This window comes from Haplochromis burtoni, unplaced genomic scaffold (genome assembly GCF_018398535.1).
Source record: "Haplochromis burtoni strain Fernald_Lab_line unplaced genomic scaffold, NCSU_Asbu1 Contig_225, whole genome shotgun sequence".
Classification (NCBI taxonomy): domain Eukaryota; kingdom Metazoa; phylum Chordata; class Actinopteri; order Cichliformes; family Cichlidae; genus Haplochromis; species Haplochromis burtoni.
In genome coordinates, this window is record NW_024582586.1 from 340,388 (window position 1) to 412,476 (window position 72,089).

The 72,089-nt window shown below is 40.8% G+C and overlaps 3 protein-coding genes across 3 annotated transcripts in view; 2 read left to right on the plus strand and 1 right to left on the minus strand.

The window, feature by feature from the left end:
• The window catches only part of nsun2 (NOP2/Sun RNA methyltransferase 2), a 12,984-nt gene extending 7,974 nt beyond the window's left edge, over positions 1-5,010 (plus strand). Inside the window, exons 13-19 of the mRNA XM_005937279.3 lie at positions 1-117; positions 266-358; positions 444-579; positions 2,837-2,917; positions 3,366-3,504; positions 4,156-4,195; positions 4,304-5,010. The exon at positions 1-117 is cut by the window's left edge and continues 101 nt beyond it. Of these exons, the coding sequence (XP_005937341.1) occupies positions 1-117; positions 266-358; positions 444-579; positions 2,837-2,917; positions 3,366-3,504; positions 4,156-4,195; positions 4,304-4,625 (928 nt within the window). The 3' untranslated portion in view covers positions 4,626-5,010. The remainder of the gene's footprint in view (positions 118-265; positions 359-443; positions 580-2,836; positions 2,918-3,365; positions 3,505-4,155; positions 4,196-4,303) is intronic.
• Positions 5,011-33,307: 28,297 nt separating this feature from the next.
• Positions 33,308-49,678, minus strand: ube2ql1 (ubiquitin-conjugating enzyme E2Q family-like 1). The gene is made up of 3 exons (XM_005937278.3): positions 49,435-49,678; positions 47,681-48,653; positions 33,308-36,727 (listed from the first exon to the last, which is right to left on the minus strand). The coding sequence occupies exons 2-3, from the start codon at positions 48,434-48,436 to the stop codon at positions 36,596-36,598; spliced, it is 888 nt and encodes a 295-aa protein (XP_005937340.1). The 5' UTR covers positions 48,437-48,653; positions 49,435-49,678; the 3' UTR covers positions 33,308-36,595.
• A 2,487-nt stretch (positions 49,679-52,165) lies between these two features.
• med10 (mediator complex subunit 10) lies at positions 52,166-55,023 on the plus strand. Its single transcript, XM_005937277.3, has 4 exons — positions 52,166-52,447; positions 52,535-52,618; positions 53,800-53,902; positions 54,311-55,023. Exons 1-4 carry the CDS (start codon positions 52,326-52,328, stop codon positions 54,404-54,406), a joined length of 405 nt encoding a protein of 134 aa, XP_005937339.1. The 5' UTR covers positions 52,166-52,325; the 3' UTR covers positions 54,407-55,023.
• The last annotated feature ends 17,066 nt before the right edge of the window (positions 55,024-72,089 follow it).

Consider the following 72,089-nt stretch of genomic DNA (forward strand, 5'->3'; position numbering starts at 1 on the left):
CACTGGGAAGGTGGAGAGGAACAGCCAAGAGGAAAAAGTGGACAAGGAGGCAGATGAGACGCCCGAAGGAGCTTCTGTGGGTCAGGATGCCGGTGCTAAACCAGAGGGGATGTGTGGGTGAGTCGCACTACGCTCATGAACTAATAAATGGAAACTTATGACTCTTAACTGGTTATAAATACAGATAAAAAAACAAAAGCAGTTTTGGACCCACAAACAAGCTCTTTAAAATGTAAGTAAACATTTTGTATCTGTCCTTTTTCAGGCCTCCACCCTCAAAGAAGATGAGGCTGTTTGGATATAAAGAAGACCCCTTTGTGTTCTTAAGTGATGATGACCCCGTCTTCACCACCATACAGTAAGTGCACCCTTGTCTTCAATGTAAAATAGGTGTTTTCAACATTTTTCTGCAGCATAAATGCGTGTTTCCTGTTTTCCTCTAGGTCTTTCTATGATCTGTCTCCCGACTTCCCCAAACTCAACGTCCTGACTCGGACCCATGAGGGCAAGAAGAGGAACTTGTACATGGTGTCCAAAGAGCTCCGTAATGTCCTGCTCAGTAACAGCGAACGCATGAAGGTAGGCACACGTGTTTGATAATGAAGATGAAACATTTGTGTTTTTGAAAATTGATACAGCCAATCCATAATCAGTTATGTCCTGGAGACATTGTATCGATCCTCTGGAGGAAGAAGCATTATGTTTACCTAAGTGCTGATTTATGGGCTTTACATTGATTCGTTTGTTTGGTTGGTTGTGTTGTTGTTATTTTTCCGTTCTTTTTGTGCGTTTGTCTCTGTGTGAGGGAAGCAGCTTAAACAGATGGGAGCCTCTCCTTTCCCAAATCCCTCTGGTCCTCCACCCTGCAGGACCTGCACAGGTGGCATTGTGGGGACTCGGGCTCTTTGTTCTCCCCGGTGTTTGTTGTTTCTCAATTTTTAGTCACTTTGTCTTAAAGGAACCGGAAACCTCAAGATCTTAATTTTCATGTTTTTCCTCTGGTTTGTTGTCCTGTTTATCCATTTAAATGTGTTACGAGTTGCTCAGTTCTGGAGCGATTGTGTGCAGAAACGTCTACATTAACATAGTGGGAGTAAATGACAGTCCGTGTGTGGTGTGGAGTGCCTTCACCTAACCTGTCATGTAGTGCAGTATATGACCAGTGAAAAATGCGGAGGGTGTCTGTTGATTGCTGTGTCAATGTGTCTCGTGAAGGCCGGGTTAGATGTTTTTGGACAAGATGCTGAAACCGTGATTGCTGTTATTCAGATATCCAGGTGTGTTGGTGTGTATGTGATGGATAAAAATGGATGAATATGGTCCACAGTGTAGTGATGGAAGACTTAAAAAAAGAAAAGAAAAACGCACTGTATAAATACCAGGCCATTTGTGTATGTGTGGTAGGAAAAAACATGCATAATCTGTAGGCCTATTTCATTTTAAAAGCATGTATTAGTGTTTGTATACTTAAGGCTTTGAGTGGTCAGTAAAACTAGAAAAGCATGATTATAAAGTATCTGTTTAAAACCAGGAATTAAATCTGGCAACAAAAGAAAAAGTGTATGTAAAGATTTCAGAGCACCATCATTAAGACACAAAGTATCCGACTAAAATTACAGCTGTGTGTTTCACGGAGTTAATGAGATGCTCAGTGCATTGTAATGGTGTGTAAGACCAGCTGAAAGAAATTCGGCCTCATTCTTTCAGCGGGCGCTAAATGGTCTGAGAAATTAAAAAATAAACATCAGAACATGTTTCTAATTGGTAAGTAGGTCCTGTGTTGGCATTGGGTCTTTAGGCTAAGACTTTTAGGCTCACTGTACACAGAAGTCTGAGGAGTCTTCCAGGAATGAGGGGACTATTTTCTAGTAGAGGACCGATTAGGGAGTAGATGGTTATTTTGTACTTGCAGCCCTCTTATCTGGAACATAAAGTTACGGTCGTGATATATCCTGCTAAGAGGTGAATCACCTTCACAGCCTCGCTTTACTATACAGGCCTCTGGCTCCATTATGTTCAAGAGAAGGCAAACATTTCTACAGCAGGCATCTCCAATAATGTTCAGCTCACACCAAAATAATCCTGACATGTAAACAGCACCACAGGAAAACCTGAGCGCTGATTGCACCTTGGTGAAACAAGCCTAGAGACTGGCAACCACCTGTAACTACGGAAAAGTGCATTCGGTGCACCGGAAACCACACTGTGATTGCTTTGGTCGGTAGGAGGTTGCCAGTAGATTTTTAGAACATTTTCTGTTTCCAGTTTGATTTTGTTCAAGTTTCACGTCAGCTCTGAGAGTAAAACATGAGTGTTTGCATACAAGTTGGCGTCTTCCATGCAAACTACAGGTGACAGCAGCAGTCTGCTAGTGATCAAAGCAATGATGAGGTTTTTGGTGCACCAGCATCTTTGCAATCTCCAGCAACCACTCGTCAATCAGTTGCCAAGGGGTTGCCGACCAGTCTCTAGGCCTGATGATTGAAGCCTTGCGGATCACCTTTACCTTAGTAGTCTCATTAAATTGACTTTAGTTCCCTTATAAAAAGAACAGCATGTGTGTGGTAGAGTTCTTACTATGCAAATCACTGACACAGTTGCTCCCACACCTGCTGGGACCCCAGAGACCGGCTGGGCTGTGTGCCGATGTCTTGTACAGTCGTTGCCTGGAGGAAGAGAGTTCAGTGTAATTACAATTGCATCACCAGGAAAGCTACAAGAAACATAATTAGTCACTGATTGGAATTTAAATAACCTGCCTCTTTTTTTCTGTTTATTTCAGTGTGGTGTTTTTAATATGGACGTGGTTCATTACACTCTGTTTTTTGTCTCTCAGGTCATAAACACGGGGGTGAAGGTGTGGTCTCGCAATAGTGAAGGAGAGGAGTTTGGCTGTGCCTTTAGACTGGCTCAGGAGGTAACACACACACACACACACACACACACACACACACACACACACACACACACACACAGTTTTCAGGCAGTCACAGTTCAGTCCTGTATATAAATCTGTGTTTCCATTTGTTCTTTGGCTATCATCTTGACTAAAAGCTGCATGATTTGGAGACTGTTCAGTCATTCATCAGTGACGTGATGCACAAAAACTTTATAGTTCTATTATTTTATCAACTTAAATATACTTTGAGGTTATAATACATTTAATTTAATGTTCAAATATGCAAGAAATCCTTCCTGCTGTCTTTACTGTGGCCAACGCAGAGCTGTAGCCGAATAACAAGTGAGCCAGACGGCCGATTTCACACTCAAACGAGTTGATAATGAATTCATTTTATATGCTGCGTGTAACTGGAAAGAGTTTCTTTGTGCCGATTGTCAGCCACATGTACTTTCTGTCCTACCAGGGTATTTACACTCTGCAGCCATATATACGCTCCAGGATCATTAGGGTGAGTGTGGAGGACATCAAAGTGCTGCTGACCCAGGAGAACCCCTACCTCAGCAAGCTGGAGGATGAAGCACATGCACAGGCCCAGAAAATTGGTACAGTCAAATATAGATATGCTCTCCAACTGTGTGTGTTCGGGGAAAATATATCCAGGGTGCACACTGGTCTTTAAATTGTCTTAGATATACATTTATGGCGTCAGCGTATTAAATCACAGGACATTCAGTTTGGGTGGGTCGGATCACTCTGAGAACGCAGTTATTTTTGTTCCTCGACACATTTTAAGTCACTCGGCGTGGCTGAAGTTTTAGGGTCGTGCTCGAGAATCCCATCCATGCTCCGATTCAGGAGGCGACACCAGCAGGAAAACAGTGATTCACTGGTTCATTTTGACCCTGTTGAGTTCACAACTGAGTTTTACTGTCGACCTTTAAGTATGATTTAAGTATGATGTAATTTTTTTTTCTTCCCAATGGAAATGATGTAAGTTAGGAAGCAGCAGATAAGTGACAACGAATGAAAGTGAAAATGGAATCTGTAATTCTCATCAAAAAAAATTTTTTACAGATCAACTTTGACCAAATTCCCACTTCCACTCTAATATATCCCACCCACCCACACACAGTGTTACTCATGTCACCTGTCAGTGGTCATATTTTATGTACGTTTTCCTGCCGTATAACCTAACGTTACGGTAGGTTGTATCACTTTCTACTTCCTGTAAAACTTTAGTTTTCTCTCCACAGGAATGGGAAGCATTGTGCTGAAGTACATCCCAAACCCAAAGTAAGCCTGTAACATGTTTTTAGTGTTTCTGATGTTTGCATTTTGAAGTGACAGCCTGTTTTTTGTTTGGTTAAACTGTGCGACCCACCATCGTCCTTTATTTTTCAGTAACCCGGGGGAACCTCAGTGTCCCATCCAGCTGTGTGGCTGGAGGGGAAAGACGTCCATCCGAGCATTTGTCCCCCGCAACGAGAGGTTTCATTACCTCCGAATGTTAGGTGTGGAGGTCTTCAGAGACAAACAGGGCCTCGGGCAGAAACGGAGTGATGGAGAAAAGGACGGAAAGGAGGAAGCAGAGGATGCGGCAGAGAAGGACGAAGAGCAGGAAGAGGAAAGAGCAGCAGACAAAGAGGTGGATTTGGAGAACGGCAATGAAAATGGATCATCAGAATCAAAGACCGACTGTGGTGACAAAGAGACGAGTAGCTGAGAGTGTGAAGGTGATTGTAATGAGAAAGGACTGACTGACGTATCGGCGCTTTAAGAGCTGTTGACCAGGTCCACAACCACACGCCGTGGTGCAGGTTCCTCTGCTCACCACACTGCCAGTGCACAAGGATTCCCTCCCAGAGATGCACTCCCGTGGGATTTTTCATTTATTGGAGCCTCTCTAGGAGTCAGCATTTTAGTTAAATGGCTTATATTATTTTCTAAACTTTTTTTTTTGCATTTTAACAAATATAGTCCACCGATAAGTGGAACAGATCCATTTCATTCAATTGCTCACATTTCAGGAGGTTTCTATTAATTGCCGTTTTATTTTTTACACCTGTAATTAAGCAGAAGTACGAAGCTGATTAAATGCTTAAAAGGTTCACTGTGTCACTAGTCAAGTGATTTCACTTTAAGATTAATGCGGCCCTGCTGATCTGCAAAAGGGCGCTTGAGCAGGGATTGGTTAGAAGTAGAGCAGGGCGATATGGCCAAAAATATTTATCACGATATATATTTGAAAATTTGCGATAACGATATAACTGACGATATAATTGATGCGAGACAAAATACAACTCCACAACATTACTAGCGCAAAAAGACAACCTATCATTTATTTTCACTTAAACAAGAAGCTGGTTTTTATGTACATTAAAGCTTTATAAAAATGTAACAGTGCAAATGCAAATTCCTTGCTGAAAGTTTAACCAAAAGGCATTTCCAGTAGAAATGGGCTGACATATCCTGAGCATAACCATGTATAATATCCACTGAAGTTAAAAAGAGGTGCTTTGCAACATTAAACTGCAGTGTGCAGTACGTATTTTTCGGACCATAAGGTGCACGGGATTATAAGGCACATTAAGCGAAACAAAGCAGTCAGATAAATCAAACTTTATTAAACTCATTCTTCTTGCTTCCTCCACTTCTGTACCATTGATTCATTAATGTTGAATTCTCTGGCAGCTGCTCTATTCCCATGTTGTTGCAGTATATTAATGACTAACCTCGTATTGTGGATGGATTATCTCAGTTGTTCTCCTGACTGAAGTTTGGTCCGTTTACAGCATCCTGCCATGCGATTGCATTTGTCTCTAACCATGAGGAACCTTAACGTTAACTTTTATAAGTGGAAAAGTGTTAGTGTTCTGTCCTCCAGCTTCACTGTTTATGTTATGCTAACATAGCTGTGTCGCTAGCGATCACGTAGCACATAATTATATACCAGCTAGCCCAACTTCAGTAACCCTACAAACGTCACTGCTGTTTAGTTTCCTGTCTTCATTTATGTTGGAAGTGATAGCAGAGCTGTACGTTTGAATTTTTTCAGAAATCTCTCAGTCAGAACATGCTATATCATGCTTAGGTAACTAGCGAAACTAGCGAGCTAACTTCCGCTAGCTTCCTGCTAACTTCTAACTCCGTTAAATGTAATAACATTTTGTTTTCATGGATGCCTGGAAGTTAAACTTCATAGTTACACCTGGTAAAGCAGCAATGCTGATCGTTTTATTAAAGATGAAAGAATTTAGACAGTTTTTAACTCTCAGTGATGCTGCAGTGTTCGTTTGACCTGAAGCATACGGAGTTTAGGACCCAGATTACTCCCAGATTTAAGAGCATCTTAGTCCGACAACGCATAGACGCGCTTGCATGTTCTGCAAAAAAATGTGCTTTGTCGTGTATCTGACGGACAAACACCAAACCAGTTCCACATCACTGAAGTTGCACCATTTTTACAAACCAATTCTGGTTCATCTGTTTCACTCAACAATCGGCCATGTGCGTATGAAAACAAAGGCACTGCGCATGCGCGTTTTACTCATATTCTATCGCGATATTTCATTTTCCTATCGTTGCCTAACATTATACCGGTATTACCGTGAACGGTATAATATGGCCCAGCCCTAGTTAGAAGTAGATGGTGAAGGTTGGATATTAAATAAACTCTTGCAGGTAAGTTACTTTCAGTGACATGCTTGTGGTTTCCAGCTATCAAAGACAATAAAAACGAACAAGTAACAAGTTTCCAGCTGGTTGTAGAACACCGGGTGCAGAGGCTGGGGCATAGACTGTAAATAAAAGATGGCCACATCCACCTTGTCAGTTTTAAGGAGCCACATTTGGATTACAGGCTGATGTGCCAAATTAAATCTGATACTGGCAAGCTTGGTGATAGATACACACATTCATTTATTTTATGGAGTGGAGAAAAGAATCCTTAAGGTTATATAAGATTAAAAGTTAGGCGGGGGTGGGATTTCACTCTGGTCCAAAGTGGTTAAAAAAACAAAGTGTGTATGACATGACCAAAAAGCCTCCTGTAGATGTGTCTCAATATTATTTGAGAAAAGTATTTAAACACTGATGCATCACAATGCTGAGTTTCAACAACAAGTCCACTTCTTAAAGCGAAGGTCAAACACAAAATCAAACCACATTTCAGGCAGCTGTTGCCACGGCGCCTTCACTTCACTGGCTGGCTGGACATTTCCTCCTTATGTTTATTACTCAGTCCAGCTGCCATGACAACAGCTGGCATGACAACCAGCCCCCTTACCTCTGTCTGGTGATAGAACAGAGGGACCACGGAGAGCATCCTGCACTCCTCCGCTCTTCTTGTTTTCTGCTCCAAACTGTCCTTAATCCGTTCTTCCCTTCTTTTTCATCTGTGACCTCTGAAGTGCAGAGCGCTGGGTATTACCTTTCAGGAAAGCAGCTTTCATGTCACTTCCTAAAGCTGTGGGTATGTAATAACAGTGTTTGCAGTGGTAAAAGGGGACAAGTATGGGATAGGAGCTGGTGTTAGATGTTAAGAACTAAACAAAGGCGCACTCACGTTCCTGGGTAGCCGACTGAGATTGGCAGCCAAAGCGAAACAGTCCCCACAGACTCCTGTTTTCAAGTACCGAACGTCAGTTAGCCTTGTACTGGTTATCTGGTGCATTGTGGTCCTAAAGGATTGCACGTGTCAGACCGTGACGTAAACGATGCTTTCATGTTGTTTACGCCAAATTCTTTCAAATGTTGCACCAAAAATTGAGACTCATCAGACCAGGCTTAGTAAATTTGGGTCTGGTGGTATTCGGTATGCTCTTCTGCTGCTGTAGCTCATCTGCTTTAAGGTTCAATATATGCAGTCTCAGATGCCCTTCTTTGTAAGTCTTTTGAAATGTTTGTTATGTGAACTTCTAATATTTATTTAGTTTATTAACTAGAATTTGCGATTGCTGGAGAAATTGCAGTGGGATTGTTGCTACTTGCAGACTGTGATTTTCTTGGATGTGTGTTTCTGTTAATCATAAGGTAATTTCATAATGAGAAACAGAACAGGTGTACCCAATAAATGTAAATGGCTGACAGACATAAATGGCTGACATTGCAAAAGCAGTATGATTTTTTTTTTTATTAAATGCTGAACATTGTGCAATGTCGAGTAAAAGAAAAACAGCTCATGCTATACTTGAATCTACAACCTTCAGTTCAATAAAGGGAAGTAGCAGTTTACCCACCGAGCCACTCATATCAGGACTATGGCCAGTCACAGGCCGACCAATCCACAAATAATACTTATATATGAGAAAAGCGCTTTCCACTCCTATTACAAACAGAATGTGATTCTGGTGGGTTTTAAAAGGTGTGAGCATCCTGACAAGATGCTCTACACATCTGTGGATTTTGGTGTGTCTAGTGCTTCAGTTGAGGTCAGGAGAGCAACTTCAAAATTGAGTTTATTTTCTTTCTCTCCAAAACTGGTTGGAAAAATTAAACAGGGAGTGAATGGGAGCACAGGATGGTATTCCTCTGAAACAAATGGCTCTGTTCAAAAAGTATACATTTCTGAGGAAGTGTTTTTGTGAAAGAAGGCAACTGCAGCTACATTTTGAGGCTAAAATAATGGTTGTAGGGTTGTAGATTTGAGTAAAAATAACAGAAAAAGTAGAAAGTACAGTGAAAAATAAAAAAGATGTGACATTGGTGTCTGTTGGGTAAGCAGTGTGGGAGAACATCGGCCCAATTTCCCCCCACAGCAGAAAATTGAGAGAGGCTGGTCTCTCTATTCAAAGTCAATGTCAACCTACCGACAGAAAAAGTAGAATATTTCAGGAACTGTACAAAATTTCACAAATCTGAAGAAAAGCACGCAGTGCACGAATGGCAACTGGTGTGAAACTAGTTAGCGGAGGAATAATAATAATAATAAACAAAATGGCCACCGACAATAACACATATTGGGATTGTTAGCCAGTAATGCTAGCTAGCTTGGTAGCTGAAAATCGAGCACATCACCACCTTATCTAAATATGGTCACTTCTGCTTCCAAAGAGCCAGAATTGCAGCAACCAAATCGCTAACACTGTCTTCACAATGGAGAGTGTAGAAATCAGCGAGTGTCGCATTAGTTGCACTTCCATCCTTTATATACAGTGTGTTGGACATGAAATGTTTTATGGTAGTTTCACAGACACAGATCTACAGTATTAACAGTGTGTGTGGTTAAAGTGCTGACATTTAATTTAATGCGTTAAATGTTTGTATTCATTAAAATGCTATCAGTCAAGGATGAAAGAAGGGAAGGAAAAATGCTTCATTTTCTTCCGGCCGAGGCAGGATGGCACGTGAAATTGGAAAGAGTTTGGAAATGATAAGAGCCTTGAGAGGATGATGAGAGATGGGAGCATGGATGGAGGTTTAGAGAAAAGGTGGCGACGAATAAATTGAATCGGAGCGATAGCGAAAGGTTTGGAGATGAGGCAAAAGCCGTTACTGAGTCACAGTCCTGTGTGTGCGTTTTGGCAGCTTGAGGGATGCCTTTTAGCTGTGACGTTTACTGCCAGCTTAATAATGCTGGTAATAACATCAGCTGTGCTCAGGGACACACATTAACTTTACATCGTCTTTTCCTTCCTCTCCTACCGTAGCTCCCCACTGTTCCCTGTTTGCCTTTTACTTTGCAGTTAAATTTCCATTTAGTCCTTGTCTCAAACCTTATTCATACCACTAACCATGTCTTTCCATTTTGATTATCTTTCTCCCTCAGAGGAGCTTTGTAAAAACACTCCCGGCCTCCCAAAAGCTCACACTCTAAAATGTTCTCATACTGTCAACTCAGTTTAAGCTGCTGCTCTTGGTTTTCCCTGAGAACGCCAATTTTACTGGAGCGCTGTTGTGCTTTGTTTTTTTTTTTTGTGTGATTCACTGAGATTTTCTAGCGATGACTTTAATGTAACCCAACACTCGAGTTCTGTGGTTGTTTTCTCCCAGTCTCTCCCTTTTGTCTCATGTTTCTGTGTCAGAGAGGTCGATGGTTCCAGGTTTGAAACAACTGTCTGACTGATGTTTCTCGTCCTCCACAGTTTTTGTATTTTCAGGGAGCATTTTAGTTTAGAATAGTTCTGTGAACCCTTCCCATCTGCACTGTGGTGCAGATTAAAAGGTTTAGTAAAATGTCCTCATAGGAGTAAAGAAACCCTTCATCCTTTATTAATGATGTCATTTCTTAACCATACAAAAAGCAGGATAAGTGGTGGAAAAACTGCACCAGCAGTGCATCGGATGTGAAAAGTTGTAGCAGCTACAGAGACATTGTTCTGTTTCAGTTTTTATCAGAGGTAACAAGAAGCTTGAATATTAGGCTTTGGCTTTCTGTGAATGGCCAGCGGAGGTGGGTAGTAACTAATTACATGTAATCAGTTACAATCACCTGACTAACCTTTTAGAAAAAAGTATCGCCACTCTTACTTGAGAAAAAATTCTGGATACTCTACTTAGTGTGAGTAACTTCAGTGAATGAATAAAAAAACGTGTTTTAACCAAAACTGCATGAGACAGACACAAACCTACAGTTTATCTTAAAGTGAGACTTCTTGTTTGTACATGAGGTTTGTTGATTTTATGTTATTCTAGCCACTGAACCTGTTGTGCCATTTGGAGATGTAGAGTAGAACTGGTAGGTAATGTATATGTACTCGAAATATTAGTTTAATAATGATGTGGAAAAGTGTTTCTTCTGCTTAGATTTATTATTTTGTAATCATGGTTTTGTTTTTGTTTTTCAGTCTTTAAAATACCAAAATTGGCGCTAAACTTTGTTTTTGTCTGTCTGATTATCTCATTTTTAAACATTAAATCAGACGTTATGATCAGTTACTCAGTACTCAAGTAGCATTTTTTACTAAATACTTTGCTACTCCAGTAATTTCTTGGCTACTTTTTACTTTTGCTTGAGTAAAACTGAGTTGAGGTAGTGCTATTGTTACTTGAGTCTAATTTTTGGCTACTCTACCAGTAACGCAAGTCCTCAAATTATAATGTGTGTTGCTATGGATCCTGTCTCCAGGACACATGGGCAAACTGGGCCATCTTACTCACCCCTCTCTAATAATCTGATGGTATCTGAATGTGTCAGCTTCAGATGCAAATATCTGAAGGCATGCTACCCCATTAACTGCTCACACAGGATTTCAACTTTGCCACATTCGCTCCTGCATCTCAGTTGCTCAGCAGATCAAAAGATGGCCACTCTGTAAAATGTCCAAATAAGCCGCCCGCACCCCCCCCCCCCCAAGAAAAAGAAAAAAAAAGCCAAAGCCAAACTTTTGAGCTGCACAGATAACTGAAGGAACTTTGTAACACAAGTAACGACATAACTCTAATGTAATTAACACATTACTGTGCAACTGAAAAATGCAATGTGATTACAGTAATGCATTACACCCGACACTGAAAAATGAATCACTTGAAACTAGAGCCCAGCTGATGTTATGAGTCAATAAATGGTATCATTTATAACAGCTGATATATGAAAATGTAAAAAAAAGAAAGAAAATTAGTTATGATTTAATCAAACTACATCTGAGGAATATAATAAAATATTGACTGATCTATGAAAATATCATATTTTTAAATCAACAAATTTTGGTATTGGACAAATAAATCCTATATCTGTTCCACGGGCACGGTCAATGATTGAAGGGTTGTTTTATTTTGAAGGATGCTGTAACAGGTTATTGCATCATTTGGCTGTTACACAATCCTTTGCATGTCACCTTGTACTAATTAAAGAAATGAATGATTTAAAACATGGCGGCTCCTCTGCCAACATGTAGTGAGAGCTTACATCAACATGAAGGGATTTACAGGAGTAAATGTGGGATGGTGTCAGAATCTAATCCAGATAGGAAGTACGCTCACAGTGTCCCTCCTTCACCTCTTTCTTTTCTGTCTTTCCTCCTCCACCTCCTCCTGCATGTCACCCTCACTTCATTTCGATGCTCTTGCATGCTTCGTGCCCTCTAGCGCTCAACCTTGTGGCCATGCATATATGTTTGGGATTATATAATCAAGCTGTTATGCAACACTAAAAGGGACTAAGGGAGGCAAATACACACACACACACACACACACACACACACACACACACACACACACACACACACACACACACACACACACACACTTAGAAGGAGAGAGAATGACAGAGAGGAGGAGAAGGAGGAGGGCTGGTGTGTTGAGGGAATATAGTTTCATGTTTGGCTTAACCAAATCCCACTCAGCTCACAAACTCACACACACATGCACACACAACTGCTCGCCCTTTTAAAATCCGCTGGTAAATCTCTGGTTATGGCTGTTGGCTCTGCCTGATAGTGCTATTGTGCAAAGCCGGAGTGTGTCTGTGTCCATGTGTGCACGTGCACACTCAAAATACAACAATTTCACAGCAGGCTCTCGTCCCACTCCACACATGCACACGAGGCAGAGCCCGTCCCATGCTATTTTCTTTCTATCTCTGATACACACTCTGTTCTTCAGTGCATGATGCTGCAGCTTTCACAGGTTTTAATCCTTTCATTTTTTTTCTTCCCTCATCCTCTGTTTCTGTCCCATACGGGCATGTGGGCATGTCCTTGTATGCACATTTCTGATATGGCACGATTAATGCTGCCATATCAGTTTAAACCCTGCATCGCCTTAAATTCATCTCACCTAAAGCCACATTGCACAGGGTAGCAGGAAAACTTAAGTCCTCCCCACAATTACTGGAACCAGCAGCTAAATAGAGCCCACACGCAATGTTTCTAACACTATACAAGGCTCCTAAAAGTAGCAACAAAAACGTCAAATGTTAGACAATACCATGTTATAATAATCAGAAATATACTGCTCAAAAAAATAAAGGGAACACTTGGAGTTACATTGTGTTGTTTAAGTGTTTTTTAGCAATATATATTGATAATAACATGCACTAATCGATAATTATTATGCATGTTATGTCATTAGTTTGTGGCTTTAAATATTCTTATGAATTATATATTGGTTTATGTAGTTTATAATGTTTCATCGATGAGAGAAAATAAAAATAAAAATCTGTTGACTTTGCATTTAACATTTTCTATATCATGTTTTGTGTTTGTTGATGATTACCAAATGTTATGTAAATCAAATGTCTGTTCCCTAAGTTCCCCAAAACGTGTTGATCAGTATGTATGAAACATATATAAACTAGGGTACCAGGATTATTAACGTCGATTATTTTTTATTTTATAACATTCAAATCCTTAAAACATATAAATGTAATTGCGTTTAGAAGCTGATCTCAAACAGCAAAATCACGTCTACGTCGCTGATGTTACGTGTACGTTACCTTACATATATGTTAGATATATTAAGTAGGTTGTGTTACATGTATGCATTTGACGTTATGCATATGCTACATTATATTATGCATGTTACAATACATGTAAGTTGTTGATATCATACGTATGTTATCTGCACATTGTATTACACTTTTTACATACTTTTACATACGTTTTTATTTATTTATTTATTCGTGTTTTTCCATGGTTGTCAAAGTTTCAGAATGCTTATCCAAATTCAATAAGTGACGCCACGTTGGATACTTTACACAGAGCACAGTCTTCTCCTAAAACTAACCAAGAGTCAATCGAACAGGGGTCGTTTCTTACAAAATCTTTTCCAAGCCTGTCAGGTTGACTGATCTTATACATGGTGCCAAGATTTATCCTTCTCAGCAGTACAGTGAGAAAGATGGGGTAGTACGTCAAGATGACAGTTTGGGGTTAATTTTTACCTGTCGGTACCCCCTGAAGTGAGCCTGCTTCATCTCCAGAGCCCCAGAGCCGTCATCCCGTCTCTGCTGACAAATCACCAAAAGAGAACTGCTCATAATCTCAAGTTAGAACACGGGTAGGCAGTTCATTTTACCAAGGGGACCACATGAGAAACTGGGACTAGTGTGAAGGGCTGCACATCTCTTTATAAGCTTATTGATACGGCCCTCCACAACAGTCCCAGTTTTTCATGTGGTCTCTTGGTAAAATTAACTCCCCACCCCTGAGTTAAAGTGAATTAAAATGCAGGTGAGGGTCAGGGAACCTGTGAACTGCATGCTTTTTAATCCGTGCATGCTCATGGGATCCTCCAGAATTAAATTAGCAGAAATGCCTCCATTCAGATTAATCTTTCCTAACAGGTACAGCTTAACTTTTCTACTCTTAACTTTGCAAAAAGAGGCACATACAGCCTTTTGCCATCACTTAATCCTTTAAGAATGCATGGAATGCTTTATATATAGCTAAAAGAGAGAAAGCTCGAGAGCATTTCTGTTGATGTCAGTGGAGGGAGTGTATTGCAGAGTCTGATGCACTTTGTATGCAAATAATATGCATTCAAGAAAAGAAAAAAGAAAAAGCCTCCACTGTGTTACAAATGATCAACTTGTAGGCTTTAATTCAAAATCAGCCCACCTCAGCACTCTTTTCCTCATAGTTGGCTTCTCTGCGACTGCAGCCACTATCGTTTTTCTTTGGTGCGGGCCATTCAATAAAGCATTTCATGGCTTTTCTTTAAAAGTGCCTTGAAGCACTTCCTGCAGCGTCTCAGAGGCAATCTAAATGTGCGTATGTGAGTCACAGACTGTGGGATTTTCATTAAGTCTTCATGGAGGTTCCATGTCTATTATTATCAGAACTGATTAGAACCAATCGACCTGGCGCCAGTTGCATTTTTCCATGTTCAAACATGACCTACTTATAACCAGGAGGATTTATACAATATCCAGTGAATGCCAAAAAGACCGTTTAAAATGAAGACTCAAAGAAATTAAATATGAATGTTAGATAAAGTGATTGAAAAGTGATGTGAAAAGATTCAATATTTCATAATGTTACAGCACACCTCAGGTTATTAAACTGTGATATTTTGCTAAATGACCCAGTGACAAACCTTTCACAATATATATATATATATATATATATTTTTTTTTTTTATAAAAGATTAACTTAAATTAAGCTGTTTTTTCTTAGCAAATGTAGCCAATATGTTTAATTGGTGCACATGGTGCTACTGCTAGCTACAACATAGCAAGGATTTATCTCACAGGTGTCAGACTCCAGGCATCGAGGGCCGCTGTCCTGCTTGTTTTCCAACTAACCTGCCCTTGTAGCTTCTTATTGGCAAAGCACACCTGATCCAAGTAATCAGTAGCAGGTAGGGCAGGGATATCTCAAAAACAAGCAGGATGCAGGCCCACGAGGACTAGAGTTTGACACCTTTGAAGCCTTAACACTAGTGTTTTGTAGCCAGTGGTGGAGTTGAGGCCTAGCAGGCAACTGCTGCCTGTAGCCTTCTGTGCTAGCACACATGCCAATCAAAGGGGCCACACCCCCTGCTTTAAAACTAAACAAAATCCAACAAGGTGACTATTGACTAAATCATCCATTCGTATATAGTGGTGTGACACTAGCTATAGAGACCAAAATTAATTTTTGCATAAGGCTGTAAACATGTTTATTTTATCAGTGAAATTGGCCATTTTAAGAAGTCACTTTTCAAGCCAGCCTCCAGTGGGCATTGAAGGAACTGCAGGGGTTTTTTTTTTTTTTGCAATTTTTTGTGAGATTGCTCTTGAAAAACAACAATGATCTTGATTGTTTAATTGATCAATTAAATTTTATTTATATAGCAACAGCAGTCGCCTCTAGGCGCTTTGTATTGTAAGGTAGATCCTACAATAATACATACAAGGAAAAACCCAACAATCATATGACCACCTATAAGCAAGCACTCTGGCAACAGTGGGAAGGAAAAACTCCCTTTCAACAGGAAGAAACTTCTGGCAGAACCAGGCTCAGGGAGGGGCGGGGCCATCTGCTGCAACTGGTGAGAGAAGGAAGACAGGACAGGTCCTTAATGATCCTTAATAAGGAAATGCAAACTTTATCTTAGAAGCATTTTTTTACAAGGTGAGTTATTTTGTTCCTCTTGATTAACCACCTGCAGCTGAAGAATAAGTAACTTAATTTCAACACTGAAAGAGGATTTCTTAAAATCTAGCACCAGCACCAGTCATATAATTCCCTTGCAATCTGTGTCCTTAACCTTTTTTTATTTATTCATTTTCTTTGAAACATTGAGTTGTGTTGTTCGTGCTCCATGTCAAAATAAAAAGGACAGAGAGAGAGAGTGAGAGGGTGAAAAAAGCCCAAACTCCAGTACAGTCAGGAGGTGATGTAGGAGGAAGAGGATGACATAAGAAAGAATGGCATGTGCAAGAAGGGCTGAAATATATCGGCGCTGGGATGATGGGATGGAAGTTAGGGGTTCTGGTGAGTTAAGGGATAAATGAGAGAAGGCAAGATGGATGAGGTTGATGAAGAGAGAGACAGAGTGAGAGTTGGAGGCAGGGGGAGTGGGTGGTGGGTGGATGGGGGTGGGGGTGGGGGGTGGGTGAATAGTGGGTACAAGGCTTTATTTAGTGCATGCCTGCAGGTGTTGCCTAGTAACAGAGAGGAAACAGATCGAGGGAAGAGCTGGAGAGCACACCTCCCTTTATCTTCTTCATTCTTTCTGTTTCTGCTCCTGGCCTTAGTCTGTTCCAAAACCCCAACACAGGCACGCACACAAACAAAGACACACAGTCGCTCTCTCTGTGTATGTGTTTTTCTCCCTTAGACACTGTCACAGCAAAAGCCCTATCCCTCATTAGCAGTCAGGATGGCTGCTGTCCTCCTGTCACGAAAGAAGACGAGGAAAGGAGGGCAAGGAGAGGCAGGAGGAGAGAATTAAGGAGAAACAGACAGAGAGGAAAGAAAATGCAGTGTAAAACACACACACAGGCACACACACACACACACACATTCATCAAGGTTGTTGCCATAGCATTTGTTGCTCTGTTCCTCATTTTGCTGTTTGAAAGAGCGTTTCAGATGGGTGTTCTTCAGTTCAAACACTCGTCATATCTATCCAGCACGATGCGTCTTAATGAGTCTGTTTTATATTCTGCATGGTACTGGAGACCTAATAAAACGAGCGAGGAAAGCAGCTCAGTAGACTGATCGATGTGCAGTTGGATCTTCCATCCAATCATGGCTCTTTCAAATTATTTATTAGGGTTTGACCAGTCTAGCTACCTGTAGCCTTGTAATCGAAGCTGATCAGGTATAATGTGTTTAATGTACACACACACACACACACACACACACCAACACACACACACACACAACCAAGACGAAGCACACGCACGCACACACAGACAACACTGTGGCCCCATATTTGAAAGAAGTTTCCTGATTATGTCTAAATTGAAAAATCACGCTCAGAAACACACAAATTGCAGCCGTGATGTGCTTAATGATCTAGGGATAAGTCTAATGTCTGGACTACTAATGAGAATATCCTTTTTTTTCTTTTTAAATATTACTTCAGTCTTTCAGATGTAGCGAAAGGCTACATCCTCTATGACTGTCTGACTGCCGTCTGCTGCTCATGTTCATGCATGCATGTCTTGGTGGCAGGGGAAGAGTGTGCTTTGCATTTTAACATCCCACCGCTCACTGCAGACATGTGCAAAATGCACAGTGTGCTATCATTTCTCTGTCTTTCTGATTGTCCTCTTGAAGACAGAGGCATCATCCTGTGTTAAATCCCTGAAGTGTTGAAACACAGCTCCTTAAAACGCAAACTTTATCTGCTTTAAAGCTCACACAGGCACATCCCGCCCTAAAAGACATAATTGAGAATCAATGTAACCACCGCCAGTGGAAAGCAGTCAGGATTGATTGAATTAATCAAGGCTCGACCTTGATGCAAATACACGTACGCGTGCAGAGTCAAACGAATCCACACCAAAAAGCTGTCTGGCTCCACAGAAAGCTGGCTTCTTGTGAATACGCCGAAAGAGGCTAAAAATACATTTTTCCCACATGCACTGTGCCATATAAAATATTTATAGTGAGTCCTAGTCTGCTAAGTATGGCAGAGATGCTACACAGAAAGAGAGGGAGGAGCTGCCAAAGCTCGCTGTAGCTTCCATCTCGGCGCCAGAGCTTACATAAGAGCTAACTGCAGTTTGAAAGAGAGGAGTAGAGGCTTTACCCTCTCTATCTGTATTTAACACACACACACACACACACACACACACACACACACACACACACACACACACTTGTTTAAACAGAGAGTGACTGAAAAAGACAGACAGGAAGGCAGAGGACTGATTCTACTATCTGTTTCTACAGGAATCTATTCTTGTCAGATCCCTTTTTATACACTACTATGCACGTCCTGATTTTGCCAAGCTTACAGTATGTGGGCGTAATTCGTCACCCAAGGCCAAATATAACAAGGGAAGAGAAACGTGTATGAGAACCATCCAAAATCATAACTTGGACTTTGTCATTACTACATTATTTACATTTTTACATATGGATAACATCAAATCCAGGTCCTAGCTTGTAGCCCTGCACTGCAGAATATGCTGCTCTTACACTGGAATGCAAATGCAGTATTCAGAGTAAAATACTGCAAATAATACATAAAACATACTTTAAAAGGTATTCATTTACTAAGTCTGTATCTGTCAAAATGATGATGCACAAACTATGTTTCAATAACTTGCAGAATCACCTTTAACAGCAAGAACTCAACAATAGAAATGATTTTCTATTTACAGACATTCAATGATGCACAGCTCATCTTAAGTTTTCATTTGTATCAGTCTCTCACATCATTGTGGAGGAATTCTAGCCCACTCTTCTTTACGACATTGCTTCAGTTCGTCGAGGTTTGTGGGCGTTAGTTTGTGCACAGTTCTCTTAAGGTCCTCCAATCTGACGTTGACTGCTATATCGTAGCACCTCGATTCTTTTTTCTTTTTCAGTATTTCTTTTGTAGATTTGCCGCTGTGCTTGAGATTGATGTCCAGTTGTAAGATCCAAACTGGATCCAAGCTACAAAGCAAGCTGAAATCATCACTCCACCACCGCCGCGCTTGACAGCTGATGTGTTTGGTTTTCTCCAAACTTGCCCAAGAACACTTTGGCATGATGTGGATCGAAACACTGACCTTCTGATTAGTACACAACATGCTTTGCCTCTCACAGTGAACCAGCCTCAGCTACTAAATTAGCTATTTGAACATGAAACATTTACACTCTTTAGAATGCTCACCAGGACAAAACTGTATAATTTGTGCTCCTCAGGTTCTATTTCATTCAATAAAATTGTACAAATTGTTACTGTTAATATTTTTGTTCTTCCAGATGCATGTGCAATTATAATATTTAACTGTAATTAAAGGTAGGAAAGGTAGAACACTACAAAATTACCTGACGATTTACACCAATCTACTTAAGTGTGTCTATTGTCTGGACAATAATGGGCTCCCATGCCTCATGAAAGATTACTTGTCAGAAACCTGACATGCTGGAATTCATCTAAAATAACAGACCAGTATGCAGCTAGAAAGCTTTACAGTAGAAAACCCTTTTCTCCATTAAAAAGTATTGAATTATTTCAGAACAAACAAACAAGCACAACATGAAGAAGTCGAGACTTTCTGCCTCAAAGAGCCAAAAATAGCTGAATCAATGACTAAAAGTGTCTTTCAGGTGTCAGTTCAGAACAATCCAATCTCTGCTAATGTCCTTCTCATACTCTGCCATAATTATGTAAAACAATTGACACTGATATCGGCTGTCTCCTGCGCTTGTCAATGTCAGTCTGTGCAGATGGTCTCAGTTTGGACAACATTTATGTCATGACTAAACGTGTGTTCACACCGAACGCGATGGACGCGAATAAAACGCCCCAAACGCCCCTAATTTGACGCGTGCGCATTCGCGTCTCAACGCGTGTCCAAGAAAAATCCATCGCGCGTCAAAATATGATATTTTGACGCGCGTGAACCGGAAATGTGGGAGGAATAAGACAGGAATAAAAAGGACCCAGCTGCTCTCCAGAGCAGGAACAAGGCTGAGGAGGAAATGCTCCATTGGAGACTGGTGTGGCCTCTTCAGGGACTCCAGGATGGCCAGCTCCACCGCCGATGGACCGTCCTGGGACCCGTCCCTCATCTGCCTCGGAGCCGTCCTCCCCTGTGGGCCTGTAAAACAGCACAAAACACAAAGAAATGAGAAGGCTGCTACTAGATTTTAATTTCAACATTGAAAAAAAAAAAAACAAAACAGGATATAATCAGATTGGTTGTAGATATTTAGTAAAGGTGATCACAAGGCAATCCCACCGACTAAAAAGGTATCAGTGCTTGCTGTACATACCTGTGGTGCAGCAGCAGGAGCTCAGGGACTGGGGAGCCAGGAGAAGCAACAGGGGATGCTCTGCTGCAGAATCAGTTGGTTCTATCAATACAGTATTAAATGTTAACAGGTTGAATATAATAATCATAGAGTAGACAGTGGTCCCTCATTTATTGCAGCAGGGGTTCTCAGAATAACTAGCCCCTGGTCACGCACTTTATACACTGTTTTCCCCACACACATGAACATTGGTCACAGTTCTCACAATTGATTCTCAAAGTGCAAACCTTTGTAGATTGCAAAACGTAAAAGTATTATTATGCCGCGTTTGTCTTCATCTGCCCGCCACTTTCGTGCGCCTTTTTCCCTCGCGGTGCAGGTGTCTATTTCCGAATGAGGCTCATAGTTATGGGTGTTTTTGTGCTGTTTTTTCTATTGGACGTGATGGTTATCAAAACCAAACATGATAAATTTGGCAAGCGCAGGAGACACGACACGGAGCAGATTTGTCAATCAGGCTGCAGAATGCAGAATCCTATCCATACATCTGATACACTGACAGGGGAAACGATCTCCAGTGTCTCGGCACTGTAAAGCTTCATGGATGGAGCTGAGCATCACTGAATCTCGCTGTACCTCCTGCTATTTTTCCTCCTGCTGTGGAGGAGACGCCTTCTTCATCTTTTTCCCCCAAGAGATCATTACACCCTGTGGGAAACATGATCAACAGATAATATATAATGTTTGATCTGTAAATCATTGATGCACTTCCAATAGTTCATACTTTTTGAAATCATGGATTGACTCACGTATGTTGAGGCAGAGGTGATCTATAATTCAAAACAGGCTTTTTGATGGCATCTCCCCACAGATTTCTGCTCCTCTTCTTCTCTTTTCATTCTTCTAATTTCAGGCCCTTCCCTGCCTCTTTGGATCCTCTTGACAATAATGCCATCACTACTTCAGCAGCAAGTGTTTTTGTGCACGCTGATAGAGTTTGATGTACTGCCCATGTGCCTAATAGGGTGTATTTGTGTTCTCTCTCACATTCTGGGAAATTTACTCAGTACTGTGCGTCTGAGGATGGAGCAGAGGAAGTGGAAGAGGCACAAATCATATTTCATCTAATGATGCTAATATAATTGAGATAGAGATGAGAAGCCAAACCCCTACACTCCTGGCTGGGTGCCCTTGGATCACTGCTTAGCTAGATCGGATCAGCCTTAGGGACTGCGGCGACTGATTGTAAGAATTAGGGTAGGTTTGGTTGGACAGCATAGCCATCCCATCTTCTCTTATATCTCTTACTTCCTTTCTTGTTTGCAAGCCCCCCCCTTTTTAAATCATGTCATGCCATTATGTCATTTGCCCTGGATAATTCTCTTTTCTGTTACTTTGAATAATCAAAATATACAAAATAAAGTTAGTGTTTTATTTAGTGTAACCCAAAATGAGTGACTGAGTCCATAAACTCATCAGAAAAGTGTTCACAGAGGTCAAGAATGAGGGCCGTCCCCATAGACTTCTAAATAACTGGAAGTCTTTTTGCAACCACAGCTATCGCCCCCCTAGTGGGCATGAAAACAAATGTGTGAGCTTCATTACTCAGACCCAGAAGCCAGGCCTATCTTTTATACCATCTATAGTATGGATCAGTCTAAAATCAGTGTGTCTAGTTAAAGAAAAAATGTTTTCATGTCTGTTTATTTTATTGGACCATGAATTAAAGTTGACCTTTAACCCAGTTCTTAGCTTGACTCCACCACTGAATAATTTGGAAAAATACTATAAAAGTTTGCCCGAGGCAGAGAGTTGGTGCAGGTAGAGGCTGAAGTGTGAGCTTAGTGCCATTATATAAACCCTGTGTGGTACTTTGCAAACTCTGCAGGTCATGCACCTCTTGACTTTTGTAACCCGTCACTTTGTGAGGTTGCTGCCACACTTGGGATAAAGAGACAACCGTGCTATCAGTCGGCTTTTATCCCTGTTTTAATTATAGATCAGAGACATTCACAGATTATACAAAGGGAGATGTTTTAATGGTTTACGTGAAAAGGGAAAGACCATCCCTGAATCGAGGAGGGGGCCTAAGGGTACATCTGTCACCATCGTACAATGCTGTGATTGCAGCCGTTCCCCAACTCTCTGTGAATGGTACTCATGGCCATTGATTAGTGGTCTTTGATCAGTGGTTGTTGATCAATGGTCATTTGCATAATTATGATGAAGGTGACCTCCCAGCCCATTGTTCCTCAGTGGGCTGGTTTCAGTCATTATGCAAATGTCCTGTTTATAGGATTGGAGAAACCTGCAGTCAGCTGAGACTGAAGAAGTCACTTGGATGAGTGACGAAACGTTTCTCCCACTGAGAACGCTACGTCCAGATGAACAGAATCAATCTTTTAGAGTTTTAATGGTTTGTTAACAGGAGTATTTGTCAAAAAAATTGAAAAAATATATTGGCTTCCCTCAAGTCAGAACAACTTGGAAAATCATCAAAAAACAAAACCATAGTACACGAGTCATCAAGTTGTTAAAGTTAGAGGCAAACACACTTTGATCAAAGTAAACTGGTGAGTAAAAAATGTTTAATAGATGATCCAGATACTTCATATGAGTGTAATTTAAATAATTTAATGTGTGGTATCAGGTTAGTTGCAGACCACACAGAGTGAATTAAAACACTCTGCAAAAGTCCTGAGTCTACCCTCATTTTTTTATATTCAACTTCCAAGCAGTCTTTAACAATGGTTTTCCGGGCTTTTTGAAGACTTGAAGGTCTGAAGAATTTCTTTGGACATGGGCTGCTTCTTCGCCCATTTTCAGTCCAGTCCTTGTACCTGATCATTTCCAGGTGAATATTTTTGTTTGTTTGTTGAATCATTTCCTTTTCTTTAGATGAATCTTTGAAAAATGCAAAACATAACAGGTATTCTTGTGCCAGCAGGATGATTCCCAAAAATCTATTAGCTGAAAACTTGAAATATGGTGTGTATGATGTGTCCGTTAAAAATTTGGGGAAATTGGACAGTAAATGGTAAATGGACTGGTTCTTATGTAACGCTCTTCTACTCAAGCACTCAAAGCACTTTATACACTTGACATGCCTCATTCACCCATAGTCATACAAGACATTTTTTCTACACCTATGTGCTTTCTATCTAGCATTCACAGTCCCATGAACACATCTGAGAGCAACACAGGGTTCAAACATAGGTTTGTCTTGCTTAAGGATACTTTGGCAGGTAGACTGGAGAGGCAGGGATCACACAACCAACCATGCATTTAGTAGATGACCGGTTATATCTCCTGAACTACAGCCAGACGGACTAAAGAAGAAGAATGAGTAGCAGGCCTAAAAAAACTATCTACAGCAGTGAACAGTATCTTAAAAAGATAGAGCAGGTCATCTACTAATGGGAAGGTTGGTGGTTTGATATAGTCTGCATGCCAAATATTCTTGGGCAAGATGCTAACCCCAAGCATAAGATAGAGTTCCAGATGGGATGGCTAAGTCAGGACTGTGTGAGATCGAGGAAAGTGCAGTTTACTGAGTATACACAGCCTCTTCAGTTACACCATCAGGAGTGTCTACTGGTACTTGTTAGGTTTTGTATTGTTGATTGTCATTTATGCTTAGAAATATCTACTTATATAGGCTTAGAGTTTTATAATTAGTTGTAGATTGGTAGAGGTTTGATCCTTAATAGTCTGTAAACTTTGTGCATTCCAGAGCACTCTGGGAGCATGGGAGAGGTCGTACCTTCTCTTATTGTTTTATGGTAGGATAAACGTATCTATATCTGTTTTAGTCTAAGTGCCTTTTGTTTAGATGAACTGCTGGACTTCCAGACCAGCAGGTTTAGGGAAGTCATTTATGGGGTCACACTCTGACCCCACACACACACACTTACACAACGCACAGGCAAGGTACTCTTTGTGTGTATGTATACGTCGTATGTTAATGAACCTATGCATATTCATGTAACCTCAATAAAAGAGCAGTGTTACGGGGGAGCGGACGAGAGCAACTGGGGTCAAGCGAAGGAACGGCGTTTGTCCGGTTCTCTCCCGTGCACGAGAAACATGAAGAACTTTGCCTACTCGTGTCTTGCTTTGCTGTGTAATTACATTGTCTTCAACGTTCCAGCGAATAGGTTCAATAAACTAACTATTACATAATGTAGCTTTATGAACATTTCATTAATGTCTGTGAAGGTTCTCAGTCATCCAGGTCATCGTAGTCAAAGGAGCTTGCAAAGAAAAGCGTCTGGACTTCTTTAAGTTGCTTGAAGACGTTTCACCTCTCATCCGAGAAGCTTCTTCAGTTCTAAGGTCAAATGGTGGAGAGTCCCAGATATAAACCTAGTGGGAGTAACCCCCCACAGAGGGACAAAAGGACCCCCTGATGATCCTCTAATCGCCTGAGCCAAGGTGTGAAACTGGGTGTGGGTCCCAATCAGCCAGAGTTTCGGGTGTGTTCATTGTGAAACCTGGCCCCACCTTATCATGCGAATTCCTGAGGTCAGATGGCCCAGGATGTGAGTGGCGTTAAGGCGTCAAACCATCTGTCCTCTCTGTCCAAAATGTGAACATTGGCATCCTCAAAAGAGTGTCCTTTATCCTTAAGATGCAGATGGACTGCTGAGTCTTGTCCTGTGGAGGTGGCTCTTCTGTGTTGTGCCATGCGCTTGTGAAGTGGCTGTTTGGTCTCTCCAATGTAGAGGTCTGAGCATTCCTCGCTGCACTGTACAGCATACACCACGTTGTTAAGTTTGTGTTTTGGCGTTTTGTCTTTCGGGTGAACCAGTTTCTGTCTGAGCGTGTTGCTGGGTCTGAAATGCACCGGGATGTCATGCTTGGAGAAAACTCTCCTGAGTTTCTCTGATACACCGGCTACATAGGGGATGACAATGTTGTTGCGTCTGTCCTTCTTATCCTCCCTCGCTGGTGTCTGATCTTCTTTTCTGTGCCTCTTTGCTGACTTTAAGAACGCCCATTTAGGATAGCCGCACGTTTTGAGTGCTTCCTTTACATGTGTGTGTTCCTTCTTTTTTCCTTCAGGCTTAGAGGGAACATGTTCTGCCCGGTGGTGTAGGGTCCTAATTACTCCAAGTTTGTGTTCCAGAGGGTGATGGGAGTCAAAAAGGAGGTACTGGTCCGTGTGTGTGGGCTTCCGGTAAACTTCGATGTTGAGGTTGCCATTCTCTTCAATGTGCACAGCGCAGTCCAGGAAAGGCAGCTTCTCGGATGGGAGGTGAAACGTCTTCAAGCAACTTAAAGAAGTCCAGACGCTTTTCTTTGCAAGCTCCTTTGACTATCAGATTAATCTTAATCTTCTTTCTTTTTTCTTTCTCTCAAATTAGTCACATAATTCATAACCCTCAACTGATACAGCAGATCATAATTGTAGTTCTATTTAAGATTATTTCCAGGAAGCATTTTTGCAACACAGAAAATATCAACCAAACACAAATTTCCTTACTTTTTGTGCTTAGTTTGCATAGCTGCTACTTCTATTCCTATACTGGCCTGGAAATTGATTTCGTGTATATATTTAGGTTACACTTATACATGAAGTATACATAAAAGAGCTTTAAATAAAACAGATAAAAGCCTTCTTTATACTGAGAAACAAACTTTTTTTTTCTAACATAACTATATTCCACTATCCTTATTGCAGCGATATATCCTCTTCTCCCACTTTATCATAAAGATTTATGTTCACACAGAAAAGCAAGGTAAACTAGTATGTGGCGAGAGAAACGAGAGAATGGCAAAAGCTTGCCGTAAGGTCATAATGATGGTGAAGACGGCAGCACCAAACTGGCTGATAGAGTCAAAGATGAAGAGCTGACCGCATTGCACTGCACCCATAAGCCTAAACAAAGCTGTGGCACCACCCATATAAAACAGCTTATCACTGTGTCCTTCCTCCTATTAAAATCTCATTCAGACGAGTTAGACCATGAAAACAGCTGCAGCGTCCAGATTTTCATGGTGTTACTTTAGCTTGTTGCACGCTGCCTTTACAAATAACACAAACACCCCTCTCTCTCTTTCTCCTTTTTGTTTTGTCTCCGAGCTTGGCTGAGGTTGTTTTGAATGTTTTCTGTGTCAAGGTAACCTTCAGGGGATTCAGTCTTCTTGTCTCGCGGCTGAATAATGAATGTTTTTGTCTTTTTGTTTTTGTCACTCAAGCAGGAGTGCGCTCAAACACATACACGTACATTTTGGACGTTCGCGGTGTTAACTAATCAGAAAATTAAGCTCCTTTGCTCGCCTCTGTGTCCTCAGAGTATTCAGCATGGTGTCATCAATATTGTGCGAGCTCTCTCTGATCTGTGAGCTCCAACGTGTTTCCCTCAGACTAATGAGCAGTGGGGAAATATCAACCAGACAAAAACAAGAGAGCTGAGGGATCAATTAACCACTATATGTCAGTAACGATGATAGCAGTGTGTGAGTATAAGGCATATATGTGCTCATTTAGTTCTTGTCAATTTGCATAAATCAGCAGGTGTGATTTCATTTTTTGTGCTCTTGCACATCATGTGACAATTTGACACTTTGGGTTTTGTGTAATGCAAACCCCATGTTGGCAGGTCAAGCAGTGGATTGTTGGTTTCCTGTATGTCTGGATTTATGTTGGTGTTTTGTAGGCAGAAGTGGCCATATTTGGATGAAAAGATCACACAGACAAACATCCATGCTAATTAGTGTTTGGCATCAAAGTACTACCAGAATTCTGTGAAAATGTGTGGAACGGTCTGAAGGCAATATTACCTTGCATTAAAATGCTCCAGAAGGTACCAAGAGGTCCACTTTAGTGACTTCAATGAGCTGAGGTGAGACCCGGCAGACAGCTGTTTGGCAAGGGTGCCAATCAAAGTGGCCCTAAATATAAGCCTTATCAAGATCCAGACACACGATACTGAGTTTTAATGAAATGCACCCATATGCAGTTGTTACAAAGGGTGAAATTAGACATTATAAAAAATGAAATCTTGCTTGTGTCAGGCCTCTAAACATGTTTTGCAATATTTTAAAGTTGGGCATTTTAAAAAGGGAGCTATGGGGTCTAATTTGGTTTTGGAGCTAACCTCTAAGCTTCAACTAAAAACAGGAAAGAAATAAGGAAAAAAAAAAAGTTTCAGTTTTTTTCATACACGTTTGGTCCGATTAAAATCAGGACTTGAAATCTAATGTTGCGTTTTTATAAATTCATACTTTAGGTCATTATTCTGTTGATGGAGAATTGGCCTGCAGCTGAGACAGATCTAGGGTATTTCACTACAGATCACCTTGATAATGTACAAATTTTAGTGTGCTCTGCAGTTATTCAGGGCACCGTGTTCAATGCACAGGAATGCATTGTGGTTTCTGGAAGCATCATTGTTTGTCAATGTGCATTTTTCCTCTATGCTGTCCACTTTTATTGAGAAAGCATTTGTAACATGATCTTGGAAGCTATTTTGTATCTTTTGTTTTTTTCTTTTTCCATCAATCAAATTCTCACCCTGCTCAGTCTGGGGTCAGTTTTAATTTTATGGATATATCCAGGTTCACTAAGATCCGTGAAATGGCCTTTTATACTTCAGCTTGAACTTACTCCTCATTTCCTCAGATACCTCTCTGTTCTTTTTCTTGTACACAAAAACATATAGATACGCATGAAAAAAGATAGTTTCAGGAAAATTAAATATCAGTCTTTTCATTTCATAAATCACAATTGTTTTGATTTTCATATGTTTCATTAATTTCATCATCCCTCTGCAAATGCTATGTTTAGTTCACAGCATTTGTTTCACATGTCATTTGACGTAAATAGCTCACACGTAACTTAATGACATGACAAAGTTTTGTTTGACTCACTGCTAAATATGGAATAAATAACTGGCTGGTATGACTGATTGCACTTATATCTATCATAAGAATCCAGAATCCTCAAACTCAAAAAGCTAACTTGAATTCAACAATCATACATTTTACACCTGTGCTTTCTCTGGTCTGTCTGTCATGAGAAAAGTTAGTGCAGGTACATCAAAAGAAAGTCACCTTGGCTGTATCCCAATTCAGGGTCTGCAGTAGGGGTGGGTTTTTATAATCGATTCATCGATTAAAATCGATTCTGGCTTGGATAACGTAAAATCGATTCATTAAAATCCTGAACGATTTTTTTAATATAAATTTATTTTGCCCGAAATGCCAGAATCTCTGGTGACATCTCACAAAATTTCAAGAACCACCAAACAGTTAAGACAGTAAATGAGAGCAGGTACACGGATTCTGCACATAGACTTAAACACACAGCGCGACCCGCGGATCAGAATCAGTGAGATGTCGCCTTTCTCACGGTCGGGGCTGAAAGCCGACAGCTCGCTGATTCTGATCTGTCGGCGGGTCCGCGCTTTGTGTTCACGCCCTTTATGAGCCGATTCTAAAGCTGTTAGTTTGATCTCTCTCCAAACAATATTGACCGAACCAGCAGCAGAAGCAGATCCAAACGCTTCACATAAATATCGTCATGAATTCACTCTGACTTTTACTGTTTTGCTTCCACTGCCATGCACAGCTCTCTCTCTCTCTCTCTCTCTGTACTTCAAGAACAGTTTCCCTTTCTTCATTATTCGCTTGCTTGTTACACAAGTCTACTGTTGTTTACAGGCTGTCAGCCGCTGTCAGCCGCTGCTTTTTTCCCTTTTACATTCTTCCGAAAAGAAAACCTCATTTCTGCTGTTCAATACTGAACAAATTTAAACTTTTTAAAATTATTCAAAATGCAAAACGCTTAACCGTGTCTCTAATAAAACCGCTGTAACTTCAGAGGTAATGTTCATATGTTGATTAATGGTTTTCTTTCGTTTTTGATGTAGGCCTACTGCAGAATATTTTTATAAAATCCCAGGCCAGGAAAATCACCTTCATGTTTTTCTGTGTTTTATCTTCAGCTACTTTGACACAAAGGCGTCTGCTGTGACGCTCACACCTTTGATAAAGTCTTGCGTGTGTCAGCTTCCTTTTTATTGATACAAAAATATGTAAATGTACTGATCTGAATTATAATATTTCTGACTGTCAAAATTTCCCAGATTTAAATCGAATCGAATCGAATTAAATCGAATCGTGGATCGAATCGATTCAGGACCTTGTGAATCGGAATTGAATCGATTCTAGAAATCAGTGACGATACCCAGCCCCAGTCTGCAGCCTTAAAGGCCGCATTTTAAGACCGATTACGTCACAGCGACGCGACAAAGGCTGTCCCAATTTGAAGGCTGCTCGAAATGCGGCCCTCAAATGTGTCCTTCATTTCCCTGAATTTTAAGGATGTGGCGGTGTAGACTTCGTGGCCCAACATATCCCAGAATGCATAGCGCGGCGGTGGATAATTTTGCCAAAAAAAATGGTGGAAGAGGGGCACCCGAAGAGTAAACTTTAAGTAAGTACTGAATATTATGTCATTTATTTATGTGCAAATGTTTAATAACGAAGAACATTAAAACATTACTGTTGGCCACATGTCGGCAAAGTTATGTGACATTAGTGACGTTTGTACTAACTTGGTTTTAAAGCCTTTACTTTAAAATATACGCCGTTCAATAGCTGAGCTTAATCTTACAGAGAATGATCAAAGCTCATGTAGAAAAAACAAACAAATGAACAAAAGATTTTCTCCTTCATTTCTGTCAAACAAAGCTGTATGAACGTTTCCAGCTGTTAGTATCATGGTTGCTAGGCAACCTGGGCAGCGCAACGGAGGCTAGACCGTCCCATTTCACAAGCCTCGCACTTCCGGCCTTAGCGGTCTTTGAGTTACGCGGCCCTTGAGGATCGTTGAGGCTGCATAGCCAGACCCTGAATTGGGACACAGCCAAGATTCTAGTTCTCAGAACTGGTGAACTAAACTCATAGTTAAGTATATTTCTGACAGGGTATAAATCATAACCATATCCCTGTTCGATCGCTATCAGAAGGACAAACAGTATATCCGGTTGTTCAGTCTGACGTCACTAGCCGTGTCTGGGTCTAAACTCCGCTGCAGGTCCATATATCAAACGATCACTTGGCATTACTGAGAGTTGAAAAACTGTCTAAAGTCTTTCATCTTTAATAAAATGATCAGCGTTCTGCTCTACCAGGTGTAACAATTGAGTTTAACATCCAGGCATCCATGAAAACGGAATTTATGACATTTAACGGAGTTAGAAGTTAGCAGGGAGTTAGCTCGCTAGCTTCTATCTAAATACAATATAGCATGTCCTGACTGCGGGGTTTTGGAAACAAATTAAAACGTACAGCTCTGTATCACTTCCAACATAAATGAAGACAGAAAACTAAACAGCAGTGACGTTTGTAGGGTTACTGAAGTTGGGCTAGCTGGTATATAATGATGTGCTACGTGACCGCTAGCGACACAGCTATGTTAGCATAATATAAACAAGCTAACTTTTTTCCACTCGATAAAAGTTAACGTGAGTGTTCTCGGTGGTCAGGAACAAATGTAATCGCATGGCAGGATGCTGTAAAAGACCAAACTTCAGCCAGGAGAACAACTGAGATAATCCATCCACAATACGAGGTTAGTCATTCATATCATGACTGATGGGCAGTAACGCGTTACTGTAATCCGATTACTTTTTTCAAGTAACGAGTAAAGTAAGGGATTACTATTGCAAAAACGGTAATTAGATTACCATTACTTTCCCGAGGACGCTGCGTTACTGCGTTACTAAAACCGTGATTTTTTGCGAGAATGTCTCATGACAGTGACTAAGCAGTGCGAGTTCGTGACAACAGCTGTGTGCAGATCAACAATGGATCATATATCGAGTGCGGAGAGAGTATGAGCGTGCAGCGTTTAAAGTGTGGAAGTACTGACCTTACTTTGAGTTTGATTCCATAAAAAGTGACAAAAACATTAGGTCTGTTGTGCGTGGGAAGAAAACTTTTTACAGTGAAAAAACCCCCTAAACTTCCAAGCAAGCACGGCCAACGACGTAATGGGAAACTCACAGAGAAACTCGCGGATTCTTCAACTGACCGCGCGGCACACCTGCACCAGGGTAAACCTCCGCCTACCCACTCCTGCTTTACAGGTGAAAATAGAGCAAAGGACCGCTAGTCTTTGACTTTATTTATTTTCTGCTGTGTTTTACTTGCATCTATTTGAAAGAGTGAGTGTAAACACACAAAAAATTATTATGTGCTGGAATGTGCAGAAAATAGGTTTAAATGTTAAACAAATTTCTTCCAGTCAGAGAATGTTGCAATAATTAATTTTTGCTTGATGCATAAAGTTAAAAGATTAAAACTAATAAAACAAGTTTTAAAAAGAGACTTTTCCATTTGATTACATTTTGTATGATGGATTATGCAGAAAAAGTAGAATTGGGCTGAAAGATCTATCGCTTTATCACCTATTCAGGTTGTAAATCGTGTTTTTAAAAAGTAACTAAGTAACTAAGTAATTAATTACTTTTGAAAATAAGTAATCAGTAAAGTAACGGGATTATTTTTTGGGGAAGTAATCAGTAATTAGTTACTGATTACTTTTTTCAAGTAACTTGACCGAGTATCATGGTTATATACTGCTGCATGGGCTGGGCTGTAGTTACATCCTAAGGTTTTAAAAACTGAGCTTAAATAAATGATTAGCGGTAATAAAAGCCGAGGGAGGTCAACAGTGATCACTGACTGTTTTAGGAGCTTTTTGAGATAAATAGAAGAAAATACAAAACATTAAACATGTTAACAACACAAAAGCCATATTAAACGCAGACTACTTTAGGCCCGGAAGTAGGATTCGTCGCGTCATCACTGAACAACCGGATACACTTTTAATGGTAACCTCAGCTGTTACTATCCTGTCTACGTAGTGGAAATAGAGAGACCGCCAACCAATTTTCAGATGCAGCAGAAAGAAACATCTTCCTGCTGCATCTGGTACCGAAGCTAGCTAGCAAGCTAACAGTGACAAGCCTTTTTTCTGTTAGTGAAGGTACAACCACACATTACACTGGGTTTTTGTATTAAAATTATCATCTTCATTGTGGACAAAGTGAGCATCATGTGCAGTTAAAGGCTTGGCAAGTTGCAAATTTTCCCGAAAATCAACTAACTAGCATGACAGTCAAAGTTCTGGTAATTGCATAATTTGCTATATTTGATTTGAAGCTCTACATAGTCAAAATACACCATACATGGTGTAGTATATAAAAAATCTACTGAAATAAGTATCTGAATTGAAATACACCATGAATATTTATATAAAATTTGTGGAATAAATATTTTGAAAAAGAGTTGAAGTCAGCTAAAATGAGTAAAATTTCCTGTTTGTTTGAACTAGTTGTGCTGTATTAGTTATTGATTATTGCAATAGATCAGCTGTTTTACATGGGGTTTTAAGTCACTCTTTTTAATTAATGTCTTTGCTGTGCTTAGCTGTGCTTTCTACGTTCTTTGTAAGTGAAAGTAAATGTGAACACACCAAAGATAGGAATGCTATTATTTTATCACTGCTAAGAAAACGTGGCTGCACAGCTACGATAGGTAGAGTACAAGAGGTCAAACCCAGGCAGCAAAATTGTAATGATAAGCGAATTAGGTCTGATTTTACGGTTAATTTGAAGTTGGCTAACACTTCTGCTTTATGGTCTTACTGTCATAAGCCCAGAAGTGCAATTTCTGATCATTATCACAACTAATGATCAGGAATGAGATCCAGTGTTAAAAGTAAATAAATAAAAAGATTTTTTTAATGTTATTCTTTTCTACAGTGTGTATCATTTAACCATCTCACCTTAAACAAACTTTGCACTGTCTTTAACACATCCATCTACAGATGTCCACTACCCGCCATATTCGGGTAACCACACTTGGCCATACAGAGGGAACACTGTGTCTAGGAACTAGCCGAGGAGACAAGGATGGGTGATTACAGTCTGTCCTTACAATGAATGTCAGCTGCAGTAAATGAAAGTAGGCCAATGCAGGGGCCAGGCTGAGGACACAGCAGATGGAAGTGTGTCTTTAGGATGTTTGAGAGCATAGCAGGGACATTAAGAAAGCTCCCAGATGTGACATTAGCTCAAAAAACAAACCAACAAATCAGCAGAGGTTGAATAAGCTGTAACTTTTATTGCACATTCCTGTTTGGTCTTGCAATGACCTTTCACCTTTTTGAACTTGTAAGACCTCGGTCTGGACTAAACACTCAAGTCAGAAGTGGGACGAAGTGACCCAGGGTAACTCATCACAGGTCAGATTCCCTTAAGAAGTTTGATTTGAAGCATAGGGAGGTCACACTGAGCTCCGATCTGTGACTCGTGGGACTTCAGATGTTTGTGTTGACTGCATTACCCACAAACCAAATCGCTGTTTAGAGAGCAGGATCAATGGGGAAAGGGACAGTAGTGACATCATGGAGGGCACCAGAAAGTATTCAAGGGAGCACCATGTCACTTTCTTGACTCCACTTTGACACACTCCCAAAAATACTCCCTTTATAATCTCGAGGCTTCACTGCCTTCTGTCCTTCTTTGCTGCCTGTACCCTCCACCCCAGCCCCCTCCCCAAATCTCTGATCACACAAATACATAGGCTATCATTCTTAGTAGGTTTTTTTTTCTTCTCGTTTTCTTGTGACAGTACCTGCAACATGCTTCAAATCTTCATTTTGGCAAACCACAAATAAATTAAAACACAAACATTCATATAACACAATGTGACATTTTTAGGACGCTTAGAAAGAAAAGAAAAATACATACAGTACAGAACCAAAAAGAGAGAGAGAAAAAATATATACCAAGAAAAGAGAAGCATTTGCATTTTTTTGTTTTTTCCCCATATTTTTCCTCACTTTTCTTGAAAAAAAAAGAAAGAGATACAGTAGCTAGCTACCAATCACATCACATGCAGATATATTACAACATAATCAGTTCACCCAGTTAGTGTCTGCAAACTACCGATCTAAACTATATCACAAAAGTATTCTCTTGAAACCAGCAAACACTCAGCTGTTTGAGATATTTTGTCATAATAATTCAGTTTACAGTTTTCTCTGCTGACAAAGCCGAGAGATCACTATACGACCGACCCTGAAATGACTAGCCAAATTCAAAAGAGGACTAACGCGCTTTCGTACATGATCACATACCAGATGGTGATGTTTCTGTTTCTTTATTAATTTTTTTTTTTCATGATGGGAGTGTGACACACATATGTGCTCACACGTGCACTCAAACCCAGACTTGCTGTCGACCGCGACTCGAAGGGAGCGTCGGGACGAGATATGACCTGATCCGAATCGCAGATGGCTCTGCGATTTTTGAAAATCCCATGGTCGAGGACCGCTGAGCTGGGAGCTGGCTCCAGTACCCCTCACCTGCCTGCCTTCACCTTGCCAAACCCCCATCCCTCCAAAAATTAAGGCAGGAGAAGAAAATGACAAAATGTCAGAGCCGAGCGGGAGCTCTGACATCGTCCATCCATGTGCCCTCGCGGTCTCCTCTAATGACGCTCTGCTGAAATGTCAGACCAATTAGCAGCCTTCCCTCTGACATTTAACTGGCGGCAAGCAAAACAAACAGAGCTCACTGGACAGAATGGAGAGATAGCTAGTCTGCGGCTAGCGGGCCCCCTCAGCTGATTGAGACCGACGCTGTTGCAGCCGTACAGTTAACAGTAGATATATACTAAGTCCTTTTAAAAAGGTTTGAGCTCTATGCCTCTTAAGTAATCACGGCCGTCTTCGGACATTTTCAATCCACCTGACATTTCCAAGAAGCAGGCGGCGGTGATCAAAGCTCTCGCGATTGCCTCCCATCCCTCTGTTCTCCTGCCTTCGGTCTCTTGCTTTCAGCAGACATCAATCCGGGGGGCTCTCAATTTAAAGCACCACCCCAGCACGCCATCCTGTCTGTCTTCATTTCTAGGTGTTACCGCCGAAGGCCGCAGGTGTACGCTCGAAGTGTGTGAGCTGTGCAAAACATCTGGGCGAGGCAAAGCGTATTTTCTGCCGACCTTTTCTCCATCGCGTGCATCCAATAGAGAGACGAGGCTGTGTGCGCGCAGATATTTGGTCACAGCTACACGCGTGTTTTACGCTAATAACAATCGGGAGCTGACGTCGACGGCGGGGCAAGAAGGCAGGTAATCTAGCAAAAAGCCAGCACTCCCTTCAAGTCTTAGTGTCATTCACAGTAAATCATATTTTTCTCTGTTAAGTGTTGTCTCCCTTACTCACACGCGCACACATACACACACGTACTGAGGCCTAGCCTTCAGCTGTACCATCTGGTATCTAAATCGCGAGAATTATAGTCTTCATTCCTCTCCTACACACACACACACACACACTAACAAGAACATGAGAGAGAGAGAGAGGTGACTGAGTGTCATTCTATTTATCATACATACAGTAGTTACTGCATAAAGCAGCATGTGACTCTTTTTCTCCATTAAAAATCAATATCCATCTACGCAACAGTGAGCTCTAAATTTAGCCACAAGAGATGGAGAGAAGGAAACAAAGCGAGCTAAAGAAAGAAACAGATAGAGAGAGCGAGAGAGAAAGAGAGAGCACAGCTCCATGTAAATTACAATCTTCATGTTGCGTTGAACTGTGAGCAACGGCACAGTCAAAAGAAAGGGGAAATGAAGGTGCGAATGAGTGAGTTTAAACGTCAGTGCGCTGCCCTTCTATAAAACATTAACAGCTTCATTTATATGTAAATGACCCGACAGCTACAGAGAGAGAGATGGCGGGACGTAATGCCAGTTCAAGAGAAGAAAGGAATGAGGGATGGAAAAGGGAGGGGAGAATGGGGGCAGGATTGCAAGGACAGGAGAGGGAGATGAGTCTCCTTCATTCAGTAGTCTTTCACATGGGTGGAAAAGTCCACACTGTCCGATTTGTCCCACTGCACATGCATGCGTGTGCATTTCAAAAAAGAAAAAAAATCCACCCACTAGAGCACACTCCGATGCACGTGCACACACTCCCAGCGGATGTCCAATGCAGCGACATACATACATACACACACACACACACACCCACCTACCCACCCACACACTCGCAAGCAAACACTGCCCTCTCAGGTCTTTCCTAAACAGGGGAAAGAATCCCTGGGTGAGAGGGAGGTGAAGCAAAAGTTGTTTTCTAGGTGTAGGTGGAGTGACGGCGATGAATGGATGTCAGCTCTTCTGGAGATGGTGATCAAAATCCAAAATAACAAAAATAATTAAATAACACATAAAACCAGAAAAATAAAATAAAATCTTGAGTGAAACAGCAAAAGGTGAAAAATGAGAGATTGTTGAGTTAGCGTGGTGTGTCGTTTTGCGTGTCGGGGCTAGCTGGGTTTGTCCGGCTAGCGCGGGGGTCGGAGGGACGGTGCCGGGGCCTTCAGCCGTCAGAGACGGGCGGAGACACCCAGCCGTACTTCTCGTGGGTCTTCACCAGGGATTTGAAGGTAGCCTCGGCTTCCTTGCGGCTGAAAGCTTTCTTAGATTTTCCGGCTTTCCTACATATACGGCCCTGCGACAGATAAAGAAACAAAGGAAAAGGAAAGGGTGGGGGACAAGGTTAGCTTCATGTGTAAAAGATTAGTAAAATACAGAAGCAATTAAACAGCCGACTAATGAGGAGTCTGAACACATGACGTTTGTCGTTTCAGGCATGATGGACACAGACATTAGTGTTGTGTAATTTAATTTCAGTGAGCGACACCATGATAGTGGTGTAGCAAAACTTTAAATTGTCTTGGTATTAGAGCTGGGGGGGAAAAACTTGATATAGCATAATAACACAGTATTTTGTGTGGCTATTTTGTATACTGAGACACCAAATATCGACATTTTAATAAATAAATGAAAATATGCTGGGAACACTACTAACAAGGGCTCATGTCATGCACCAAATTTAAATAAAATTAACCGAAAAAGCATCCAAACGGGACACACTTAGCTTAAACATTACCTCCTAGTTTAGAGCTAATTGCTCAGTCACACAAGTAAAACAGGAAAGCAACATTATTGAAAAAAAAACAAACCAAACAAAAACCAAAAATAGCAAACCGGTGGCTACTGGTGATTTTATTGAACATTTTCACATTTTGGTATCAGTTGCAGCTTCAAGTAAATGGTTGCCTAGAGCTTGAGGGTGTTGCACACTTATGACCACTTTTGATCTCAGGCGATTGCAGAGGTCATCTGATTGGAAACAACCATTCTGCAATCAGTTGACTTGGAGTGACTACAATTACCCTCTGAGAGACTGTCAAAGGTTTGCAAATAATTGTTGTCTGGTTTTCAAATGCAGACAGATAGCCAACGTGTTGCCATCAGTCTGAATGAGTCTTTGTCAATAAGCACAACAGAGGGGACTTGAGTAGCTGTTACCTCATTGTATTCTGTCTTTATTCCTATAGAACAGATGGTTGCTCAGTGCAAATGTAACAAATCCATGTAGACAGCAACAGATGTGATTTTCAACAATTTATGGAAACATTTGATGTGTCTGTGAAGGTTCTCAGTCATCCAGGTCATCGTAGTCAAAGGAGCTTGCAAAGAAAAGCGTCTGGACTTCTTTAAGTTGCTTGAAGACGTTTCACCTTTCATCCGAGAAGCTTCTTCAGTTCTAAGGTCAAATGGTGGAGAGTCCCAGATATAAACCTAGTGGGAGTATCCCCCCACAGGGGGACAAAAGGACCCCCTGATGATCCTCTAATCGCCTGAGACAAGGCGAAACTCTGACTGATTGGGACCCACACCCAGTTTCACACCTTGGCTCAGGCGATTAGAGGATCATCAGGGGGTCCTTTTGTCCCTCTGTGGGGGGAAACTCCCACTAGGTTTATATCTGGGACTCTCCACCATTTGACCTTAGAACTGAAGAAGCTTCTCAGATGAGAGGTGAAACGTCTTCAAGCAACTTAAAGAAGTCAGGATGCTTTTCTTTGCAAGCTCCTTAAACATTTGATGTGTTTTACTGACAGTGTTGGTATGCATGTCTATCGCATTTTATATCAAAAAACTCAAATAACTTATTGGACAAAACAGATATTAAAACAACTACATATTTTGAACCCAAATCACGACATTTTCCTAAATCTAATCAAGCAGTTTTTTATGCCTACATGTTACCAACATGTGAAACCTAATTTAATCAATAAATGAAGGCAAAGTTGTGACTTCACCATTCCTCTAATTAAAGTAACTCAATGGAAGAGGATTTGGGCCTCTGGGAAAAACAAAGAAAAGTGGGCACATCTTTTTTTTTCTTTTCCAGAATTCTGAGATTAAAGTCAGAAAAAAGGGTCAAATTCTGAATTCGGACTTTTTTCTCAGAATTCTGGAAAAGAAGAAAAAAAAGACATGCCAACTATGTTTTTTTCCCCATGGTCCTAATCCTCTTCCGTGTAACTCTGCCTTTGGCGCTCTTCAAAAGAAAACTACTGTGTATCTCTGTGATGCCAGCAGCAGTATTTCCTGTCACAGAATGAGAACATTAATATACAAGATATATGAGCCATATTTTAGCCATAATTGTGAACAGAAACAGGCTTGCTGCTGTTTTGTTTGATATTTTATATTAAACTAAGCTGCAGCCTCACACTGTATTTAACGTGTTCGTGTTATTTTGTGTCCCGTTTCACACTCAATGCCAAAAAGTAAATATTTATTGGTACCTGCCAAGATGTGCTTCTGATATTATTTTGTCATAAATGTAGACTATTAAAAAGGTGTGTCTTCAAATGTAAAGAAATTATAAATTTGGCAGTGTGGTGATTTTTTTAAATAGCGATATTGATTTACAAGCTGCTGGCAAAGGTTACACTCACGTATTCACTTTCTGATGGCTAAAGTGCAGCCTCTGCCAAAGACACTACTTTCATGCAGTACATTTGTTTGACTGGCTCTCTGTCTAGAGGAAACACCCAAATTATGAATTCCTTTTCACTAAATTGGATAGATCCAGAGCTATAAAGCTATTGATTAGACGTCAGCCATGATCTAAATCTAGGATCTTTGCCATTAGGTGGCAAATCTATTTTTTTTCCGCAGTATAAAACTTACGGAGACAGAGGCTTTCTTCTTTCAATGTATTTTGATAGCTGCTATTTTTTTAAATAAAATATTTTCATGTTCTTTTTTTATGACAAAAGTTCTACATTACATTTTTAATAAGCATGCGCAAGCCAAGTGTAGTGCCACAAAACCAGCCTTGATGACACTGACGATAAAATTCAGAAGATTGTTGTAACATAATAGACATTTACATATTTTTTTGACAAAGTTAAAAGAAAAAAATGATTTAAAGCTAAAAGATTTTCAGTTTATGATGACAGAAAATTTAAAAAAGCTGCGATTAGCAGAATGCAACAGTTTAATATGTCAGCAAACTAAACTCAATATCTAATAAATAATACACATAGGAAAAAAAGGACTTTTAGGAATATCAACAAAAATCTATGTGAAAACTGACGTAAACCTTTCAGTTTATTTCCCTCCAGCTGTTTGTGGTATTATCGCAAGTCCAATTCATTGCAGATGAAAGAAATCCTTGATTTATGGTATAATTTTTGCCTGTGCACATTCATTTTGATTTTTAAAAAGCAGAATATAATTTTGCAAAACTTCAAAAGGAAGCACATATCAATACTTTGTGATCTGGATATTCAACGTCAGATCAAAAGGTTCATAATTGTCAGCAATCTTGTCAAACGTTTTATGAAAACAGTTTTTTGAAATCTTTTCAAACCATACACAGAAAGACAGAAACGCAGCCCACACATGCACATGGATGAAGTTGATGGTGAATGCACAGCCGCAGGAGGGATGTTGACAAGACAGATAGTCTGAAAGCAGGTTGACCAACAACAGATCAATGTTTAAAGGCGTGCAACAAAAAAAGCTTTTAAGATGTCAGGTTCAATCAGAAGTAAAAATACACCCTCTGGTACTCGGAGAAATGAGGAGATAAGTGAGGAGCAGAAGCACCTATGGCACTAAATGATGAAAAAGTGTGTATATACGACAGAAGAGCCATTTAACTGCCTCGTGCACAATGAAAAGCACTGTGATATCTGACTTAAGGATTTTCACCAGGCACCATGCTGCTGAGGCCCTTCCTCCTTCACACGACTAATAATAAATGTGTGTGTGTGTGTGTGTGTGTGTGTGTGTGTGTGTGTGTGTGTGTGTGTGTGTGTGTGTGTGTGTGTGTAAGGGGGGATATGGAGGAAAGAAGAGTAGGCGTCAACTGAAATGATAAAGCTGCCTTTTCTGTTACTGGCAGTAAGTCTTCCCTGAAGAAAGCTGTGTGGGAGGATGAATGGAAAATGAAACAACTCACTTAATGCCGAAAAACAAATATATAGGGAGACATTCAATGCCATGACACCACAGCCTGGACAAAGGTGTGACTCATACCAGTGTCACTAGCTTTTTTTTTTAATGTAATACAATCACCTGAGAAACACGGGAGAACCACAAATTTGACTGCACAGTGGCTCTATGTACACTGGTCAAACTGTAGGTTAAATTTTGTGGTGATTCACAGGAAAATACTGGGTACTCTACACACTATGACACACTGCACCACTTCCCTTTACCCGTAGCATTGTTCTTGGCAGGGAGGCACCGAGGCTTTCCACTGAAACCAATACTAACACAATTCCCTCACTTGGTGAGCGCCTCTGCATGCTGCAGTGCAGTGCAGAAAAATTATACACCCATAGCCGGAACATTAATCCGTCAGGTATACTACGCTTCTGTGGAGTCAGTTTTCTGCTGTTAAGGACGGTTGTCATTGTTGTAGGAACATGACATCCGAGAGCCTGAACAAAGTGGCCGTTATCTTTTTTTTTCAGTATTCCTTTTTCAGTCTGCTGCTTAATTGAATAGTTTTGGGAATTGGGCTCGTTTGAGTTCTTTCCAAGAGTAAAAAAAGAAGATTAATACTTCTCTGCATACAGTTTGTGAAGCAACAGCTAGTGGCTAGCTAGTTTAGCTTAGCACAAACACTGAGATATGCTAACATGCATCTTTAAGACCTCAGAAACTCACCAATTATCTTCCTTTTAATTGGTACAAAACATTAATAGCAGGGGTGTCAAACATAAAGCCCGGAGGCAGAATCAGCCTGGTGAGCACTCCAATCCAGCCCAGTGGACAGCTTAAGAAAATGTGACGTGCATAGATTTTTGAAATTGTATCTTGCCCACCCAACCCCGTTGCCAGTCATACTACACTACAGTCTGAGCAATAAATTACCAGAAGTTAGAAGTTAGTACTTGCAATTAACAGTCATTTTTGTTAGGGAATATGTTAGGAGTTGGGCCATACTATGCCAACACTTCATAGTAATTTACCTACACAAACACACACAAACCCTCTATGAGTTGCTTCAGTTAATATGAGTTACATGATTAGTACTTGTGGTGCTTTTTTAACTTGTGTGTTAGCAAAAAACATTGAGAAAGAAAAGCATTCATTTTTGGAGCTTGCATTCGACGTCGTGTTCCCATGTAGCACCGTCTTACTCAAGGAGCCAAAAGATATCAGGTCGTGCTACTTTTTCTGCCTCATCACCAGCATTTAAATTTAAAGGGGACCTAATGGACCTTTGGAACCTGTGAAAACGGTCATGTCCTTAAACAAGATGCTGAATTTAGGACTACACTTCTAAATTGCAAATCCAGCATTAATTCTCAGCTCCCCTGACATCTGGTGAACCGTAACCGTGCGCCATGCATACTTGCTCGGCTATTCTGGGTCAATAAAGAATAGCTAAAAGGAGGTGAGGTGGTAACGCTGAATGATCTGGAGATTAGGGTTAGAGTTTCCATTCATGTAGCAACAGTGGCCTCATTTCACTGCGAGGCTTAGCGACACTCACTCTGCCTCTACGTTTGTCACTCTGTCTCTCCAGCAGACACGTTTAAAAAAACCTCGTCCGATTACTTTCATCAGTCTTGACATCGATCCCAATTAGAAATGTCCATTATGACAAGTCATTTAATCTCATATTGAAACACTTGAAATGAAGTCAGACGGCTGGAACCAAGGAGAATGCGGCTGATCTCATCTGAAGATTGAAGACAATCGTGAGTTTTAAAGCTGATTAGTGCTTTGGTAGAAGAAACTTTACCATCACGGTGATTTTTTTTTTATTCCACTTGTTTTGAAAAACTGAATGCATGACTCACCGGGTGACTCACTCAGATGAGATATTATACGCAATGTTGCCTTGGGATTTGTTTTCTGTTTCTCTGTTACTGAAAAACACACTTTAAAGGACATTCTCTTCTTTTCTCAGACAATGGATCAACACATCCTTTAAAATGTAAAACAAACCGACAGGGTTTCACCTGATCAGCTCTCCCTGAAACCTGCTCAGCTTCCCTCTGCTGCCAGAGGCCTGAACACAGATTACCCAGGCTGACAAGAACAAATAATGTTCCGGTTGGCTTCTGTCAGGGAGGTGAGAGGTGTTATTCTCTTTTGAAATCACATGCAGACTCATTATCCATGCGTCCCACCATATAGTTGCTGTCACCACATCAAAATGGCGGGTTACTTCCTTGGATGGATATGTTAAAGGAAACCGGCTATTGTTAAAGAGGTGAGATTACCATGGAGATCAATGGCAGAGCAGAAGCTATCCCAAAGTGAACTGATTGGTTTGGATGTTATGTGGAAGAATTTGTGAGCAAGTGAGCTGCTTTTGTGTGTCTGTGCGAGACGAAATAAAGAAAGCCTGCAGCCGCCAGCCTGAAATACTCAAAGCGCAAAGAGGAAGTGTGTGAATGGGAGACTGTGAAATGTACACTGGTGCACAAGCCTGTATTAAAGACTCCAGTATGAAACAGGGAAATTGAGTATCAATTACCTCTATTGTGCTTGCAGTCATCTGGGAGAAAGTCACAGTGTGACACAGGCAACGATGGACGGAGAGAGGAAGTAAAGAAAAGTCTGCTTGTGAGAGAACCAGTGGGCAATCAAATGGGTGTGTGCCTGTCTGGGTGAGTGCCCCGGGCCTATGCAGCGCCATGTCAGTGTTTATCTATTTCAGCTAAGCACTCGCTCATTGAGAGAGACACATTTGTGTAGAGTGGCTGCCGCGTAATAGAGATCAGTCAATGGGCAGACCAGGGAAGGCCCCAGTGATGTTGGGAAGCAGCTTTGAGGCCTGGGGGGGGGGATTACATAACACAGACATGTGCTAAAAAGTGTTGGGATAAACAAACGGGGATCAGTGCCATCAACATCATCCTCAAAGGGGAGCCCAGTGGGACTGATGGCGAGGTCAGTAAAGGGTAAATGATTGCTAGTTTCACCAGTCTGGGTTCCTCAATCTGCACAGAATCACACACTACGTAATGCAGGCAGCAGTGGAAGAGCGCAAATCACAGAAGACGGGATGTTTTAAAGGGGAATTCCCCTGATTTTACACACAAAGTTACGCTTTGTCATCACGGCGATGATGACGGATTCTGTGAAAACAGCATTTTCAGATTCCAGAGGGCTAAACAAACAACCTGGCGATGTCACCTGTGCTATCTGAGGGTTGTATAAGCCTAACACGGACAGCGGAGTAAAATATCTCTTGCTTGGAGAGTTCTTTTTCATAAATTATATATTTTTGTAAAATCCTGTGGTTCCCACATCTCTAGTAAAATGACATTAACAGTGAAACTGTTGGAATAGTCCTTTAATCAAGGTCTGCAAGTGAAGACTCTTATCATTTCTCAATTATGCTTCAATCCAATTAATTAATTGTCCAACCTTGACTGATTTAGTTAAAATAATGCAGGTTAAAACTAAATTTGGCAGCAAAATAACCAATCCTCTTTTCAAGAGCATGGAAACTGTGTAAAGGTAAATCCTTCATTCAACTGAAAAAACAGGGTGAAAAATAACAAAGAAATTCTCTAAATTTTTAAAAATGTATCCAGTACGTATGACCAGTACTGTGACACCCCTTGTTCCCCTTGTTCCTTTTTATTTTGTTTCCAACGAGCCAGAATTTCTTATAAGTTTTTAAAGAGCTGTTGAGCAATAGTTCTCTAGGATTTCTGAAGTTCGTTTAAAGCTTTTCTTTGAACATCGGCCGCTTTTTCACTTATTTTCAGTCCACTTCTTATATCCGACCATTTTCAGAGGAATGTTTGTTTTTTTGTTTGTTAAGACATCTAACACTGGCCGATATAAATGCACCGTCGTTGTGTCTAGAACCAGTTTTAAATTGTGTCCTTAGGCACTTTGCTGCTATTAAAAACACAGCAATTTGTACCAATTTTTTTTAGTTAATGCTATTAAAAAATACCAATGGTAGCACAGATTGAGAGGCATAAAATGCTATTTTTGTACCAACAAGGTGATTCCCAAAGATCTATTAGCTGAAAACTTGACAAAGTTTGTATTGACCTTAAAAAAACTTGTGAAAACTGCGTAAGTAGAGGACAAAAGAAGAAGTGACGGGCCTAAAAGACTATCTACAGCAGATGAACTGTATCTGAAAGTCATGTCCTTAGAAACTGGAAAAAAAAAATCCAGCAAAGACCTGACACAGGACACGAGGATTCAATTCATCCATCTGCTCTTCACTGAAGCCTGGTCAGAAATGGTCCACGTGGAAGGTTTAGGCTGTCTTGAGGTTTTTAAAATGATACACAAAAACAGTTCTGAAAATCAGTGAGAGCAGGTCCTATGTTGGTTCAAATCATCATCAACATGTACAGAGGTCAGGAGAGATGTACAACAATGAGTCTACAGCCATGTGTAATTGTGGAGGCTCTGTTGTGGTTTGGGGGCTGCATTTCAGTCAGTGTGTGTTGGGAATCTTGTCAAAATTGGTGGAATTATGAATGTGGAAAAGTCAAATGAGATTTTGATTTGCGTTGCAATGGCCAGGCTTTCATCTGATTGGCAGTGACTTCAGTTTTCAGCATGACAATGACCCAAACACACTGCCAGTGCAGTAAAAGTATACCTGGATAGACAATGGAACAAAATCAGGTGTTGGAGCATATGTGTTGTTATCCAGATTACATCATTTTTCAGGAAAGGTTAAACGTGCCTCCAATCCACACCCGTAGGTGTAGTTGGTTAACACATTTGCCTTCCACGTAAAAGGCCCCCTTTTTAAATAATGGGAGGAAACACCCAAGAGGTCACAGGTTAGTGTACTGCTCGTCCCAGTCCCAAGTCTTGATAAATGGCAGGGTTTCATCGGGAAATGCATTTGCCATAAAAACTGTGCTAAATCAAACATGCAAATCCATCCGCTGTAGGGACCACTTGGGAAATAAAGGAGCAGCTGAAAGGACAAGGCTTATTATACAACAAAAAAATAAGGAGGCCATGAACTGCAGAGGAGCTGAAATCTTCACTTTAACCGAGAATGGGAAAACAACGGTTCACTGTCAAAACCACAGCAGTTGTTCTCCCCAGTTCCCAAACACTTACACAGCTTTAAAAGAAGACATGATGCAACAACTTTTTCAAAACTCACTGCTTGAGACATATTTTTAAAAAAAAAACAAAGTTCTCTTTTTATTTTTGTGTGTGCTGCATTTGGTTTTTCTTTACATTTTGCACAGTGACCCAGAGAAAGAGAAAATTTGGTGGAACTGCAGATTTTCTTGCAAATTAAGAGTAAAGGCATGTCTGCTTTGAGAACTTGCAAGAGAATGGATTATAGTACTATCGGTATACTGCCTGAACTCTACTACACAAACAGCAACATATCATTTACAAAATTGGATGTCATTACAAAAACACCTATATTAAGCTCGATTTCCCCCCATCCCAGCTGGTGTGATGGTGTGTGCGTGTGTGTGTCTATGCTTCCTCACGTCTGCAGGTGGAGACACATGTATCTCTGTTGACTCTCAGCTCAGCACCGTGTCATTCGTGTATCCTCTAACACTAAAAATAGAGAGGAAGCTTCTAAACTGGCCTCATCACTGTTGTTACAGGGAACCGGTGGCCAAGGACAAATAAATATATCCTGTGTGTTTAGTTATTTATAGACACGTGTGCGTGTGCGTGTGTTCTGTCTGTCATGAGTAAGAGACCATTACACCTCTCTGAAAACTAGGACGGGGTACATGCGAGTGCCTGTGGAGATGTACAAAAGAGGAGAAGAGACACACACACACACAGAGGAATAATTAATCAATATAGTTTCCATTAGCAAGCCAGATAAGGAAGACACTGCACCATAATTAGAAGACACTGCAGAGCTGCAACCTCCTCTCATCAAGCAGTAAATCAAGATGTACACACACACACACACTGCAGGCCTTTTTTTGACCTCACGACCTCTCTTCATGACAGATTCTAAATGACCACAAATGACTCAGGAATGACGTTTTGTTATGTCATCAAAAAGGGGTTAGGGCAGGCCAATGCAGTGACAGTTTACATAAGGTTTAATACATCAGCAATGCCCCACTGCTGATTCCAAAACAGCCCGAGTCAGCGAGAGGGGGGGGGGTGTACAGTGTACAGATGAAAGAGCTGAAACGCATTAAAGAAAAAACCGAATCTTATCTGGGAGGAGAACAGAATATCTACTCAAACTAAACGGTTAGAGCAGGCAGATGCGTTTAGAGAAGCAGCCATTTCCGCTGGAATTGAAGAGCTGCTGCTGCGGTGCACTGAGGATGTAAAAAAAAAAAAACAGATTTGACAGGATTACATAATCCAGACACTCTAAGTCACTCAGGTCTACTAGGCAGGCAACCTGCCGTCTCTGTTTTGTTCATCCACTTATCTTCCTCCCCACCATCGCGAACGATAGATTAGAAAAGCCTAACAGGACTACAGAGTTGAGTTAGACCGCGTTAGAGCATGCAAAGAGACTTTTCCATCGCATGGGAGCGGGTCTTTGTTGTCAAAGGGTGCTATCACGGAGGTGATAAAAAAAAAAGGAAAAGGAAAAAGGGAGAGCACGGCGCAACTGCAGACGGAGAGCTGATGCATAAAGGAGAGACTGCGTGAAATGGCCGCAGGAAAATCACATAAAGATGAATAATATTGACAATGAGGGGTTTGCTCACAGCAGAGAGGAGGGGTGTGAGGATCTAAGACATCACAGCCATGCATTGACAGAAAATGACAGAACATGCTATAAATAGGCCGGATGTAGAGAATGAACACTATTTTTAAATAGAATTATATTGTAGTTCGGTGGGATGTAGTTCCACGACGCAATTAAAAGACAAATGTGCTAATTCAGCAATCTTTGTGACAAACATGCCTCGAGAAGCTGAAGCGGAGGCTGTTTTACGTTAGAAAACAAAGAATGGCCAAGAACACAGATTTTAAACTCTCTCTAAGTCTAAAAGCTGCTACACCTGAGCGTAAAAGTGCCACAATTACGCACGAAACATCAGCATCAGTAATAGTAATAGATCTGCTACAGATGGTTGATATTCCAAGCAAGGACCCTCACCCAGCAGCCCCTGCTTCTCCTCACCTGTCCTTTTACGAGGCTGGCAGCAAACTGTCTCATGACGGCCTCCACCGTGTAGGCACTGGACCATCCGCGGGGGGTCAACAGCTCCATGCATATGGCCCCGCCGTCCAGCACGTAGCCGTTCTCCAACCGGGGCGTCAGGACCCGCATGAACGGCGGCGAGAAGGGGAAATTATCGGGAAAGGTGACGTTGAGCAGTATGAACTCTGTGCTGGTCTCCTTCATGTCCTGCCACAGCGCCGAGTCCTTGTCCACCTGGTGCAGCTTGACGTTCCAGTCGTACAGGTTGTCCTCCACCAGCTCCACCGTGATGAAGTTGTCTCCTAACCTCCTGATCTCCTGCAGCTCCTTCATCAGCCGTCGCGTCCGGACCTGGGTGCAGTGTTGCCGATGAGGCGGCAGCGGTGGTATCGAGGAGGCACTGGTAGCTTTACTGCCGCCTCCTCCTACGCCTCCTCCTCCTCCTCCTCCTCCTCCACCGCCGCCACCACCTCCTCCCGTCTGCTGCTTTTCCTTCGCATCCTTGACCTGCTTATCCTTGCCGGACGGCTTGTCCTTGCCGTGCTGGTCCAGCTTCCTCGCTTTAATCTCCGGAGTGCTCAGGATGTTGGTCTCGTTGGCGGTCTGACAGTGTTTGCTGGTGTTGTTTTTCTGGTTTCCTTTGCTCCCCTTTAACGAGCCCTGGTGGTGCTTTGGGTCCTCGGTGTCTCGGTCGTGCAGACGGATCAGACCGATCTTTCGCAGTAGGGTGGCCATAATTTTTTTTACACACTCACGTTGCTCCGCCGATCCCCCCGCACAGGGGCGAGATTCACCCTTTCGATTGTGTTCCGGGCTAAAAGAGACGACCTTTATTGATGCCGATTATTAACCTTCTTATACCGCAATCCCCCCTCCTCCGTTCACTGCAGCCTCAGGATGAACACAACCGGCGGGAGCCTGTGCAGTTCTCTCCTCAGTGCTTCATCTTCGACTAAAAGCAAAGAAAAACAGAGAGACAACAAATGAGTCCAGATGGACAATCGAATAAAACAGCTTTCCTCACACAGACCAGAGGAATCCAGTCATGTTTCCCACAAGTGGACGGACATCACGTCTGTGACTGCAGTTGTTCGGTGATAGGACGATGCGTTACGCAGAAGCACAGATGTGATCGTGTGGGATATTTTAAGAGAAAGCTGCATAGTATCCATATTACCATGTCAAAAACAAGAGGCTGTATGAGGAAAATCAAAAAGCCGCAGAGAGCAGAGGTAGAAAGAAAAAACACGCCATTGCATTTCAAGGTTGCTATAACCTGATGTAATGGACACACTGGATCCCCACAGGACATGATATAGAATAGCGACTGTGGAAGATCAACACACACACACACACACACACACACACACACACACACACACACACACACACACACACACACACATATATATATATATATATATATATATATATATATATATATATATATATATATATATATATATATATATAACAAATATTATGTGTAGAATTCTCTTTTGAATCTTATTACAGGACACACAAGCTGGTATAAACACTGTGGAATATGTTACCCCTCAGGCTAATTACCATGTCAACCAGATACAGGTCTCCATAAAGCCGAACCTGGGCACACTTAAAGTCCTGCACTATGCATAATAAAACGAATTTTCCTTTATGTGTGTACTCCTGCCCACAGACAAACCCGACACTGCACACACACAGATACACACAAAAATTCAGCCTGTTCTTACCGTGGTCTGCTGAAATTTCCGTTTAATGTCCCGCTCTGTGTGCGTAAAAAAACGGAAGAAACAAAAATACCAAAAAAAGGAGAGAGGGTTATACCATCCAGCTGATCCGCTGTCTGCGAGAGCTGCAGCGAGGAGGAGAAGGAGAGCCTTTGATGTGTGTGTGTGTATGTGTGTGTGCAGCTGCGGTAGCTTCGGCTTTAATGCAGCCGAGGACGAGCCAGCCCCCGGTAATCCTTCTTCAGCCGGTCTGCTCTGCACCGGCGACGTTACATTTCAAAATAAAAGCCCAGCTTGAAGCAAACCGTGTGTGATCATGTATGAAGGGGTAAAGGCACCGTGTTCCAGCTGACGAGTGCCAGGTGCAACACAAGAAATCCGATGAACAACCTCGATTTCTTATAGTCCAGCGTATCTGCTTTTCATGGTGAATTCAAAAGCAAGGGAATAAGGTGTGTGTGTGTGTGTGTGTTTGTGTGTGTGTTTGTGTGTGTGTGTGTGTGTGTGTGTGGCAATCCGTTACAAAAATATAGGGTCGGGTTTGAGGACAGTTTTCAAGTTACTAAATATTCATATTTTTATTATTATATTCCAAATTTAGCCACTGTTATGCAATGCGCCGTATTTGTTATCACAATATTGCTTCTATTTTGATGGAAAATGGATTACTTCCTGGTTTATTCTGGCTAACTTGGTGTTGGTGCTGAGAGAGGAGAGGTTAAGGAGAAGGAAGATGCCCGGCATGGTGTAACGCGCTGCGTCACTGGCCTTTACTTTCACTTTATGGATGCCTTTTGTCCCCAGCAAAGTCAGCGCCAGGGTATTTTTACTCTGGGTAAAATTGCCCTAAGCGGAGCTCAGCATTATTTCTGAGTGTAATCAGAGAAGACGAGAGTTTTTAAACAGCTTTCTTTCGCTGTCTTCCTTTTTTTGTGTGTGTGGAATATCTGGATCATGAGGTCATAGTGAGGTCAAGAAGAATCTTGTTCTTTCGCAAAAGTTTTAGGACCACAGATTCTGCATCGATTTGTTGAATGTGGTCAGATCTTTATGTAAGGGTTAGTTTTAGACAAACCGCCTGAGTGATCAGTGACAGCTGATTCTGGAAAAAATTAGTGAACCTCTGTGCTAATGATTTCTCCCAAGGCAACTTGAACTCAGGTGTTCCAGTTAGAAAGATGAGATGAGCTTTTTTGAGAAGCTCAAGTGTAAAATGAAATTAAAGACTATTACAGTGAAACAGAACAGAGTTGTTTTCAATGGTGTTAATGGTGTTGGGATCACTGTCTTCTTCTTCTTTTGGCTGCTCCCTTTAGGTGTCACCACAGAGGATCATGTGGCTCCATCTCACCTCATCCCAACCATCTTTTTTTTGTCACACCACCCCTCTGCATGTCCTCCTTCACTGAATCCAGGAACCTCCTCTGTGGTTTTCCTCTTTTCCTGTTGCCTGGCAGCTCCATATTCAACATCCGTTCTCCAGTATATCCACAATCCTTCCTCTGCACATGACAAAACCATGTCAGTTTTCCAAAGAAAATTATCCCCTATTATCCCCAGCTCGGCCTCCTGTCTATTTTGTTAGTTCCACTATTGGGATCACTGTGAGGAGTCAGAAGTATTAATTTTATAGGTGCATCATAAATGAAGACATTAAAAGACTTAATCGGCTTAAAAGAAAATCGGCTCAAACCACAGAATTTCTGTGACAACATTCTGTTTACAGATGAGACAAAAGTTTGTTTTTATTTGTTTGGAAAAAAATGCACAGCCCTTTGTTTTGCCTGGAAAAAAAACACCTACCCCAAAACCTCATCACCACTGTGACGCATAGCGGAGGTGGCATTGTGATTTGAACTGCTTTGCTACCTCAGGAAGATCTGCAAGAAGTAATAGCCATTTTTTAAATGCTTATTATGGGGCTAACACAAAGACACAGATAACTACTCACACCTACAGCAAAGTTCGAATCACTAACAAGCATGTTTTTGGAAGCAAGCTGGAGTACCCAGGGGAACACATGCATTCACAGGGACAGAAAGCTCCACACAGAAAGGCCCCAGCTGACTCCAGGAAAGGCTTGCTGTGAGGCAGCACTGCTAACTGCTGTGTCAGGCTATTTTACAGTGGAATAGAATGCACAAAATTGAGTGTGAGTCTTTCTTACCATTAAGGAACTCTCCTATGCAGTAACAGGAAATGTTTTAAGAGTTTGTTGTTCCTAAAGACGGTTCTCTGTTATTAAAGTAGTGAGCTAAATTGTTTTTTCTAGCCTGTGCTGTGAATACTAAGTCATATATGTGTAGATTGATTTGATTATTATTATTTATTTACTTTGTATTTTTGGATACCTGGGATTTTGATATGTTTTCCTGAATATAAAGTACTTTGGGTCAGGTATTGTTGTTTTAAAAAAGGTGCATCTTTTTTGTTACTTTCAGTACCAGAATGATATGACACAGCAAAAGTACACCTGATTATTTGAGAAAATCTACAGCAATTTCAGTATACACTGAGCTGGGCAGGACACAGGACATTAAACATCACAACATACACAGCGCTACGTGCACCGAGTAAATGTTGTGTTTACCTAGTAGTATATAAACTGTTTAAACTCCACTAAGATAATTCATCTGGTTTTCCTCGACAAAGAAGCTAGTCTCGCGACACTTTGACGCTTTGAGCGTCATTAAACGACAGTCTGCCATTGGTTGTTACCTAGGTAACGGAGCAATAGCCGCAGTGATTGGCTGAAATACAGCCGTAAAGCACTTCAGCGTTGAGGATGTTGTAGAGTTGTAGCTAACAGTAAACAGAAATTATCTAATAACGACAGTAATTTAAGCGGGGGCATTTTATGTGACATTTTGGTGGTTTGGTAGTGATTAATTACAATGGCGGAAAAGTTCGATAACCTCGAAGAACACCTGGAGAAGTTTATCGAGAATATTCGACAGCTGGGAATCATCGTGAGCGACTTTCAGCCTAGCAGCCAGGCAGGACTCAACCAAAAACTGTGAGATATGTTTCACTTTGCTGCTTTCACCGCTAAGATTTCGCAAATAAGCCCCATGTTTACGTGTCCGGTCGTTTTTCTCTGCAGAAATTTCATGATATCTGGGCTCCAGGACATCGAGAAGTGCCGTCAGCAGCTTCATGAGATCAACGTACCCCTGGAGGTCTTTGAGTGAGTATAATGTGTGCCTATATTATTGTGTATGTCACCTTCTGTTACGTAAATATCTGTATTTTCGTTATATTTATGTTACTTACGGTGCAGTGCATACTAGGTGCCGACCACCGAGCTTTAATATTGCCGTTTTTGTAACTGGGCCAAACCCTATTTAAAAAGTCCTTGATTTTTAAAATGTAATCAATTGGTTGTATTTTGGTTTGCCTTACATGCGTCATATGAGTAATTCGTTATTGATGAGAGCCCCTTTTACATTCGGCATAATCTTTAAATTTTTTTTTCAGACCCATTGCCTCAGGTGTATAAAGTCAAGCACCAGCTGTGCAATCTGCCTTTACAAACATTTGTGAACAAATTTGTCATTCTCAATAGATAGATTAAACGTCTCCGTGGTCAAGCAGGTGCATGCAGGCCTTACATCAGCAAACACAATAACAAACATCAGGTAAAGTGGTGTACAGCACTTAGCCACTGGACTCCACTGTAGCAGTGGAAACATGTTCTGTGGAACAAATCATGCTTCTTTCTTGCAGTCATATAGACATCCTGATTTTGGTGAATGCCGGAAAAACAATACCCAGCCTGATTATTTCGTGCCAATTGTAAAGTGTAGTGGAGGAGGGATAAGATTGTGCGGTTGTTTTTCTTGGATCGGCCTGGACCCCTTAGCTCAAGTGACAGGAAATCAAAGTGCTTCAGTTTACCAGCATATTGTGGACAATTCTCCATTTCCAGCTTTGTGAAATTTTTTGGAGAAGTCCCTTTTCTGTTCCAGCATGTCTGTGCCCCAGTGCACAAAGCCAGGCCCTCTCATCTAATATCCAAATCTGACACACTCCAAAATCCTGATGGAAGCCTTCCCAGAGGAATGGAAGCATCCATAGCTGCAAAGGGGCACCACCTCCATATTAATACCTGTGGATTTAGAATGAGATGTCATAAAAGCTCCTGTAGGTGTAATGTGTAGGTGGGCCAGTACCTTTGTCCTTATAGCGTTTCAGTTCTATGCATTTGTTTTGATGCCGCTCTAATAACGAGGAATTTTTGATTACTAAAGTAAATACATAAACAAAAACAAAAATATCTCATTGCGTCATTAAAAATGTGTCACATTTATTTGGCAAGTTCCTGGAGTTTTATCAAAGAAGGCTGATATATTGTATTTGTATTTGCAGATACATTGACCAAGGTCGGAACCCTCAGCTGTACACAAAGGAGTGTCTGGAGAGAGCCTTGGCGAGGAACGAGCAGGTCAAAGGGAAGATAGACACTTTGACGGTAAGAGATAGTTCCAGGGGCAGTGAGATTCCTCGGCCAATGACTTTTCAAGAATAAGCAGCGTCATCAGCACGTTTCACTGATTAAACAAGTGTGTTTAGAGTGTTTTAAAGATAAAGGTCCCATTTCATTGTACAAACAACCCTGTGCTTGTTATACTGCTGTCTGTTAAGGCAGCCTTGCTGATCGTGATAAAATGATATCCTTGGACAAAGTGCTTAAAAGATTTTTTTTTTCTGCTTCAGTAAAAACTCTGTCCCAGTTATTTGTTCACATAAAAAGACACGAGACAGATTTACTTTGGACAGTACTTGTTGGATCGTAACTCACTAGTTATTCTTTATACATAAAGTATTTATACATCAACACTAAAGCAACTTCCACTGTCATATTTCTGTTTTATTACAGAAGTTCAAGAGCCTTTTGGTTTCCGAGCTCAGCAAAGTTTTTCCAGAGGAGATGGCCAAGTATAAGGCTATACATGGAGAAGATGCCCCCTCCTAGTGACTACTTTACCATGCCAACCCCCTCCTCCGACCTCCGACCTGTGACTGTTGAGATGAAAAGCCGGAGTGAAGATTTACCATGCAGGATGTGGCTGCCCGCATGAATGCTAATTGTTACTTTATGTATGATGTGATGCTGTCACCGATCCCGAAGGAGAGGGTGTAATTTTTGCTCGGCACCTTGATTCAGCCATTCCCCGTCCTTTCCTTACATTTAAACTTCACATTACAAATCAAAGGCAAGGGGAAAAGAATCAGTTGCTGCAAAGGTACACATTTATTCTCAAGCCTAATATTTTTCCAGGAAAAATAAACACACTTCCAAACCTCCTGCCTGACTCTGCTTTAGGGAATTTATCCCATCAGATGTACATATGGTCTATTTATACTCCAACTCTCTATGTTTTACAATGCATCCTAAACGTTGTTCAACATCTCTTTGTACCACACACAGTTCATGATGATTTGTATTAAGCTCAGGTTTCTACTGGCCGTGATAACTGAATGCAAATGCAAGGTTATTCTATGCCTGATCACTTAGGATGGTCAGAAATGAGTCTGCTCTGTATTTGTAACTTTGTATAGTAACATTTGTAAATAAATGATCCTTTTGGATTTTTCGTCTTTTGTCTGTTTTGTTAGTTTGAGACATTTTGGGTTATAATTTCGTAGAAAATGTTGGAGCAAATTATGTTTTTATCTTTGAAATAAAGGCATCTTTATTGATAAATTTAAGTGTCATGAATACTTTTTTTTTTTAATTGAAATTTTCTCATTAATCTGTAATCAATCAGCTTTGTGGAATTTGTCTTAAAATCCTGGGACTGCAATAAAGTACTAAAATGTGAGCAATTGTGTCAGTGGGACACGTGTGTGCACCTGTTAAAGTATCAGTGACGTCTTTGGAGTCATATCAAGTATATCAAGTATCACTTCCAGAGCATCTTGTGCAACTACACGGCCTGGATAGGAGTGTCTGACACACGTAGACATGCTGTAGAAGCAGACGGGGTGTGTCATGGGGCAGGTCGCAGCCCGACACGCCTCCTCCTGCTGGGGCTTAACCACAGCGTCACACCCTTGTGCCCCTGGAGGCCAGTACTCTGAGGCTGAAGGAGGGAAATGAGCTCTGCTATTGGTTTGTGATATATGCTGCGGGGTAATACTGCCAGCCCTCTTTCTTCGCCAGCCATCCCTGCAGATTTCTCAACACGTGTCTCATTTACTCAGCCTCCACTTTTTCAGGGCAGACAGTATTGTTATGCTGAGAACCCATTTCTGTTTGGTTTCTCAGCTTAAGATTGTTGTATTTACTGTAAGAATGACTATGCAAAATGCAATTTTCTCATCGCAAATAATCATTGTTAATTCAGTTCAGTTCAGTTTTATTTATATAACACCAAAGCACAACAACTCTGTGATCTAACACTTGGCAACAGTAGGAAGGAAAAACTCCCTTTTAACAGGAAGAAATGTCTGGCAAGAACCAGGATCACACACGTTTGCTGAGGATATTGTAAAAACAGTAACATACGACGAGAATACAAAGGAAAGCATTAGTCACTTTATGCCTTGTTTAGCCAGTATTAACACAACAGTAGACGGATGATAACACAGTAAACTGTGTTGTTAAACAGATCCACTTATAATTGAGAAATAATGTGTCCAAGGTTAGAAACTGTTATTACAGGTCTTTTATTTTTTTACTTTTTACATTTAAATAAAAGAAAAAATGTGGCTAAGGCCTTAATTCCCATGTAATTAAATGGAATTTCAAGGCATTTTATTTGCAATTTAAGTATAATTACATTCACCTACACATGCTTTTTTGTTTTGACCTTTTTGACCTGGCGGGGTCACTTCTGTTTGCTTTCACTTTCCCCCCCAACCTGCTGCTTTGTTTCATTTTCACTTGCTTTTCAGTTCGGCTTTCATTCTCTCCTGAGGTTTTAGCACCAATAACTACTTGATTAGGAAAAGGCTGTGTAAGCCCTTTGCACCAGTAACCACTTGTGGTGAAATACGAGTCACACACTCCTGTCACTCCTGCACATCATGCACTGCTTCCTCATAACAGAGACCTTATTCATAAACTGCATTTCTTTAAGATAAGACAAAAATGAAATTTGGCCCAAACCTGGCTTATCCCCTAGGCTTTGTCTCAGTAACCCAAATGGACATCAGAAAACAACAGATTTCATCAATACAATGTATAGTAACTCCCTTTTCCCTGTAATTATAAAACCAAGTAGAATAACAATTGATACAGCTACATTGATAGATAATATATTCACAAATAAAATTGACCATGAAATAGTAGGTGGACTTCTTATAACTGATATAAGCGATCATCTTCCTGTTTTTGCAATTTTTCAAAATTATTTTGGGATTAAAACTAAACAAAAGAATCAAACATTTGATATGATACGACATAGAACAACAAGAGCCATTGCTGCCCTCCAGGTGGACTTAAAGGAACACAATTGGAATGAGGTTTTTGCAAATGAAGATTCAAATAGTGCATATGATGCATTCTTATCAACTGTAATTTCACTATATGAAAAACATTGTCCTTTAATGAAAATCACTAGAAAGCATCACAGATCAAATAAGCCATGGATCACAAAGGGGATAGAAGATGCATGTAAAAAGAAAAATAATCTATATAAGAGATTCATAAAACAGAGGACAAAAGATGCTGAAATAAAGTACAAGTTATATAAAAATAGATTAGTAAATATTATAAGAACAAGTAAGAAAGAATATTACCACAAATTATTGGAGCAAAGTAGAAGTAACACACAAGAAACATGGAGGATATTAAACAGTATAATCAAAAAGGGCTCAAAAAATAAGAATTATCCAGATTATTTTAAAAAAGATAAAGATATTGTGCTTGATAAAACTAAAGACATTGCAAATGAATTTAATGATTTCTTTGTAAATGTTGGCTTTAATTTAGCAAAAGAAATTCCAGAGTCAAGAAATAATAACGACCTAAATAAACATATTACTCAGAATGTGTCCTCCATGTTTATTGGTGCTGCAACTCATAGAGAAATAATTAACATTGTGAAGACATTTAAAAATAAAAAGTCCACTGACTGTTTTGGTATTGACATGATATTAGTTAAAAGTATTATAGAATATATAGTGCAACCTTTCGCATACATTTGTAATCTGTCCTTTCAAACTGGTGTGTTTCCCTCACAAATGAAAATAGCAAAAGTTATTCCAATCCATAAAAACGGAGAGAGATGTCAGTTTACCAATTATAGGCCAATATCACTACTCCCACAGTTCTCAAAAATTTTAGAAAAGTTATTTGTTAATAGACTTGATAAATATATTGAGAAGCATAATCTCCTAAGTGATAACCAATATGGCTTTAGAGTGAAAAGGTCCACTTCAATGGCAGTGATGGAACTTGTTGAAGGGATATCTAATGCAATAGATAATAAGGAATATACTGTTGGTGTTTTTATAGACTTAAAAAAGGCGTTTGATACAATTGATCATTCTATATTAATGAATAAACTAGAGAGATATGGCATAAGAGGGATAGCATACAAGTGGATGAAAAGTTACCTGGATGAAAGATATCAATATGTCGAATTCAATAATGTAAAATCTAAGCAGTTGAAGGTAACTTGTGGTGTTCCTCAGGGCTCTGTGCTGGGCCCTAAATTATTTATATTATATATAAATGACATATGTAGTGTTTCCAAACTGTTAAAATGTGTATTGTTTGCTGATGATACCACTCTGTACTGCTCAGGTAAAAACTTAGAACAGCTTCTGACTACAGCGGAAAAGGAGTTAAATATATTAAAAAACTGGTTTGATGTAAATAAGTTATCATTAAATATAAAGAAAACAAAATTGATTATTTTTGGCACTAGACAAATGAAAAATGTATCTAAAATCAGGGTTAATGGAATTGAAATTGAAAGAGTGTACGAAAATAAATTTCTTGGAGTGATAATTGATGATAAGCTGAGTTGGAAGTCTCATATAAACCATGTGAAAACAAAAATGTCAAAAACCATTGCTATTCTCTATAAAACAAAGCATGTCCTGAACAAAAAATCATTATACACACTTTATTGTACTCTGTTGCTTCCATATATGACTTACTGTCTGGAGATATGGGGTAATGCATATAAAACGAACACTCTTCATATTTTCAAGTTACAAAAAAGAGCTATAAGAATTATAAACCAATCAAACTATATAGAACCAACTAACATTTTGTTTATTAATCTGAATACCCTGAAATTTTATGATTTAGTTGAATATAAAATGGCACAGATAATGTATAAAGCACAAAATAACTTGCTTTGCCCCAGTACTCAGAAGCTGTTCAAAGTCAGAGAGAGTCAATATGACTTAAGGGGAACAGATTTCTTTAAAAAAAAACAAGATAAGGACAAACATAAAGCAGAGATGTGTTTCTGTTAGAGGAGTTAACCTGTGGAATAGTTATGACAGTGATTTAAAAAGGTGGAGTTCATTTTCCTTGTTTAAAAACATGTTTAAAAATAAAGTATTAGAAAAATATATAAATCAAGAATGAAAAGAGCAAAAATAATAATACTGGAACTCTTGGTTGTTTTGCTTTGATGTAGTTACTTATCTAAGGTGGAAAGTTTTTGTTTGTTTGTTTGTTTTTGCTTTGCTTTGTTTTATGCTTTGCTTCGAGCCCTGTGTACAGGAGCTGCATGCTAAAAGATCTTTTGTTAAAGCGTAATAAGCAAATGCTTCAGCCAATACCTTTTGATTAGCCTTGTCTCGTGCTTTCTTGCTTTGTGGTAATCTTTATTCTGTATTCACTGAGATATTTAAATGCTAATCAATAAATCAATAAATCAAATCAAATCAAATTAAGTATTCATAAAGGTAATCGGAGCACTACTTATATAGTGTTTATTGATTAATTCTATTTATGCCCAAAGTCACTAGAGCAGACAGAAAAGCCATAACTCTATCTGTCAAGTGCAACAACCTCAGGTACGTCACGTTAATGATGTTCAAACTGTGTCACTCAAAGCACGCTGATCATCACTGAACAGCCTTCAGCTGCCTGTGTTCCTCCGCTCTTTGCTTCAGGCTTCTTCTTCTTTTTTTTTCCGCCCCACTCTCTGTGTGCACAGATGACGAACATCCTCACTGCAGTGGCTGCGGTCAAGGGCACCTTTTCAATCCAATAACGAGGCAGTTTGGAGAGACGAGAAACTAAATTAAATGTTTTTTTTTAAAAAAAAATCCAGTTTGTGTTTGTGTCTGTGCACCTTGACATCTCTTTCATTGGGTGACACTGTGTGAGCGTATGCGTGTCGTGATGCTTGACTAACCAGAAAAGGGGAAAAGCAGAGGCAGAGACTATTGTACTGTAAATATGTCTCTGTGAAATACTGATGTGTGTTGGATGACTCACTGGAATTGACTTTTTCTCCTTTTTCTTGCATCAAGGTCTTCTCCTGCAAAGGTCTTCCCTCTTTTTCAGCGGACACTAGTTTTTGTAATTTTGATGGCTTGACTTTCTGAATTAGCAGAGGAGCAGCTGTGTGTCTTAAGAGTATGAGAGGGGTTTATTGAAATGATTCATGTGGAGGTGGATCCTCTTCCTCCGTTACCATGTGTCATCTCACAGCCTGAAATGGTACTTTAACACTGAGGACATTGCTCATGTAGCACTCTGGGTGGAGTAAATAGTGTAATTGCCTGTGATATTTTATTTTGTCTCCTTGAAGAGCCCTCAGCCCTCCAATTTCATGGTGTAAATAGGATGCTCAACAAACTGCCTTCGAAAAGCTAAGAGGTCAGTGCTCCGTGCCTTTGATTTAGTCCTGCAGGTATCACATTGTTAGGGTGTTTGGCATATCACATTCTCTGTGGCCTTTGCAGTCTGTAAATACTTAACTTGGTTCCTTGAAAACCTGAATGTTGGTCAAAGTAAGGTGTTAAATAATGACGCAGAGTCAGTGATCATCACAAGATAAAGCAACAATTTCTTAAAGTCTGCAGCTGTGGTCGGAGGCTTATATGCACTCATCATGGGCGTGAATATCATAGTAATTTAGAGCCTTTAATAATCTATTTGAAGAGTGATTGTACCACATACATCTTTAATGACTTTAAAAAAAGAAGAATTTGGTGTACAAGATTTAATTTATTTAAGATTTTTTATTATCCACACAGGGTCAAACTATACCTACAGGCTCAGCTATACACATACACTGAGAGTAAGTGGTGCTGAGAGTTCTACACTATCTTTACTTGACAAGGTCAAGGCTATCATAGGTCAAGGGGATCATGATTGACTATGACTGGCAGTTTCTCTCTGCAAGCATGAAAAACTTCGATTTGTTTGACAGCACTAACTGGATTAACCAATACTCAGAACATCAGGTAAGTCCAAGGAACCCAGTGAAGATATAAGAAGAAGAACGTTCTCATTTCATTACTGTGTAAATGAGAGAAAATCTAAAATAAATTCAAACTGACCCAATTCATGTTTTTTAAGCCATTAAAGGCCATTAAAGGTGGATGTTGTACAGTCATCTCGATTAGCGCAGGTCACTGATGCGGAGCTCTTCACTGTGTTAGTGGTGTTAGTACCCTTTGAACAACAGTCCATCCAAAATATTCACACTACAGTTTTATTCACTGTAAGTATTATTAGTATTTAGTATGAAACAATGACACACACTTCTTGATCTATTATACTTCTAGCCGTTATGCTGTTCGAGTCTGTTTTAATTAAATGTTATTTGGGGAAAGTTCAAAGGTGATTTGGGTGGTTAGGATGGAGAAAAGTATACAGTTGTCACATCATCTGTGGAAACAGGTCCTGAGGATGAGAGCTATGGTCAAATTACATGGATGGGGGCAGACCAAGTTACAAAGAAGTTCAATATTAGCTTACTATTGCAGTTAACCAACTGCTGCACAGATGAAACACATACAGAGTTAAGGTACCACATGGTAGTGTCTTGTCTTTGCAGATGTACTATATGTTAATGTTACAAGGGGCAGCGTCAAAAATACACGGAACAATCAGCAATGTGGGAGGATCAAAGAAAGTAGAAACCGCCACAGTACTGCAGCCAGGCTGAGCCTTTTTTAGCCTCTCCTCGAGCCTGTTTCTGCTGGAGGTTTTCTCCTGTTAAAAGGGAGTTTTTCCTTCCCACTATCACCACACCAAGTCTTTGCTCATAGGGGGTTGTGGGACTGTTGGGTGGTAGAGTTTAAAATAAAACGCCTTGAGATGACTGTTGTTTTGCAGTGGCCCCACATAAATATGGTGAACACGGTGAACTTATGGTCATCTTGCTTAAGTCAACTTTTCAACCAATCACTAGTCCAACTCTTATAAAGTGTCATCAACACAGGAATTGTGCTTTTTGGCTTTTAAATCCAGCTTTATTGTGGAATACCAGATTGTTTAACCTAAGCAAATTGTTTGGATGACATCACATTTCTGAGTATCTGAATCATAAATAGACAAAAACAAAGTGATGCAGAGTCATGGTAAAATAATTTTGTCTTATCAGGAAACAATAAACACTCATCTGAGCTTCAGCAGATCTTCAAATTACATGAATAGAATTTTAAATGAACTACAGAACATGACACCATTGTCATTATTTGTTTTAACAAAAATCAATCCAAAAGAAATTAAGAGGAGCCATGTATTGCTCATCAAATCCACTTGGTTAACTCATTATCAGCAAGTGTCAGGAACTCTAAAAACTGCTAAAAACTGAAGCTTTGTTTGCAAGCCTGAAGCATTCATGTGTCCGTTTACATAATCAAATCAAGGAGGAAAGACCTCACAGCAGTGGAGGGTGATGACTTGGGAACCTTGCAGTCGTTGAGGTTACCATGAACTCCTATATGTGGCAAAGTACTTTAGAGTCAAATATGGGGCCATCTGTCCAGCAACTAAACCTTAACCAGAACTGGATAATTAAACAAGACAATGATCCCAAACAGCCAATCAGAATGGCTGAAAAAGAAAAGAATCAAGTGACCATGTGTAAGTTGAAATTTTAGAGATTTTAAAATCCATTTTCCATTTCTTCATCTTAATTCGAATCACTTTTCCGTCTTCTTCTGTAGAACATTTAGCATCTGTTGTGCAGCCCTTTCTCCTTGTACCTGTTGACTGTTGAGGCCTGCAGAGGCTTGGTTGTGCTGCATCATTTCTGTAATGTATCACATTTTTCTCTTTTGCTTTGTGTGTTCAGGACTGGGAAGGCAGTTGAAATGTAAAATCCTCCCGTGCCCTTGAGTTGGTGCAGAAAACACAAAGGCGGAGGCTGCTGCCTTTGATGCTATTAGCATAATGTCTTTCTGATGCTAATGCTAAGTGCCTCGGACTGACCGCTGAAGCTTACACGCCCCACGGCCACGATGAGCTTACATGGCTGTTGATCGCCCTCTCTCTCGCTCTTCTCGCTGCTATTGTGATCACTGCCTGTCTTGCCTCAGCTTAGAGACATTCACCTCTCACCGAGGGTCAGGAGGCGGATCCCCTCTTCCTTCTGTCGCCCTGGTCACCATGGAAACACCCCTCCCATTTGCCATCACCCACCCTGTGCCCCTCTTCTCCCTGGACAATGGCCTTTGCGAAGCGTGCGCCAGCGCTGTATGCTAAATGTTAAAAATGTGTACTTGTGCTGGGGGTAATAAGTCTTTCGTCATCGTGGCTGATTCATGCCAAAGTCCTCCAGAGGTTAGATGTGAACTGCAAAACACAGCGGGACAGCCACGCTCCTTCATACCGCTTTACAAACATCTCTTAACTCCACGCAGACACACAAATACACACACACACACACATACAGAGTGTGAGTCAAGTTGAGGAGGTGAGCGAGGCCTCATTGTGTTTTAGATTGTAAAGAGACGCAGCAAACAAAGGCTGCAGAGGAACACGACTACTGAGAATCTACAGAGATTGAGCTATTGCTCATAGTGGTATGAGCACCGGCAGCCACACTCAGGGGCTGCCGGTGTCTGCTTGAATGTGCACATGTGTGTGTGCGCATGTGTTCAATTATGGGGCTATAAAGAGACCAGATGAAATCCATAAAGTTACCCAGTGATATGTGCTGCATGACACTGTCACTCATTGAATTATTATGCTATTAAAGATGGAACTGAATAGATGGAGAACCTTTCATTTTTCATTCATTTTGTGTCCCAATTGCTTTTGTGTGTACATTAAGGTTTTTTCTTTTTTCAAAAGAAATTGTGGCAAGGTTGATTTGCTAGCAAGCAGGAAGAAGCAGAAAAAAGAGCAAGAGAGAAGAGAGGGGAGGAGAGAATTCAGAATTTCCCTCTGGTTTAATTATCTAAAAAAACACACACACACACTCTCCCCTGCTGTTAAATGTTAGAGGTGAAAATACGAGCAGCGTGTGTGTAAGATGCATGTGTGTGCGAGCGACTTTTCATTTCCCTGTGTGTGTGTGGCACGCACAACAATCCGCCGGGCATGGCAGCAGTGCAGAGCAGGGAATAAGTGTCATCCCACTGTAATGTTTAAATGTTGCTCATTACACTCTGAAAAGAGCAAATCAATCAGTTTCATCACCTGCTGTCAGCGTGTGATTACTCAACTCAGTGAGCATCATATTCATGGTTCAGATTTACAATCCACTTGTGTGAGAACCCCTCCCCACCCCAGTGCACCGTTTATCGTATGAGTGGAGCATCTAAAACTGTTCTCTCTGTTTAAACACGGCATGGGAAGACTTTCTGTGGAGATTCTCACACTGTTGCGATGATGACCATTGGCAGAGGCTGTTTTAGCCTCGGGCTGTGAATTTTCAGGATGTTGAGGAAAAGCTCTGAAGGTTCTGTTTATCATAAACTGTGTGTTTTGCAAAGGGGTGGCTGCATTAAATTGATAGAGCTTACCTTTTCTCACAGCAGACATTTTGGCTCTTGAAGCAGCACAGCTGTAGGCAAAGACATCAGCGAGGGCACAGTCCAATTAAATGTTCCAGTTTGCTGGAGCACGGCACGCCAGGATCTTTGAAATGGCTAACCCAAATGCACCTGTGCTCCTTCTGTGACATTACAGTTTTTACATTTTTGCTGTGAAAAGGCTTCAGAGATGATTTCTGATTGATGACCAATTGTGCAGGTCTGGAAAGTCTCGATCCATCTTTTGAAATTTTGAGAAAATAACTCGATATTTTGAGCTAGCTCTTCCATACAGGAAGCTCTGTGAAGGAACGCCATTTCTTTGTTACGCAGAGACAGAAGGTGGAAAGCATCAGCTGTCCAACAGTTTCATATGATTCAATACCTTTTATGCAGTTATTGTTAACTAGAAGATAAAAGTTCAATAAGGAGAGATTGTTAGGATGGATGGATGGGTTAATTGATAAACAGAATTCAGCCAAGTTATTTGGTGATTGAACTTTGATGGCCCATCATGGCTGAATGGATTCTGCTCTGATTAATGTGAAAGAGGTGGAGATGGGCTGCTTGAGGGAGTCTGCAAAGGAGAATGACAGACGAGCAGTGACAGTGCTGTGGAGTGAAAGCTGATTGGCCTGAAGATTGGTGGGCAGAAAGATAATTGGATTAGCTTGGACTAGAGCAGTGACGTTAGCAATGAACTTGACAGTGTGGGAAAGTGGAAGTGATGAAAAGTGCAGACTAGCCATAAACACCTGGGTATCAGACAGAATTAGCTTCAAGATGATCCTTCTACCATACCTTTATGACAGAAGACAGTCAAAGCTGGAGAACCTGGTGCCCATTTGATCACGTTTGCTAAACCTTGGGAACTCATTGATGCTGTCGCAAAGCGATTTTGAGTGCACATGTGTCTTCAACATCTGCTTCTGGGTAACAAGGAAATAACGTTTTTCGGAGCTTCCTGATTGGCAGAGTTAACTCTAATGTTTCAATGTATCAAATAAATATTTTGCGTTAGTAAGTCATTTTTTATTTACATTTTGAAGCTTCCATGGAAAAGTTTTTAATTGCAGCAGCGGAAGTTTCCTTTGGTCTTCTGGTCTATGACTTTGGTAACATTTCTCTCATGGGTTTATCATCTTGAGTACAAGTTTTGAGTCTTCTTTAGCTGAAGATGGAGCTCATTTAGTAAATTAAGGTACCACGTAAAGAAAAATAGACAAAGTGGGGTATGATTATTGTTGGGCTTTCTTGTGACTGACATTATAGTGACATTTAGACTATATGGGTCAAGTACTGGGCCATTGACACATTACACAGGAGCTGTTTGGCCATGAAAACCATACCATGAAGCTTCCAGCCGCGTTACGTGCCTCAACACATGGTGACTGGGCTCTGTAATTTCACCCAGTCTGTCGCTGTGTGGCTGAGTTGCTGTGGTTCCTACATGCTTCCACTGTCTTGACTGACTTGTTATGAACGATCTTGTTATAATAGTGGTATCCTATTACAGCACTTGAATTGATGCTATGTATGTATGTAATAATGGTTATATTCACCTGTAGCTATAAAGCTGTGGTGGGGTGTGGTTTGTGGCTCATCTGCAGGGGAGGGGTGGAGCAGTGGGTTCAATGGACAGTGCCAGGGGAGGCTGGTGGGCACAGCTGTTATGCATCACACTAACTACGCCTTGCCTGTTTCAGCAAGAGTGCTGTGTATGATGCAGTGAGCAACACAAGGCAGCTGCAAAGCTGTGCACGGTCTACAAAAAGCAGAACAGTACAAATAAACATTTATGCAACGCCATGTGCGCCAGGTCCTGTGTGCTACAACAATCTAAACTAACCACAAAAATGTTATTTGATCCATTTTAATCTAAATAAAAACTACTAGGCAAGGGCTAAAGTGCTCCAGAACAATCTGGAATTATGTTCCAGCACCTTCAGTTAATGAGCAATTCAGTCTGATAGGCAGGTTTAATACATGCTGTCCAATAAGATAATTTTTCATCTGCTTCCAGCTGATGGCGCAGAGATGCTTGCTCAGTAATAAGAAAATAATGACATCCCACGGCCTGCTTACGTCTTCAACACATCGTTTTTCCTTCTGTTATGGATCACTAGCACTGCTGTTGTTTTCTTGTGCTGTGCGTGCATTTAGGTTTGACTTGCTCCTGAGTTCACAAGCCCTGACGATACATGGAGGACACGCCCGTCCTCTATTTCACTACCCAGCCTTTGGGCTTGATCTGGGGATCCTAAAACTGTGGATCTCGGAACCCTGGCTTGTGTTACATTCACTTCGCTGTCTCTCTGGTTAGGTTTAGACCCTCCAGTATTACATAATACTAATTTACTTACAACATCCTTCTTCTCACTTACAAATCCCTTCCATCTGTCTGACTTCTTTCACCCATACACCCAGTCTCAGACCCTGCAGTCCTCAGCCATGGATCTGCTTTTTGTCCCTCCCAGCATACAACCACTCCAAGTTGTACCGCCATAACTTTATACAGTCTGGGGACCTTTCACACCCCTTCTCTAGAAGCTGTCTTACAGCTTTTCCTGCTGATAAGGACCATTCATATATATATGCAGCAAAGTAATTATGTAAAAGATAAACAATAACAATTAAAACAGAGAAAAGTTCCCATTTTTTCCATTATCTACTGTAGAAAAGGACATTTTATGTGAATCACAGTGAGTCACCAGAACTTTGTATTTATATGGGCTGAAAGATTTGTTTTATTTACTACAGCAGCATTTCTATATCATGTAGTTAAACTGACATGTACTGTAGAAATTACGTTTCTTCTTTATGATTTTAAATGGGATTAAATATGCAGTTCAACACCTTTACACTCCCAGAAAGGGACAATTTTGCTGGTCCAGCCCTCTTCAGACCAGAGTGAACGTAGCCCATGCTGTATAATACACTCCTGGTTTATAGGGAGACCATTTTCATTCCCATTTATGTGACAGCTGTCTCATAGTACAGCTGCTGATGGACACCATCAGCCATAAACAATCGATAATACATTATATTGCTTAGAAAATCATAAATAATACAAACATAAGCTACAAATATGTCATTGGTGGAGTTGGTAGTGTCTTTGCTATAACTGCGTGGCTGCTTTTAGCACTCCCCGAAATCAAAGATATATCAGTAAATGTGCGGCCAGCAGGGCAGGAAACAGCAATCACTGCTTTTTGTGAGCAGTGAAGATGAAGCATTTTAGAAAATCAGGATGAAACGCGGCTGTATTATAACAGTATGTAACACAGAAGCAATATACTGTGAGGAAAATATTTTTAAGACGGCTGTGCGAGATTAACAGGAAGCGTCCCAAGTGGTCGAGTGAAATGTTAATTTGTTTCTTGAATAATTTCTCCTGTAGTCAGCTGCTACACATAACCTCTGCTGTCCTCAGGGTGTGTCTTTCATCCCTATGGACACACACACACACATATGCCAGGCGCCATAAAACTCGCAGCCACGCCCCGCCTTTGTTTTAGCATTTGGCTTCGACTCCGGTCTTCTGATGTGACCCCTGCTGAGGTCATCACATAAATGAATGCCAAGCAGGGTGACCCCTTCTTCTGTACGCTAACGTACTCCACAAATGCATGTGACCTGGGCACATGCACATCGGACAAACTTTCACCCACGCACAGCTGACTATGAGCCAGTCAACTCTACACATCCAGAGAGGTGAAGTGAAAAGAATTTAAAGACAGGAAGAGAACAGAGCTGTTTCCAAAAAACAAATAAATAAACAAAAATCCAGAAGAAAGTGCACTGACACCAGGATTAGTATTCACTGAATTTAACCTTTAGCTCTTTATAAGATTGTAATGAGCTGAGATAAGTTCAGCTGAAACCAAAGTCTAGGTCAAAACCAAAAAGTGATGTTGTCATTCTACACTACAGTACAATCATTCAGGGGAGGGGGTGGGTGTGCGTTATGACAGGGCTCAGGTGTCAGTGTGTGTGTAGAAAGGGAGGTGGTTTGAGGACAAACTGAGGTTGCCACTAGCATAATAAGGGCAGAAGTGTATGAGCGTGTGTGCTTTAATATGACCGGTCACTGTGTAATGAGCCAAATAGTCTATATTGTTGTCATCTTGTGCCGAAGTCCTCGCGGCAGCAGATGTTGTGTTAAACAGCAACACAGCAACAACAAAAGCTCATTAATCAGTGTCTGTGAGGGGTGTGTGTTCTTACCCGGCAAGATTGTTTTGCATTTATGCATTTTTTTTCTGCATACCTCCTCAGTGCGTCCGTGTGTATATATGTTCATATTTGCAAGCACAGCCACTTGTCGGTAGTCTGATCCCGTCGTGGGCTAAAGAATGTAAGTGTGAAGCAGCGTGTGAACTCCGTGGAGCTCTTGTGTGCCTCTTGGGACGGGGTAGGATCCTCACGTTGGTCTAATTCAAAGCCTAGTTGGGGGTCTATTACAGTATGTGACACTGGTATCATAAAACAGCAGTGGCAGCTATCACTACCCATTGATTCTGCTCACACACAATACACACACATATACACACTCCTCGTTTCGTAACAACACACTCACACATTGTTTTCAAAGCTGGTTGAAGGCCCTTTCTCTGGTTTCTACAATTACGTGAGCTATTTGATAAAGTCAGAGTGTTTGGTGCCCACACATTACACGCCACCTCGCAGATGAGTCAAACCCACACTGCCTGGACCCACCTACTACCTCCACTTGACTTAATCCATAGCAGTGAATGGAGATAGGAATCATAATCGTCCCCCATCCTTCCTCTCTATCTCCCACTCTTACTCTCTGCCTCTTCGTTTGACTTTTTTTCTCTTCACACAGTGATTGAATGACACACTTCTAGCTTCATCTGCGTTGTACTAGAATATATATAAAGGATGAACATAGCCATCGTGATATCACAGACTGGTTAGCGGAGTCCTGCTGTGATGCCTTCAGCTGTTTTGAAATGAGACATGCAAGAGGTGGAACTGACTGAGAAACTGAGGGACACTAACACATTAGTTTCATGATCCCAAGCTTAAAATATTACCTACTTTATCATCTTTGTTTAAATAGTAATTTACAAAACAAACATGTTTTTTTTTTCCACTAAAGCCTTGAATGTAGTGACCAAAATCATAAGGTCACTGAGATCAAGTGAACCAAATAATCGTTTCCCCACAGACTTATTTAAAACAGTAGATTTTGTTTTGTTTGTTTGTCTCACTGGACATCGACATCCGGATTCACTTTTCAGATGCTTCACCCTCTTGTATGATTAACCACACCAAAACACTTCATAAAACTAATCGATCTAGCACTCCAATACAGCTCTGTTTTCATTATGAACCTCTCCTCAATCCCACTGCTAGGCTCAAGTAGGTAAGGGTTAAATGATTAAGAGTCACATTTCTTTCAAAAAACATTTTTATTGCCTAAGAAGTCACTTTTTAAAAAGATACTGGGTGTATCTGTGTGTCTGGTCTCTGTTAGTTATGTCTTATTTAGGCAGTAGCTGCCTCCTGTGTCTTCAGTCTGGTTCTCGTTTCCACTGATGTCTGATTTCCTGATTCTGTTCACCTGTGTCTTGTTCCTCGGCTGTTTCCACTTCCCCTGATGCCCCCTCCCCCGCCTGTGTTTGTGTAAATATAGCTCCAGTATTCCCTTTGTTCTTGTTGCGACATGTTGTATTACCCGTGTGTTTCCTGACAGTTCGATTCAGTTTGCTTCCTCTTCTCCGGATTCTGTATTTTGAACTGCTTAATAACCACAATTCACCTTAACCGGTGTCGGCTTTTCACTTAAATGTAACCATATTAAGTAACATGTGTGTTTAGCCAAAAACACACAAAGTCTTCAAGTGATCCAGACTGATTGCTTTAATACTTTTTTCAGTGTTACTAATTTGAAGTTGATTTGTCGACTGCAATATGTAAAATTTAATTATTCAAATAAAAAATCTGACAGATAACATTGGTTTCTAGAATTTGGGAAATTATTGTCATGGTACTGGGTTTGTGTGTTGTCTTTGATCTCAAATATCAAAGACAAATAACAGCTCATTTCAATCATGGTATGTAGAAGAGGCACATCATATTGAACCTTGAAGCAGATGGGCTACAGCAGCAGAAAACCACACTGGGTGCCATTTCTCTCAGGAAATTGAGATTGCAGTTCATGTGGGCTCACCAAAATTGAACAATAGAAGATTGGAAAAATGTCGCCTGGTCTGTCAAGTCACAATTTCTGCTTCAACATTCTGAGTGTAGGGTTAGAATTTGGCGTAAATACCATGAAAGCATGAGTCCAGCACCTTGTTGAATTCATGCCACAAAGAACTAAGGCATTCCTAAAGGAAAAGGGGTCCAGCCTGGTATTACCAGTCTTTTTCTCAAATTTTCTGGACTTAGTTATTCTTTAGTGGGACCTCTTAGTTCTCCCTCCAGCTGATTTCTGACACACTCTGCAGTACATTTGTTCTTTAAATATCTTGTTCCTTGCAAATACAATCAAAGCATTAATTCCTATTTGAGCACTGAGTTGTTTTTAGTAGCTGTGTAGAGTGCAGATCGATGCAGAAATAGAATGTTTTTTGGGAGGACAACACCAAGAAGAGCTTAGTCTGGAATCAAACCAAGACATTCAGAAATGCAGCAGCTTAGGGAGGTAACACTGCTGCTGTCACCATGTCACATAATAGTATCACTGGATATGCCCAACAGACTCAGGTGCCAACAAACACCTAAATCCTGCTGCGTGTTACCTTCACGGCGGATGCACATCGCCCTCTACACCTGCTGTTATCCAACCCCCCTCGGTACACGCTTACACTGTGGCTGAAGCTCGAGTGAACCTACACCCAGAGTAAAACACACAGTCTCCAATCAGCCCCGAGACACTGCTTTCAGTCAGCGTATCAGCTAAGCCTGTCGAATTTAGACCAGTTAACTTGTGTTCGTAGGGCAAGCAGCTTATTGGCTTGTCCTGACTGTCAGACCATCATTGGCGACACTGGCGGGGAGTTACATAACATCACATCACAGGGCTGGATGTAGCCTTTCTCTCAGCCTCACAGCTGGGAGACCAGTCTTTTTGGAGCTGACGCATTTAGAGTCATAATTCGTATGTTATGGTAGTGTTGAGCGCGTGGACGAGTTAATCTGGAATTAAGATTTGTGATGCGAAGGAACCTCTGTGAGCTCCGAGGTGAAATACAGCCAAACTCAGTTGGACCTGAGAAAAGGCGTTGAAGAAAGGGTCATCGAATATTTAAGATTATTTTATGTTAGTTGCACTATTTTCACATTTTACGCCCAAATCCAAACACTCTGCAGAGAACGCATTCACTCGGTTTCATAAATAAGTTACACACACACGCAGGGCTGCAGATTGGAAATGGTTAAATGGGTATAAATTATTCCTGCTTCCTGAATGTATGGCAGCGGCTTTGAGAGCGTTTCCGTGCTGCCTGGAGAAAGTGATGACTGTGAATTAGCAAAGCAGCAGAGAGAAGGAGCAACACCTGTTCACGGTCATGATTCATGCCCGAAACAATCCTTTTAGACAAGGATGAAAGTAGGCCTCGATGCTGCCTCACATGGCTGCTGCACACCAGTCACCTCAGTGCATTAAACTGAGAGATTATGCTTGTGTGTGACTGTGTGTGTGCACGTCGCTGCAGCTCTGACTGCCAGGTCTACCTGTGTGACAAAATTACACGGTGAGTAAATTTATA

Bases quoted from the DNA above. Each gene is read 5' to 3' on its own strand.
- med10 (XM_005937277.3), top strand. From the start codon at position 52,326: ATGGCGGAAAAGTTCGATAACCTCGAAGAACACCTGGAGAAGTTTATC. The intron at 52,448-52,534 runs GTGAGATATGTT...TTTTCTCTGCAG, and splicing joins GCAGGACTCAACCAAAAACT to AAATTTCATGATATCTGGGC. The intron at 52,619-53,799 runs GTGAGTATAATG...TTGTATTTGCAG, and splicing joins GTACCCCTGGAGGTCTTTGA to ATACATTGACCAAGGTCGGA.
- ube2ql1 (XM_005937278.3), bottom strand. From the start codon at position 48,436: ATGGCCACCCTACTGCGAAAGATCGGTCTGATCCGTCTGCACGACCGA. The intron at 36,728-47,680 runs GTGAGGAGAAGC...TATCTGTCGCAG, and splicing joins CCAGCCTCGTAAAAGGACAG to GGCCGTATATGTAGGAAAGC.